General features: G+C 41.3%; 2 long non-coding RNA genes across 5 annotated transcripts; both read right to left on the reverse strand.

Annotated features, from left to right (window-relative positions):
- Positions 1–565: 565 nt before the first annotated feature.
- On the reverse strand, positions 566–15314 carry LOC135279714 (uncharacterized). The gene is made up of 3 exons (XR_010346922.1): positions 14943–15314; positions 1931–2023; positions 566–1449 (listed from the first exon to the last, which is right to left on the reverse strand). It is a non-coding gene; the product is annotated as an uncharacterized LOC135279714 (long non-coding RNA).
- Positions 15315–25544: 10230 nt separating this feature from the next.
- On the reverse strand, positions 25545–35727 carry LOC135279483 (uncharacterized). 4 transcript variants are annotated; one of them, XR_010346714.1, is made up of 5 exons: positions 34405–35727; positions 33694–33861; positions 33292–33343; positions 32512–32566; positions 25545–30799 (listed from the first exon to the last, which is right to left on the reverse strand). It is a non-coding gene; the product is annotated as an uncharacterized LOC135279483 (long non-coding RNA). The 4 variants fall into 4 exon arrangements; XR_010346713.1 differs by lacking the exon at positions 33292–33343; XR_010346716.1 differs by lacking the exon at positions 33292–33343 and having other exon boundaries at positions 33671–33861.
- Between the last annotated feature and the right edge of the window lie 36362 nt (positions 35728–72089).

Genomic DNA, 72089 nt, shown 5'->3' on the forward strand with positions numbered 1-72089 from the left:
TTAGAAAGTTTACTTTTGTAACTGGAAAATCTAAGATTTCATTAGCTTTGATTTGCAGGGTGTATCTGGGATATCTGAAAGCTCAGTTGCAGTCAGTGCAAGCTGAGAGGGCTGTGTACTCCTCACCTTCAGGATTCTTTAGAGCAAGTGATTTGGGGCAGGTTTTCTCCTTTCTGAGGTTATTAAAAGCTTCACCTCATTAAAAATAAAAATATTTACTCATGTGTGTCATTAAATAGGGACTTTTGACCCAGACACCTCCTGCTGGCACAGAAACCCATTCCAAGTGTCTTTCGATGGGAATGTTAAGATTATTGATAAATTGTGGATGGGTGAAAGGAAGTCTGACTAATGACAGCTAATCCTGCACAGAAACAGTCAGTTGGTAATGCAAAATCACCAGCAGTGAAATGCAGACTAAGTGAACCCATATTAAAAACTCTGCAGGATAGTAATATAATTATGTTACTGCCATTGCATTTAATTAGAGACTGAATTTCTTTTAGTGGAAGGTCTTACTGCTTCATGAAAAGCAAAACCTGCTCCCTGCAAACACAGATTCAACTGAAACAGAATGAGAAGTAAGGACAGTTGAATTCTTAAACTGGCCTTATAGAGGAGATCTTTCCTTCCACAGCCAACCACACCTTCCTGCCTCCACTGGGAAACAGATCTCAGCATTGCATGGCTCTAGGATAGCCAGGATCACAGGAATATCACAAGTGACAGCAAGCCACTCAGTTCTGGAAGTGACCCCGGGGTCAGACAGGGTGCATGGCTGGGGGTGAAGGAGGATGACCTCCTCTGCAGGCAGCTGCTGCATCCAACCCCCTGGGAAACTGCATCCCAGTCTTATTTTTCTGTCCCTCTGAGATGGGAATTCCATGTTTCCCTCATCAAGGCTTATTTCTAAAACAAGAATGCAATCCTATTTCCAATATTTAAAACATGTTAACTCTACTTTGAAGGCAGTGGTTTTCCAAGGTTTTCCAGTAAGTACACAAGATATTTAAATATCCTGACTTTCATTAATGCCTTTGAGATTTGTGGTTATGATTATATCAGATGCACATGGCACTATGTTTCTTCCCAGATTAATTTGTAAAGCAGTTTGGGGTGGACTACTATTCAGAATAAAAAATAAAAGTTTTGATAAAAATTTATACCATTATAAAGAAGTGTACTGCATAATATAAGCCAATAAATGAAAACTCTTAATGTAGTGAAATAGTGTTTTCTCCATGGCAGGAGAGAGATGCACATAGTCAGTAGTGATGGCTGAGGTTTTAAACAGTCTGAAAATATCAAGTTGAGGTGATTCATGGATGCTAGACAATCATCCTTCTTTTTGCAGTAGCACAAATAGGGTCATGGAGGTCAGGAGGAAAAAGAATAAAGAATATCTCCACATAAATTGAAAGCAGGCAGCTGGCATGGGACAGGCTCAGGCTGTGGTGGAAGGAGAGAACATCAATTAGTGAAGGCACACCATGACAATCATGCTGCTGCCTGGCTGAAATAAAAGTTAGGGAACAGTAGAAACTGGTTAAAACAAAAAAAGGATAAGGTTGTTGTTCTCCCCACATATAAAAATCAATGTAAAGGAAGTGCAGCTGATATAAAGTGTGGCTAAATAAAACTGGAAATGGAAAACCAACTCAAAGCTGGGCTGGGGGTGGAGTGAAGGTGCAGTGGCAGGGCAGAACATTCCTGCCAGCAGCCTGACATTCCTGCCAGGACAGGGAGGGGACACAACCAGCTGCCAGAACAGCAGCAGCCCATCTCACACCTGTGGGGTCATCTGAGTGCTGTCAGGATCCCAATTCCTTTTGCAACATTCCCACTGAGGATGCAGCTCTTGAGTAGGATCATTTTGTTTAAATAGAAATGAATATTGGCATTTGTAACTTTGCTGTACTTGTTGCATTACCTGCTCTTGACAGAGACACAGTGTCAGACCAGGAGGAAGAAGCTGTCCTCAAAGCTTTTGGGAGCAATCCTTGATAACTGCATGGACATAAACCTGCAGTGAAACAGTCATGGATATGGTCAGAGACAGGAAAGAGTGCTGAAGCAGCCTTTGTTAGCTTTGTCAGCCTTTGTTAGCTCTGTGCTTTGGAAAATGTGAGAGTGGGCAGGGCTTTAGGATCAGGGTCCCAAAATCCTAATTCCACCACTATTACTATTTCATTAATTGTGACAGCTTGACAGGCTGATGCAGGCATTGAAAATTACCAGAGCTTTGTTGACATCTGCCATGGCTGGGCTGTTTGTGGGAATTCTTTCACTGTGAGTGATAAGCAATGCCCTGGCTGAGTCCTGAGGACTCTCCAGTCTAACTAAGAACGGTGCTGTGAGGCTTGTGCTTTTAGTTCTGTGCAATATTAACTCAGAAAATGCTACTGCAAGGTAATGCAGGTGCAGCCTCACCTAGGGGAAGCTTTTATTACAAAATATTAAAGCCTGCAGTGAGAGAACTAAAGACTATTTATCTGTAATATACTGTACTATCTAAATTGCTGTTCTTTAGTCCTCTTTCATAAACATTTCTGTGCAGGATGTTTTGCAGAGACAAAGGAGGGCTCTACATTGATCTCTCAATTGATTTCTACTGCTATGCTGATTCATATAGTTTAATATGTATTTTAAACTTAAGACTATATATTACTGCTTCTGAAATTTTACCATATTCTTGGGAGGAACTGAAGCTCTTGAGTCTTGTAATACAATTATCTTGAGACAAGATGATTCTGTAGTAAGATTATCCCCTAAAAAGATTATCTTCTGACACAGTCATCCTCTGACAAGATTATCTGCAGAGATGATGTTGATAATTAGCTGGGGATGTGGAAGACTGATCTAGGAAATACAACAGAGGGAAAACTAGCCTGAGCACTTAGCTGAGCCTCAGCTCTGTGTGAAAGTTGTTCATGGGCTAAGTTGCTAGTCTGAGTTAATGGAGAAAAACCATGAGCAGGGTTTTTGCAAACCTCAGAATTGGACATTTCTTTTTTAGCCAGTCAGTCCAGCATTCATTGTAGGATCTAGCTGAAAAAATGCCTATACCTTCCTTGAAAAAGTTTAGGAGCTGTCGTGTTCATTTCATGGCAAGTGTGGATACTACATAGCTTAAAATACAGAGTATACACATGGAACTGGAAAAAATGGATTACTTTTGTCTGGCAATTGCTATTCATCAAAAACATTTTCTAGTTGCACAAACAATGTCATGCTTGGTGTTTTCTCTTAGAGGAGGGCAAAGATCAATGATGTTAACTTCCCTCTGTATGTTTGCTTTCCAAGTGCATTGATTCTTGGTATTCCTAAAGTACATGAGGATCCTAAAACAGGATCCCCATAAAGTGAGAAAAGAGCAAAGGATTTTAATCTTTCCAAGAAAAAAAAAGATGAAAACATAACTGGTACCCCTGCTGCCCTCTGCCCTCAGTACCCAAAACCTTGCCACACAAACCCCAAACAGCTTATCTTCAGTTCCTGGAGTCTCTGCAAGGTTGAAGTAAATAGTGTTATTGCTGCCAAGAAGCTGTAAGCTTTAGATGAAAGTTAATATGTTGGAGAGTGTCCAAATCTGAAATGATCAAACCAACAGAGGTCTGGAGGTTTTAGCTACGCTGATGAGTTGAAGAATAAGAAGTTACAATGGAAAACTTTGAACTGACCTTAAAAATTCACAGGCAACACTTGTGTAAACAGACACCATATTTTTTTTAAAATGAGAATTAAATGCATTTCCTGGTTTTGGTTTTCTTTTCTTTCAATTAACCTAACTGTGGATATTGTACTTGGAGCTAATAAAATCTGTAAACTTGAATGTGGTTTTGATCCCATCTATCAAAGTCACCCAAAATCAGCAGTTATCTCCCCAAGTTTGTAATCTCTTGCTTGTACTGTGCAGATAGAAAATTCCTTCCTTCTCGAGGGAAGAATCTCCCTCTCTGTCTCCACATCCTGTCAGCCTGCAGAGTGCCAACCCATCAGGAAAGGAGGGAATCAGTCTTTAGGAGTTAGGAAGGCTACTGGGCCGTGTGGGAATGGAGGGTTTGTTTTGCCTTTCTTTCTCCATCAAACCATAAACACAGATCATTTTGGTCAGCCTGCCCTGGAAGGGCTGAGGGAAGGGCTGGGAGATCCCCCCGAGCAATGGCACATCAGCTCCCTGCTAAATCACAGAGCCATCAGCTACGTGACAAATTGGCTCTGCTCCTCAGTCTTCTCAAAAGAACTCCATGGTTAAAAGAACAAAGAGCATGAAATAGTCTTGAAACCTCTCCGGTGGGTAAGCCTGGCAGCCAGGATTGACCCCCAGCACAGGGAACAGCACAGCACCTTCAATAATTCTGTTTACACTGTTCTTGGGCTGCCATTTCAATTTTTTTTAAAACACATTCTTAATTTAATTTTTTTTTAATGATGAAAAATTAAACACTTTAAGTTATCTATAGACACTAAATATTTCTCGATCACTCATCCTTCTCTGAGAAAAGACTCAGTAAAATCATCACAATAAGAATGTGTTCTCCTTTTGTTCCAAGATGGGCTTATGTCTCTGCATTAATTTCTTTTCTTCTATTCCACAGATAATTAATAGAAGATACTGGGAAGTGCTTAACTTTACTTCAACCTATTTGAAGTTTATTACCCCTGTGACTCATACATCACAACCACCAAAAATGGATAAATTGTAAAATCTACAATACTAAATCTTCACTTCAAGGACTACTACTCCCAAATCTCCTAGCAGTACATTTTTAGACTGCCCTTTCTAATAACTTAGTTTCCCACTGAGTAAAAAGCTTTTAGTATGTTGAAAATGGAGCAGTGTTATTCTTAGCTACTTGATTCTCAAACTTCCAGTTCTGCTATGGTTCAAGTGGCAGCTCCTCCACACCCTCATCCAGCAAACCATTTTTATGACATTAATATAAAACATTCCTTTGTGATATGCAGTAATTTCATCACATTTTCATTTGATTGATGTGATTAAAATATATTTGACTTCATCTGAATTCCTATACATCTTAAACATTGAAGAAGACATTTTGAAAATGGCAAGGAATTCAGAAAGCTCAAACATTTTGCTACTTCTTAACATTTAATAAGGAGTGCTAATATGTTCCTGCATTGCAGGAATACTTGAAATATCCACATGCAATTTACTTGTTTGAGTTTGAAGATGAAATAACATGGCATTTTCCATGAGTTCTGAAGAGCTAGCTGTCAGAAAGTACTGGGTAGGTAGAAATAAAACCAGCATTTAAAATTAAAAACCCCAAAGTTTGAAGATAATTTTGAATAAAGAAAAATGAGTTCATAGCTCAAGATGAGGAAAACTTTGAATGTGAGAGGCCGAAGAGAACTTTAGCAATGGCTGATGAAATTTAAATTCCTAAGTAGACAGAAGATTAACTCGTATAGAGCAGCCTTTTCTTCTGTTTATAGATTTTAAGGTCTGAAGAGAGATGACAGTGATCATTGGTTCAATCTCAAATCAGTGCTTGCTACGTGACTTCTACATGTGCACATTCCCCAGCTGGCTGGGGAAAATGTATCTGTTAGAATGGATTTTCAAATGAGCTAAATGCTTGGAAGTTTTAAGCAGATAATCATCAAAATATAGAGAGTGTATGTGAGATCTATGATAATAATAAAAATCCAAGTTTATAACTCAATTTTTAATGCTAATTTTAATGTTGGTACTTCAGTACTGCACACAGGCACACAGTCAGTCCCTGCAAATATACAAGATGTGAGTAAATGACCCAAATATATTGTGTGTACTGAAATGTGCTATTTCTTACTCCATAATGCATTGACTCCAAAACACATCCATATACTCAAATTATTGCTGGAAGTCTGCTGTAAGTAGTTACAAAAAGCTCTTCAACAACACCTCCCCTTGCATGAGTTTCATTTAAAGGAAGTTTGTGGTAAGGAAATCAAATGATGGGGAAATGAAGAATCAGAAACTCACAAATTTGATAGCAGTCAAAGGCTTTTCTGTGTTTAGAGTGCAAATGACAGCAACTCCTGCTCATCTTCAGCCTACATAATTTGTTTAACAAGAAAAATTTTTGAGCAAATGTAAGAAAAGCTATGTCCAGTATCCTATATAAAGTGAAACAGAGTTAATGACTCTTGGTGCTCTCACTATAAACAAAATAACTTGTGAACAAATGTAGCCTCATGTGAAATAAATTTTAAAACAAAGAAACAAAAAACAACACAAAACCCCTCATTTAACAGTTCTTTCCCACTAATTTTTGACATATTCACAATAACATTTACATTTATATCACTTTTAACCAAAATTATTTCTTCCTCTGAGGCAGAGTTTGAGATGCAAAAGACACTGTTGTACAATGTCCCCAAGTTCCTTCTGGACTCCGTTACAGTTATTCTAGAAGATTATATGCACTTAGAATCCTAACAGCCTTATCTCTTTAAGAAAACCCCAGGAAATCTCTTCAGAAAATGCATTCAGAAGTTTTAAAACATCTCCTTTTCCTTGTGTGAATATTGCCAAGGGAATTCAAAAGAAAAGGATTGTGGCACTAGTCTTCTGAACCTCATTATATTATTTTAGACCACGTTTAATTCTACATGGGGAGTTCAGGTTGAGTGGTTCTACTTCACCTATTCTCAATAATGCATATCTTATTAGAAATTATTTGCAGGATATGATCCTTTTTGGATTAAACTGGCCCAAAGCCAAGAGTTTTTAAAGCAAATGGCAAGATAAACAAACAAAAGGGGAATGATTCTCCACAAAATTAGTTCATCACTTGTCTGTGATATTTTTACTGGGAAAATGAACCGTGTTGTTCTTCCCCTCCTTTTGTTTCATTGCAATTACCATTCCAACTCTGTTCTAACTCAAACAGCTTGCCAGCAAAACAGCAAACAAGGCATGACTGCTGTCCCAAAGGAATGCAAGTTTGTGGAAACAGTTTATGTCAAGATTTTACTTTTATAAATGTTGAGCCCTACCTTGCTGCACTAGTACTTTGGAGTGATTTTATTCCTGGATCAAAGAACTGCTCAGCATGAACAAATGTCCAGAGACTGTTTATAAGAAGATCAAAGCTATAAATAAGCAGGGCAAACGTATCAGGTTTAATTGCACCAGGGAGCACAGCTCAGAAAGGCCTGGGAGGAGCAGGAGGCTGAGGGGAGGCAGGCTCAGCACCAGGGTTGCATCCCCTGCAGCAGCCCCCATCCCAGCTGTGCCCTTCCATGGGCACAGAATCCCAGCAGAATGTCTCTCCTTTGATGCCACTCCAGTCAGGGACTTGCACATAATCCAGTATTTCCAGTATGCTGTTATTCTGTACTGAAAAGGGTCTACATGTCTTGGAATTTACTCTGCATCTCTGCTTTTCTAAGTTACTTGCTAGTAATAAATCCTCTGCTAGGATTTATTTTTGACATGGAATAATTTCCCTTTGACTTGGAAATGTGGTGTGCACTAAGAAGTTCTGATTACAGTTCCAGGGAGAGGAGAACTCCTGTGGAACCTGCTCTGAATGTGTGGTCCAAGCAGAGGGCAGAGCTGGGAGCAGTGAGAGCTTTGAAGCTGCACTGGACACTGGTGAAATCTCAGTCCTGGGCTGGTATTAATATGTTCTGGATGCAAGGGATACTTTCAAACATCATAGAATTGTTTAGGTTGGAAAAGACCTTTGAGGTCACTGAGTCGCCCAGCAGGGCCAAGCCCAGCACTGACCCTGTCCCCAAGTGCCACATCCACAGGGCTTTGAAATCCCTGCAGGGATGGGGACTCCAGCCCTGCCCTGAGCAGCTGTGCCAATGCTTGACATCCCTTTCAGTGATATTCAAATATATCCCATTTTCCCTGATATTCAAAGCAAAGCTCTTCTGGCACAACCTGAGGCCATTTCCTCCTGTCCAATCTCTGATTACCTGGCAGCAAAGCCTGAGCCCCACCTGGCTCCAGCCTGCTTTCTCAAAGAAGATATCAGAATTTGAAACCAATTATTGCCAACATTCTGCTTGCTGGGATAGCAAAGGCAATGACACAGAGCCTAAAGGTGACTTTGGTTAATCCCTCTAGAGCTCACATAGTTCAGCATGATAAAACTGTAATGCTGATATGAAGGAGACTTTGCACACTGCAAAATTTATTTGAAATTTCAAGCATGTTTTTATTCTCCTTGAAGACAAACCCCAGGTCTGTTTAAAGAATTAATTAGAGCTATGATAAAAAGCACTCAGAGAGTCTGGAGTGAAGACTGCCTTCTGGAAACACAGAAGACCCAGCTTCCAGACTTAGCTATTCCCTATTTTGAACAGTAATTTACACCCATGTTCATACCCTGATTCACTGTCCTAATTCCCAGGCTGTTAGGAAGTTGATTTTTTCCCTAACATCTCAATGTTTAATGGCATCTTTTGGCACAAGTAAGTTGAGATGCAGGGGAAAAAATCCAGGCAGATCCCATCTCCTGGTTTTACCTGAGAATATTCCCAGCCAGCTCTACCATGACAGCTCAATTGTTCCTTTACCTGTCCCTTTGACTGTTACCATGCAGGAGCACCACGGCATGGGTTTCAAGTCTTTTTAAATGCTCTGTGCACTTCACTTGTAAAAGGAAAAAAGAATGCAGCAGAAACCAGAGCAGCATTTGTAAAGCACTTCCTTTCCTCAGCCAGCTGTGTTGGTAAAACTAAAACCAGGTGTTGTTAAAGGTCGTGGCTGAGTCAGGAGAGTAAAGATGGGAAGTTGTGGGTTGTAACTTTGTAGGAGTGAACCTGTGATAAAGGAATGACAAGCAGAAAAAGTCATACAGAGACACTGGAAGAGAAATGAGGAGAGCAGAGCAGGAGGGACAGGGACAGGGACAGGATGCAATGCCAGGATGGAGCTCCCCCTCTCTGCGGCTGAAGGATGTGGGTATGAGCTTCCTGGCTTCCTCTCTTCAGTATAATACGAAGTGATGCTCCTGGAGGCAAAAAAAGTAAGAACTAATGAACTCCAGACTAGGCAGGAGCCTAAAGCTGGGTATGAGCTTTTAGGGAGTGAGTTGGACTTCTCTGTTAGCCTGAGAGCAGCAAGTCTGTCTGTCAGATAGGAGAGGTCATGTGTGAGAAATTCTCAGCTGGATCAGACCTGATTTTAAGAGCTATGATAGACACTGAAATTCTTCTGACACACACGACATCCACTGTTAAGGAGAAACCAGACTCACAAACCAACAGCCAACAAAATCTCATTTGTGAGAGCTTTTTATTACTATCTCTATACTTTTAATCCTCCCTGAGTACAAAGGGAAAACAGCAGCTCCTTGAAGCACGGTGGTTATATTTTCCTAGATGTGACTTCTTTTAATGTTACTTTTCTAAACTGCAGACATAAGTGTTGAATTATTGGAATGTGTAGGTATTCTGTGTGGCTGCTCCTTCACCAGTCTCCCTGCAGGTGAAATTTGCTTCTGTGCTTTCACCATGAAGCATGAAAACATTCTGGGCTCTGCTCTGGCTGGGGTTAGGAGCAAACACGATGTGTTTGTAATCACAGATGTTCCAGACACTGAGGAGTGAATCAGCCCTTCAATTTTCAGGCATGTTTGAAGTTTGTATTTGTGTGTGACTGATATAAAAGGCAGGAACAAAGAAACTACAAAAGTAAGTCTAGTCCTTCCTACAACAGATAATCATGTACTTTATATGTGAAATTAGCAAACTACCTGAATATCCTCTATCTTTTTTTTACCTCTTCTGCCCCAGATTGCCATTCAGAACTGTGTTTGATCTCCAAGATCCTTTGTCTGTGCTGGTTGTGCTAAGATTTCAATCAGTAATCAAGCCCATTAAAGCAGTCCATTAAGCTTCATGATCTCTAGAAACAGCTTCAGTTTGTAGCTGTCCATATTCCTTGATTCCTTAGTAGTGGTACAGGATGAAATGGTGCTGAGGATTTCTCTTTGTATATCATGGGAAAGACAATTGTTTTTACGGGCTTAGTGTTTAATAACTGAAATTCTGATGGAAGTTGGCTTTATATTGAAACTAAACTAGTGTGTGGTAAGTTAGAAATTGAAGCATTCACGTTGGAACTCTGACCTACATACGCTGGGAAAAGGAGAGGTTCCCTAAATGAGGCAGCTGGACAATTGCAGGTGAATGGGGCCTCCCTCTCTCCAGGCTTCACATCTCACTCTGTAAATTGGAAACAGAGGAGCTGGACTTGGAAACTTGGTAGAAATTTGTGGTGGGAAAAAAGGCTGTGGAAGGAGAAAACTTTCATTTAAATGCAAGGAAAGATTATTGGTTTTGAGGAGATCATTATAATATATCAATTTGGTGTATAATTAGAAAAAATATTTTATTGGTTACACATAAAACGTAGTAGATCTACCTAGGTGTAATTCTAGCATTAAAAAGTGTACTGATAGGTAAAAAATTCCATTTTATGAGGATGAAGGGAAAAAGAAAATTGCAAGAATGTTCTTTTATACATTTCAGACTTCCTTTTGAAGATATGTCCCAGATAATACAAAATAAAGTGATATGGCCAGAGCTGGAAACCTAAAGTTTGAGTTTGGATTCAAATATGAATTTTTCAAAGTATAGGGAGAAGAAGGAAGGAAGGAAGGAAGGAAGGAAGGAAGGAAGGAAGGAAGGAAGGAAGGAAGGAAGGAAGGAAGGAAGGAAGGAAGGAAGGAAGGAAGGAAGGAAGGAAGGAAGGAAGGAAGGAAGGAAGGAAGGAAGGAAGGAAGGAAGGAAGGAAGGAAGGAAGGAAGGAAGGAAGGAAGGAAGGAAGGAAGGAAGGAAGGAAGGAAGGAAGGAAGGAAGGAAGGAAGGAAGGAAGGAAGGAAGGAAGGAAGGAAGGAAGGAAGGAAGGAAGGAAGGAAGGAAGGAAGGAAGGAAGGAAGGAAGGAAGGAAGGAAGGAACTTTTTTGCATTATTTACTCCAGCCCAAAATTATTGAGGTAGTGATTTTTTTATATATATGATGCCATATAAATTTTTGTTATGTTTTACCACCCTTACTTTCAAGAGTTCTGCAATGGACTTAGTAAAAACAACAAACCCAAATAAGTATAATTCTACTTTAGAAATAAGCATGTTATAAGGAAAAAAACCCATGAAAGATATGTGATAGGGGATGGCATTTCTGAGGGCAATAAGATTATGACCATAATATTAATTGCATGTATTTACTTTCAGTTTTTCTTCGCTGTTAAATTAATATTCAGATTTTTTAAAAACTTAATGGAATGAAGTGACTTTAAAACTCTGGTCTAACTGTTAAATTCAGGAAATTTTGGTAGACACATGGCATTTTTTTTAAACATATTTTCATAATCATAAAAAATTATTTAGGAGAAAACACATTATAGTTTCCTTTGGCAGAATTCAAACTGTCTACCTCAGGGTCCAGTTTCATGGTCTGATTAAGCTGATGTAGCTGCAGGGTTCCTGCTGGAAAGAGCAATCCTGATCTCCTGGCCTCCTTCTCTGCTGTTTGCCATAGCCTGGCTAAAAACCAGCCCATGGAGAGGGCTGGGAGGGCTTCCCAAGCAGCTCTGATTAGGGCTGACATGCTGCTGACAGCAGAAGTGAAGAGAAAGCCTTCAGTCTCAGCATTCCACAGAAATAAAACTCTCAATTTGGACAAAAATAACGTCCACAAATATATTGGGAAAGAAGCTGTTTGTATAAAATTGAAGGCCAGATTCTTAGTGCCCTCTCTACAGTATAAAATGAGACTTTGACTCAGCTGATGTTTCCTTCCAGTAAATTATTCAAAGGGTTCCATGTGTAGATGTGTCTGTTGTTAATAAAGGGCAGCAGGAGATGCTTCCACCCTGCTTTGGTGCTAATCTCCTCAGCTGGAGCTGAGTGTCCAGCCTCTGCCTTTGCACATCACTCCAGCTGAGTTTGAGCCCTCGGGCAATGTCTGTGCCAGGGCTCTGTGCTGCTCTGGGGAGCCCTGACCCCAAAGGGAATGGGGCTGGAGCCCCAGGAGGGGCTGAGGCAGCTGGAAAGGGGCTCAGCCTGGAGAAATGGAGGCTCGGGGGCCCTTCTGGCTCTGCACAGCTTCCTGCCAGGAGGGGACAGCCGGGGGTCGGGCTGTGCTCCCAGGAACAGGCACAGGAGCAGAGGGAACGGCCTCAGGCTGGGCCAGGGGAAATTTAGCTTGGGTATTAGAGAACATTCCTTCAGGGAAAGGTTTTCAAGCATTGGAATGGGCTGCCCAAGGAAGTGTTGGGCCACCTCGGTCCAGCCCTGGCAGTGCTGGAGTCCCAGTCCCTGGAGGGATTGAAAAACCCTGCACTTGTGGCACTTGGGGACAGGGTCAGTGCTGGGCCTGGCACTGCTGGGGGCATGGCTGGACTCCCTGATCTCAAAGGTCTTTTCCAACCCAAACAAGTAATCAGTAAATGGCTACAGAAGCGTGTCAGAACACAACATCTTTTATAGGCTGAATTCCAGGACAAATTACCACCCCTTTAATGGTGGGAAACAAATAGACAAAGGGCATCATTGCTCTCCTGGGAGCAACACCTTCCATCCAGAATCAGTCTAGCTTTTGCATATTGAAGTATATTCAAAGCATTTGTTATTTTAATCAGCGTAATTGTTATTTTAATACACTGGTCTTGATTTCAGAATATTCTTTTCAGTATCTACTTAGCCATATTTAATTATTCCCTGTAATACTGGAATCTTCCTTTGCTTAACCCCATCTCAGGGAATGATAATTCTGTTTAATGTACAAAGCTCACTCCTGTTTTATGTCCATGGAGCTGTGAGGAGACAAGGGGTTTTTGGTGCCCTTCCATTTGACCAGTGTTTTTCTCAGTGATGTCTGGTCAGAGTACAAACTCTGCTGCTCTTTGGACAAAATGTTGAGGACATTAAAGAGGGCTCCTTGTGTCTGAGACTCTGCAGTTAATAAGTGAAGTTGTTCCCACAGAGCAGAGAATGTAAATTGCAACAGAAGGCAAAGGATTTCACTGTTGTGTTTGAAAAGGGGAATACCTAAATAATGATGATTTAGTTTGGGTCACATCAGAGGCCCTTGAGACAATCTGAAGAGGAGAAGCTGATTCTTGCTGAAGGAGTGTTGCAGTAGCATATTAAAATTTCAAATTCAGCATTGTGTGTGGGGCTTTTAGTTCCTATTAGAAGACAGTGGATCTGTACTGTATTTATGCAGCATTTTCCTTGAAGTATTTAACTCATTGAAGTATCAGTATCAAGAATTCAGAGTTAAACTTTCCAAAGTAATTGTTTGTCTGCCTTTTGATTGCAGACACAAATCTTGTGTCTTTCCATAATATCTGCTAATTATGGCAAAGTTTTTTGTCTGTTATCTGCTTATGGAATTTTGCTACAGACATTCACATGGAATCACAGTTCTGTGATAGCAAACAAGCACACATTAATAGATGGCAAGGGTAGCAAATAACAGGGAGAGCTATTGCTGTTGAAACTTACATATTCAGAGTAATTTTTGATGACATCCCACTTTTACATTACCTTTAGGTCTGACCAGAGTCCATATGACCAGAATGTATGCATCATGGAACAGAAAATATTTTGCTGCATCCTAACAATTTTATTTTGCTTTTGAGCCCTGTTTTATTTTCCTGAAGTTGAAACCCAGATACCCTTTCCAATTAAGCTTCATGTGCACTCTAGTAATGCAAACTCTTGTTTTGTATTTCATAAAAGTAGATCAGGGAATGTGATACTGTTCCTTTGGCAACCATTAAGAGAAAATTAAAAAACAGGGTTTCATCCAGTGAATTGTCCTACATGGGAAGTCACAGCCTGGGTGCAGTGCAGGTCTCCAGCTTAGGAACAAGGAGGGAGATGTCTTGATTTTGGTTGACATAGAGTTAATTTTCTTCCTAGTATTTGCCACAGGGCTGTGGTGCTGGTTTAGAAAGAGAATAATGTTGGTAATACACTGATGGCTTGGGTGTTGCTGAGTGGCCAAGGACTGCTCAGTGTCCCTGAAGCCTGCCAGCCAGGAGGGGCACAAGGAGCCAGGAGGGATCAAAGCCAAGACAGCTGATCTGAACTGGCCCCAGGGATATTCCAGACCATCAGTCAGGGGGTGGTGAGCAACTCTATTCTCAATAATTTGTCTTTCTTGTGTTTTATTTCTCTTTTTATAGTTCTCTTCTGTTGTCTCTCTTTCCATTAAAATTATTAATATTATTATTATATTTCACAGTAAAGATATTTATTTCAATTATTAAATTGTTGTTGTCTCAGCCCACAATCTTTACCTTTGTTTCCATGCTCTGCTCCCATCCCAGGGCAGGGGATGTGTGACTGTGGTATTTAGCTGCCTGCTGGGGTTAAACCAGCACAGCAGGTGAGACATTTAACATATGTGAGTACTCCCTTTGAACTAAATCAGATTATTCACTTGTGTAAAATTGCTCAACTGCCTAAATGTCTGCAGGATCAGGGCCCCAGACTGCAAACAGGAGCAGCAAAGCAATATCCCTCTCGCTGTGCTGCTCAGCCCTGCTCTCCCATTCCCGGCAATTGAAGGAGAGGATGGACCATTTTCAACGCCTCCGTTCCATTATCAGAGCCTTAGTGGGAGGACTGGGGTACATAAACACATTTTTTAATTATAAAACATAGTAGTTGAAAACAGTTCTATAGCAAGTAAGATCATAACCAAAGGAAAAAAAAAAAAAAAAAAGAATGAGGAAAATCACCATCCAAAGCTGCAGGGCAGACTCTGGGGATCAGAGAAATCCTGGCCATTCAATTCCTGCACAATTTCAAATGACAGGATTTTTAAAGAGGTAACATCACACAGAGCGGGATCTTATTCAAGTTTGTATGCAAAAATTTCTTTGAACATAAACTCATGTCTTAAATTAATAAAAGAAAAGGAAATAGCTCTGCAAGCCAAATGAAATCCCTACCTTCATTAGCTCCTCCTGCAGAACCTTCTAATATCAGCTGGGCTTACAGCTGTTAGCAGGTGATTGATAGTGCTTGTTAAGTCCTCCTTATCTTTCTGAGTGCATCTTTTGACATTCTAAATATCATCTCGATAAGATTTCCTGGGCAATTGAATTCAGCATCTTTGAGACATCCATGGCAGTAACTTAGAAACAGAAATGACCATGCTTTATTTTTGAATTTTTAACCTTTGGGGCTTTTCCACGCTAGGATCCCAAAAGCTGCTCAGATTTATCTTCTAGCACATACTAAACATTATTCCATGATTAGTTTAAAACAAGTTCTCTGTTACAATGAAGATCTCATCTCAGAAATGACATCAAGTTTATCACTGTTATTCCATTCTGCATTTTCCTCATGTACCATCCAGTAACTAATCTAATATTTGCCTCAGAAAATAAGATATTATAAGTAGAGAACATCTCCTTAGGAGCATGCATGCTATAATCCTTTCAAGCTTAATTATTTTTGAAGTTCATGCCTATATATCTTTCATTTCTATTTAGAGGGTCTGTGACACTTTTATTATTAGAGTGAAATATGCAAAAAAAATTATTATTTCCCATTCTCAGAAGTATGGACTTTTTAAAAAAGGTTTGCTAGGTGTATAAATTAATTTCAGACAGTTCTCCACTCTGCCTAGAGTGACTTTCAATGAATGCACGCATCTCTAAACACACAAATCATCTTTTAACACTGAAGTGTAAAAAAGTCTTTGTGTAGGCAGGCTATTGGGGCTGCTGAAGAAATCTGTCAATAAGATCATGTTCAGGGAGCGCACTCCTGAAACGAGTGCTACAAGAGGCTGCCACTCCTCGCTGCTAAATCATCTCTGCCACACAGTGACAAACCGCACTGAGATGTGACCTTCAGCAGGAGCCCGAGGTGTGCCCGAAGGCTGGGCCCGAGCTGCTCGGTGCCGGCCATCTGCAGAGCCCCAAATGTGCGTGTGTGCCCGTGTGGGTGCCGAACAGGCTCTGTCCCCGCTCTGCCACCATGGCACCTCCTGTAGTGACAAGCCACCTCTGCGGCTCGCTCTGAAAGAGCCCAGACTTCAGCTGCCACAACAACAGATGGAGCACGGCCACGGGCCCTGACGGGCTCTGAGCAGCGAGGCCACCACCAGCACTCTGCTCCAGCCTGCTGGGGCTGGGGACAGCTCTGCTCCAGCCTGCTGGGGACAGCTCTGCTCCACCTGCTGGGGCTGGGGACAGCTCTGCTCCAGCCTGCTGGGGCTGGGGACAGCTCTGCTCCAGCCTGCTGGGGACAGCTCTGCTCCAGCCTGCTGGGGGCTGGGGACAGCTCTGCTCCACCTGCTGGGGACAGCTCTGCTCCAGCCTGCTGGGGCTGGGGACAGCTCTGCTCCAGCCTGCTGGGGGCTGGGGACAGCTCTGCTCCACCTGCTGGGGGCTGGGGACAGCTCTGCTCCACCTGCTGGGGGCTGGGGACAGCTCTGCTCCAGCCTGCTGGGGGCTGGGGACAGCTCTGCTCCACCTGCTGGGGGCTGGGGACAGCTCTGCTCCACCTGCTGGGGGCTGGGGACAGCTCTGCTCCAGCCTGCTGGGGCCAGCTCTGCTCCAGCCTGCTGGGGCTGGGGACAGCTCTGCTCCAGCCTGCTGGGGACAGCTCTGCTCCAACCTGCTGGGGCTGGGGACAGCTCTGCTCCAGCCTGCTGGGGCCAGCTCTGCTCCAGCCTGCTGGGGACAGCTCTGCTCCAGCCTGCTGGGGCTGGGGACAGCTCTGCTCCAGCCTGCTGGGGCTGGGGACAGCTCTGCTCCAACCTGCTGGGGCTGGGGACAGCTCTGCTCCAGCCTGCTGGGGACAGCTCTGCTCCAGCCTGCTGGGACTGGGGACAGCTCTGCTCCAGCCTGTTGGGGACTGGGGACAGCTCTGCTCCAACCTGCTGGGACTGGGGACAGCTCTGCTCCAACTGGAGAGCTGGGGACAGCTCTGCTCCAACCTGCTGGGGCTGGGGACAGCTCTGCTCCAGCCTGCTGGGACTGGGGACAGCTCTGCTCCAGCCTGTTGGGGACTGGGGACAGCTCTGCTCCAACCTGCTGGGGCTGGGGACAGCTCTGCTCCAACTGGAGAGCTGGGGACAGCTCTGCTCCAGCCTGCTGGCGCTGGGGACAGCTCTGCTCCAGCCTGCTGGGGCTGGGGACAGCTCTGCTCCAGCCTGCTGGGGACAGCTCTGCTCCAACCTGCTGGGGCTGGGGACAGCTCTGCTCCAGCCTGCTGGGGCTGGGAACAAAGCACACCAGGCATGGAGCTGCTCCCAGCCACTGTGACGCCGGGGTGCCCGGAGGATGATGCTCAAGGACAGGCAGCATGGGAAATGGGTGCTGAAATGGAAGTGGAGCTGATGGCTTTAAAGGGGATAAACTTCATAAAATTACAGAATCCCCGAATATTCTGAGTTGGAAGTGTGAGAAATGACTGCTCACTTAAAAAAATTAGAGGGTTTATTAAATCTTAACAAAAATACAGCAAAAGGACTAAATAAGGAAAAGCAGGCCTGGGAAGTGCCCTCATGGCTGCCCACCATGTAGCTGGCTCATCATCAAGGTGGATGCTTCACCTTTTATATCTCTAGCCCCTCCTAGAGCCTTGTCAGTCAACTCCATCCCTGCTGTCCAGTGGTAGAAATCACTTTCTTACATTCTGATTGGAGGTCAGGTGCTGCCATAGTAACAAGCCAACCCTCCCAAAATCCCTGGATTACCAAAATCATCCCATGATAACACATACTGGGCAAGCACATTGCAGTAACATTTATATATACATTATACTTCCTTTACCATACATATAATGTTTACCCCTTAATTGTGAGAGGAAACCCTTTACTCATCTGTAACAGAAGGGACTCCCAAGGATCATCGAGTCCAGCTCTTGAGTGAATGGCCCACACAGGGATCGAGCCCACAGCTTTGGTGTTATCAGCTTCAGGCTCTGAGAGCAAATCTGAGAGTTAAAATCTTATAAACTGTGTGGTTTCAGAAGGTGCAGTGACCATGGTGAGAGCAAAGCACTGCACAGCACCGTGCCTCAGTCCCCTCTCACAAGGGGTGTGCACGTGGCATCACTCAGCGCCTGTAACTGGTGTATCACAACCACTTCTGGATTCCAAATCAAAACATTCAAGAGATTTGGCTCAATTGTCATATCACAACAGGAAAGAAGGGATATGCAGAGGTAGTCTGAATTGCATACCAGAGTGCCAGAGCTCAGAGATTCTTTCCTGTTGTTGAATCTGCTCACTTCTCAAAACGATTCACCTTGGACAAGGGTAGAGGAAAAGGGCAGAGGACACTGCGATTTCAAAGGCAGAGCACACTAAATGAGTAAATCAAGATAATAACCTGCAAAGCATCCTCTAGTTTCTTTTCTTCTTTTTCTTTTTTTTTTCCTTTTTTTCTTTTAGTGCATCCAGCATGATTTATTGTCTCTTCAATTGTTTTGAACCTTGGAAGTATGTGTGAACAATAAGATTGGCATTTGTGCATTTGCAGGCACTGAAGTACTTCTAAAATGCAAATCATTGATGAACTTAAATTATTTTATCGGATTTATGGAAAAAAAAAGGCAGAGGTTGATTAAATGTTGAGTCTTGGGTGATATTTAATTGGTAACCATTACATTAGGAAATAGACTTGCCATAGTTTGTACCATACAAATGGGATTCAGGCTGCAAACAAGGAATGTTAATAACCTCAGCGAGCATCAACGTGTGGGCAACAGCAGCTTAGAGGGAAGGGGAAAGATTGTTTCACTGGCATGGAGCTAAAAGTGAAAAGGAATCTTTCTCTGTAGGAAATGTTTCCTTGTCTGTCCCTTTGCTGTGATCTGTGCGGTGTTCTCATGTATAACTTTTGTTATATTTGTGCTAAATATAAAAGGGGTCACATTAGCCTCCTTAAAACAGAGGTGAGGGAAGGTGTTCCCTGCAGTGAAAGCAGCTGGGAGAATGCTGTGCCCTCGGGTCATGGTTAAAAGTGCCTGATTTGAGAGTTCACAACCTGCTCCCATGGTGCTGTGAGTAACTTTAGTTTGCCCTTAATTGTCTTCATTTAAATCTTTGTATAATTATTCTCACAAATGAATCTTGAGGAAAAAAACAAAACCACTAAAAAATCACATTAAAAATATGAAGAAAGAAAAGACTGAACTAAAGAAGCAAGTAAAAAAATAATCCTAGCAGATTTCTCTGAGACGAGTTTCTTTTAACCCATGTGTGTGTTTGGTTTGGTTTGGTTTGGTTTTGACCACTCCAGTGACAAATTCTAGAAGGATTTGTGGCAGTGAGCAGCACACAGGATTCATGACAACAGCATGGTCCTGTGGAGTCCTTGTCCCTGGTGGCTCAGAACACCAAGGGAGCACTGTGGTGCCACCCTGTCCCACACCAGAGTGTGCCACTCGTTTGTCACAGCTTGGCCAGAGGGCAAAGCAGTGCTTGGAGCTCCTCACATCTGGAAGCTGTCCCAGTCCTTGTGCTGAAGTCACAGCACAATTAGTTCCAGGAAAGACTCACACTCTGGTTGTGCTTATTAAGCAGAACTTCAGCCTGGTGGAAGCTGACAGGAGTGCTGGCTTAGCTATTAACGGAATTGAATTTTCATCCATTGTGCTGGGAGAATAGGGAGGGTGAGTTAGAAACAGCACTGTGGGTAACAGTGGGGATGTCAACTGGCCAGATGAGCACAGGAGAAACTGCCTGGGAGTTTGAGTGGTGAGGGACAGAGATTTCACAGAAAAAAAAAGTGGAACTTTTCAAGCTGCTGTCTCTTCATGGTGGAGAATAAACTGCTTTTTTGGATTCCTTCTTTTCTAAAACTGTACAGGTTAATGCAGAGCCAGCAGTTACCTCACAAAGAGTCAAGACTGCCTGTTGGGCTACTCTTGGTGATATCAGCTCTTGGGGTTCTCATGGCTCAGGGTTAGAGTGAAAACAAGGAGAGCTCCAGCCACTGAAACAGGGTTTAATGATGAGAATGGCAAAGGGCAGGAGAGAGAAGAGGTAGGGGGAAGGAACACATAGTATTTATCCAGAACAGTGACATTTCCAGGCTTTCCCTAGATAATTCATTTTTCCATTACTGCAAATGGTTATTCTGACTGGAAGAATAACTACAGATGGCTTTTTTTAAGAAGCTCAAAAATGTGAAATGAGCAAGTTACACTTTAATGGAATTGAATCACTTCAAAGTATACATTCAAAGCCTGCTGGCAAATTTCTCGGGTGGCTGACTACAAACAGCAAAAATCCCCCATTTGTGGAGGTGTGATTTAGCAGGCCACTTCTCTGTACTGACTGATATTTGTATATTTGTCACTTCAAAGGTGATGAATTAGAAATATCAAGCATCATTAAAATCAATGGGAGTTGGCTCTTGACCTTACTGAGGCCAGGATTTTATCCATTATCACTGACCTCTTGGTTCTTCTATTTTGTCACTTTGCTCTGCAGCTGTGAAACTTTTTCTAACTTATGTTTTATCTCCTATGTAGAATTGTAATCAGTACAGGATTGGCTTCCGGGGGAGCTAATCTGTACTTACCATGTTATTATCAGGCTAAATTACCCTTAATATGCTGACTTTACACTACTTTGAGAAGTCCTGTCACTGAGCATTTCTCAGGGCATAGCAGGTGTAGATGAAGAGATCATGTTGATATACCTCTTACCTATTCTAAAATGTAATTTTGATCTGTTGTCATGTGCAGATTCTACAGGGTTGCTACAGAATGGCATCAGGATAAGCATTATACCAGGATGTCTGAATGCACCATGGGTTTTAGAGCAGCGGGAATCCTGGAAACAAGTAGATATTTTTCACAGAACTGATGACAAACAAGGCTAGGGCACCCAAAACATAAATGGCTGTTGGTTTTATTTTGAAAAACTCTACCATTGTGAATGAAATCAAGATTTTTCTGGGAAGGAGTTGGCTCTTCAGAAAAAAGAACCAAACTAAACCCAAAATCAAATAAAAGCTAGCTTTAGTTTCATCTCAATGCTGCAACTTAAGAGCTAAAAGAGAAAAAGCAAAATTTTCATCTCTTTTAGGATACAAATTACCTTTCCTGGACAGATCTAACCCCAAAAAGCTTTTTCTTTCAGCTGCTGTTTCTTCTGGTCTCTCCAGAACCACATCCACTTGTAGTTTGGCTTTTTTCCTGCAAGGGAATCCATCAATGTGGCATATTGGAGGTGGAAAACATGATGCAGCAATTTGTTAATGGAGAGTATGTTTTCATTTTGTGAGAAAAATCAGTGATTATGTGCAGTGGTAAAAGTTCAGGGTCTTTTAAACCCTCCTTCTCTGTAGTGCTAAGTTCTTATTTCAGTAGGAACTGTAGTAGCTCAAAGTCTTTCCTTTTTAGCTCCATACTGAACCAATGCAATCAAATGTGAAATGGAAAATGAGAAAAGTAATTATTATTACCAGTGGCATTTCTTTAAATGTTGCTTTTCAAAAGCACTTTAATTACAATATGCTTTTCATGTTGGTTGAGTTTATCTATATAGGGAATACAATCATTAATTATCATAATTAAGACACCTGAATTCAGCCTGACTGGCATTTCTTCCACCCCGAGTTGTATCGTTGTTTTATCTCTGACAGTTAGGTTTTCAATCAGATGTTATCTACTTTTTCCTAATCATTAAGAAATGCTTTACTAATTAGCACATGAAATTCATCCTACATCAGACTGAATTGAATCAAGGTCTATTATCTTGAACAGTAAGACACTTCAGAATTCACAGTAATAGGGCATGAATATGTGATACAGTTCATACACATTTCATGAACCTCCACGTTGCCGTTATTTTTTCAAGACTCTGCAATTAGTTATGCCATTTTCAGGTCACTTAATTCCCTCTCACTGTTTAACAGTCTGGTAGATTACAATGCTCTAAAAGCCTGAGTTAACTCATCCCATGCCATGAGCTTTTTCCATTCCCCAATAAAGATGCTTTTTGAAACCTTCCCTCACGTTCTGAGAAACTGTCTGCCGTGTATGAAACTTTCCCCAAATATTGTTTATTAAGAAAGGAGGACATATTTTCAACTATTATGTCAGTTCTAATTTGAATTCCATGCGTGAATCAGTTGTTGCCTGATCCACAGCTATTGTGCCAAAATTTAGCCATATTCCACACCTGATCTTCCACTGAAGATATTGTCATCGTGGAAGGAACCAACCAGCTTGGGACCAATCTAAACCTGATTAAAAGGTTTTAATCCTGTTTCTAATAAACTGTTCTAAATGCAAGGGAGGACATGCTCTTGCCCTTCTCTGTTCTCCAAGGCACAGTCCCCTAGTTGTGATGAGTTTTAATTTGCTTTAAGTAAGGGAAAGGATGTTGGGTTTTAGATTTACTTACAGGAAGTTATGAAGGCCGGGCTATAGAACTGCACAGAGAGATTAAAATGATTAAGATTTCTCATTTATGTAATAAACCTTACAGTGATACAGTCTTTATATTCAGATACTTGGCAGGAATTTCAGACAAAATCTCCCGTATGTGGATTTATTTTAAAGATGAGAATTTGTATCAGCCTTCAAATATCTACTCTTTCATGGTTCTAAAAGGTGCAAGTTTCTCATTTAGTCAAGATAAAAACACAAAAACTTTTTAATCACTAAGAGGTAATGTTGTATAAATCCTGGAAACCTAGATATTCTCACATAGCCTCATTTAGGTACACAAAGCTAAGTGTAGCTCCCTGCCCTTGGCTAGAATTCCTGTGCAACCACACACAAAGCACAATGGATTTGGGAGCTGATTTCTGTCCCAGCAGACCATGCCTGGGTTGTTTTTTTAAGCTATATCTAAATAAATATTCCCCAATCTTGTATATGCTGTGAAATGGACACATTTCTGGATGGTGACAACTTTTTGGGGTAGAATGACCAAGTGGATTTTTTTTTTTAAGCTGGATATTTCTGTATCCATCCGATCTAGTCCTGTGGATTTTACCGTAGAAAGTCTGAGAACCTCCTACCACTGCTGCTACTACTGGGAGGCAAACCTGGTTGTTCAACACAGGAATAGGGCCTTTGGGGGAGTACAGCCCCTCTTTTAGGAGACAGAGGTAAGAAAACACCTCCAGATTGTTAAGGCTTTGCAGTACAGAGCCATGAATGCCTCTCAAGCCATGTGCCAACGTCAAACTGGATCTTCTGAGACATGAGTGCGCTTTTGTGGTGTGTGCCTTAAAATTGTTCATCCCTGCTTTGTATCAGATCAGTTATTTGGTGATGTTTCTTTCAAAACATGGTGTTTCTGACTCACAGGGGTTGCTGGAGAAAATGTAATTGTACCACAGCTTTATGAACAAAAGGGCTTGAATTGGCAATCTCTGAGTTAAATGGAAAGTAGCTGGTAGCAGAACATTCCCCAAGGGGACTCATGGATTTAGGAGCCATTTCCTAGCCTGCTGCCTTATACTCTGATTTTCTTGACTTTAAGGATAGGCTGTAACAGGCTTCTGTTTCCCAGGAAAGAACTGTCAAGCTTTAGTGCTTTAAGAATTTAGTTAACAATTTTGTGTTTAGAAGTTGAATTAGTGGCTGGAGTTTTACAGGTGTTGACTCTTTGCAACCCCATTATCTTCAAAGTATTTTTTGAATGAAATGCTCAGAATATCATAGAGCTTCTGAGCTTGCCAAAAATGGAGTTTGTACCAGCCCCAGTTGCATCTCTGAATATTAGAATATTTTGGGTTCAGTGAAATTGTGCTCGTTAGGTCTGGGTAGGAGTGGGCCCATGAAGATGAGTTTGGAGTACCATTTCCATAATTTTTTTCCTTTAATTTCAGATAAAGATTGTTTCTAAGAGTTTATTCTCTTTGGGTTTCCTTCTGTAATAAATGATAGCTGATGCTGTGTTTCCATACCAAATACTCTCTTAGAAGTGTATCAGCTGTCCAGGTAAGGAATTAGCTCTTCCTTGTTTTCCCTTTTTAACAGAGGGTTAGTGAACCAGCTTATAGAAAGCACATTCAGTGAGGAGCAGGAAAAAAATACCTCAATCAAAATAGCTGTACTGCTGAAAATGAATGATTACTCCTAGGGGAAGGAAGTAGGGTGGGAGAAGAGCTGCATCACACAATTCAATGGGAAATAAGGTTTGTGTGCAAGCTGGAGAGCAGCATAAGATTTCCTTGCACATCCACACCATGCAAGTATATTTTTGTAGCACATCATTTCTCTTTAGCTGGTGTGTTCAGTTACTGCTCATCTCCCCGAGGGATTTTTATTAGTATTGAAGGAGACTTCACCTGGAAATGGAGTAGCCTGAAATTTGACAAGTTGGAAAAATACTTACATTTTTATCTGAAAGAAAAAATGTAGTATTAAAAAAAAAAAAAGCAGAGGAGGGGGAAGTAAACATGCATTTCAACAGTCTCAAATGGTTACTGCACAGTTTATGGAAAACAACATAATTAATTAGTTAATTACAGAGGTATTTATTATTTTCATATGGGGAATCATACTGTAAATGGTCCATTAATCTATTTGTACCCATAGAATCCGAGAGCAAGTAAATAATATTCTTTCAGTTTGTGACCATTGATACTGTGAGAGAAAGCATTGCCAAGGTGCTGCCCTACCCTAGAAATGGCTTTCCAGGAAGGCAGGGATGCACCTTTGGGCCTGGAGAATCAGGGTTTGAGGAGGAGGAGATGAAGTTTAGAGTGGGATCTAAGGTATATATGAAGTTGAGGCATGAAAATAGGTTCCAGCCAACTATGCTGTGCCTCGCTGGTGCTTTCACAAAAAGGCTGTGTCTAATGTGGATTTCAGCAATTTAGTGAGCATAAAGTCACTTCCAGAAGCATCACTGATCCCTGTGTTGACCTGGCAATGAGAACATTACTGGAGTTTATATTATTTATGAAAAATAATGAATAAATTCTTTCTGTGGTAGTGTGTGCTATTCCTTCTCCACATTTTTGTTTCACCTTCTGAGTGTCTGTTTTTTGTACTTAGCCTTTTGCTTTCCATGACTCACCTGCCTCTTATCTCTGACCAAAATTCCTGTTTTGCAGAAAACTACCTTATAAACTCATGCATTTTGCCTTTAAAGCTAAATGTTGGAAACAAACGTTCTAAATGCCAATGAAGCAGAAAAATGTCTTCCAAAATGCTGTGAATTCCCACAGTGGAAGGGAGATGGAAGTGTGCAACACAGCACAAAGAGTGAAGAAACAGCATCCAGCTTCTGAACTGTGGCACTGTGATCCAACCTGGCACTGTTTCCAACTCCAAACTCTCTCTGTGAGGCCAAGGTCTCCTCCTTTGTGCAACCTTTCCTGCAGAACAGCAGCTCCCCCCAGCAGCCTCGGGAGTTGGACACGCACCACAAATTGTTCCATGGGGACTCGCTAGGCTGGGAAGTGAGAAGGAGGACAGAGTAAGCCCACTATAATTTTCCTTTAATATTCTTTTGTTTCACTCCTTCCCAGGGGCACAGGCAGCCCCAGCTTGGATTCAGGGGATGAACTCGCCCCATTGTCACATCCTGCTGCCATGTCTCCTGGCTGCAGGCAGAGCTGTGCCCTGTCTGGGGAGCTGTGTCTGCCACCGAGCCAGCAGGGCAGGGGACTTGTACCACTGGGCTGGTTACATGGGAAATTCTCATCACAGCAAAGGCAGTGGGAATTGAAAGCAAGCTGTTGGGCTGCCACTCTCTCCTGAAACTGCACTGTGACTCCAGACTGTCCACAGGGAGCAGCTGGGACAGGAGCTGAGCTGGAATAGCAATCACAGCCTGCCCTTTCTGCAGGAGCTTGTCTGTGGTCACTCGTGCCTTGTGCTGCTTCCCATTCCTCACCATTCCCTCAGGACAGATGTCTCAGCCTGTGCCCAGAGCTCCTGTCCTACAGGACAGCTCTATCTGCAGCATCCCCCCCGGGGTCCTGCCCACAGGAGATGCAGAATCCTGCAGAAAAGTGGTGTCTTCTCCCCTGCAAGGACGACGTGGCTGTGGTACCACATTAGTGCCACATTTTATAATGTTGTTCTCCTTCCTGTTGCTCTCTAAATGCATGACTTCGGTTTTCTGCCTTAGAGGCTTCACAAGCTAAAATTCATTCTGAGAGGAGAATGCTGGAAAGCAGCAAAAGTGCTGCCTGGAATGGCCTTGGCTGTGAACACATCGACACTGGATGCAAGACAAAAAGTTAGACAATAGAAGATTGAAACCTCAGATATAACAGAGCTTAAATTAAAATGGTTTTATTCTACAACTGCAAGATGCTATGTGTAAAAACAGACTTACAAGATGAAAAGATTGCAGAAGGAAATTGCTTATGCCCCAATATGTCCCTGGTTCCTTTCTCAGCTCTCTGGTTTCCACCCTTTCCTTACATACATACCAAGTTCATTTTCTCACAAGTAGTTATTTTGTTTTGGTTTTGAAATGAGAAAATAGAAGGCTGTAGTAAGAGTAATTTTCATATATTCCCCATGTCATATTTTTCTGGTTTTCTTTTCCCCCAGCAGTCTGTCTCTCTCCCAAAATCTCTGTTATTTGTGCTTATAAAGCAGCCCACACATTTTCCAGTAGTATTTCCACTCTCCAGGATAATGTTTTTTGGACCGATATATTCTAATATTTAGGAGGAAGAAAACATCCTCTAAGAATTCTTCTTATTTTCACCTTTTGATGTTCTCAACTGCTTTTTTTTCCCCTGAAATCTGATGGGTTGCAAGACAAGATTTTAAGTATTTACAACCATCTCTAATAAACCGCTTCATGGATATTTATGAGGTGCTGTTTTAGCAGGCTGTATTATAATATTAATCAAAATCAAGGCTGCCTCTTGGAAAAACTCCAAGAGTTAGATCTTTGCTGAAATCTTTCCAGGTATCTTTATTTTTCCCATTCCTTTTGTTTTTTGTTGTTGATAATTTCCAGTTAAGTTATTTATCAGATGATGTTTGAATACATATGAATACAGTTTTGACAGGAACTCAGACAATCCTGAAATTAATCTTTGTTTTAATGTTTATTCAACACTTTTTGTTTTCTGTTTATTTTTAAAGGAAAGGAGCAGTACTAGCACCCTGCTGTGTCACTAAAATTACATTGTATGAGTTTATTGCTTACAAGCAGAGATGTCCTGGCATGTTCTGAAGATCTGTGTATGAATCCTTGGTGCAATTCTCACATCCCTCACTTAAAGGTCTGATGAACCCAAGAGGCCAACAGGTACAATTTCAAGTACCTGTTTCAGGTCAAGGATTAGTTTTTTTCTGAAAGCTCAACTTGATACCCTTAACTCTTAATTTTCAGGGGCATTAAGTCTGGCTGTCAGTGTGTGTTGAATGTTTAAAGCCTCCAAGAGAGCAAATAAAGTTTAGTGGGAATTTTTTACACGGGGAACTTAACGATTTTCAGAAGTTCACAAAGGTAAGGCCAGGCCAGCTGGGCACAAGCCCCCTGCATTTCCTTGTTTATGTGTGCATGTATTTCTCAGCTGGATATATTACATCCTTCCTTTTTAGCCTGTTAACTTGAAAGCCATGCTGGTATGGTCAAACAGGATCAAGATCAGAAATTGCTTCTATTATGTGTTGCTTTGGGTTCAGTATCTGCCTGATACTTCTTAAAGAATTGTTGCAGAATTGCTGGAGGTAGGCCTAAACTAGTTCTGAGTTCTCTGCTTTAATGTTATAATTTCCCACAAAATAATTGCTGGAGTATAGAACCACACAGAAAAACTCCACAATAAACCAAAAAATCTACAGATGTGATTTGGGAAAGACCAATGACATATAAAATACTTATACAATACAGAATCACAGCAAAGCCATGTCAAAAAATAAAAGGTCAATCATGAAATATATTTCATTTCAAAATGTTTTTCAGCTGTAATGTCCTGAGATATTGCCTGCAGCACAAGTAATTTGAAACCTGCAATATTGTTTTTAGTGCCTTTCCCTTTGCCCTTGTACCACAACCACTGCAGAACATGAAGCTGCAGTTGGAGATTACTGAGGGCCACTGCTGATCAGTCCTAATTAAAACACCTCTTGTGTGCTTTATTGATACACACTCAGCTTTGGTCCATGGTTTTAGGGTGTATCATGATAAATATATTTGAGGGGAGATGACAGAGTCTGAGAGATAATAAATGTTGTTGTTCCAATGGTCTTACAGGTGCGGCAGGAGTTGTCATGGCCACTCTCCTGCACTTTGTCCATGTGGAATTCAACTCTAAGGGCCCAGTTCACCACTCCACTGCACTGTTTGATGCTGGTGCAGTTCCATTGACTTCCACAGAAATGCAGCAGCTGAAGTCTCATGAAACAAATTGGTCTTTAGGCCTCAAGTCATACAAACAGTGCTCAATCCACTGGTACATGTTGGAGAGCTGAAGCACTTGGAAATGGTATTATTTTTAGCAGGCTGATAACAGGCCATCAGTCCCCTCTGCAGCACCATCTGGAAATCCAGAGCCATAACAGAGCAAGTGGTTAAAAATCAGCCATGAGGAAAGAGGAGGTCTCCAAAAGATTGGTGGAATCCTCAGGAGAAGAAACATTTCTGTCTTTATCTAAATCCCAAAGGCTTTTTACTGTTGTTGAAATCAGGATACCCTCATTAATGTTGTGAAATGAAGTCTGACTGAAGTTGGGGAGTGAGGAAGAGGTTATGGAAGTTGCCCTGAGAGAATGTGGAAACAAGCAGAATGTGCTCGAGGGCAGGAAGGAGGAATATGCAGGGACAGATATTTTCTGTCAGCAGCCTGAATTCCCAGCAGTGAGAACTTCTGACCATTAAAGTGACATGGAGACTTCTGGCAGAGACCTTGTGTTCAGTGATGCCTCCCTTTGTGCACTGGATCATCTGCAGTAGATAAATCGTCTTTAGCCATTAGAAATGCAGGCAGAGAAATTGTGCTTTCTGTTGTGCAGAAATCTCTGGACAGTGTAATTTTATCTGGCCAAATCCACTTCTACCTCTGCAGCCTCCCTTGTGATGTGCTGAAATGGCACAGGCAGCCTTGTGCACTAACCTGAATTCCATCCTAATAGATCGAGTGAATAATTAAACTTTAATTAGCCTGTGCCTACATTCCCAACACTGCAAGTTTGCAGAGAGGGCAAACAAGGCATTGTCAGAGAAGTTATGTGCAGAAATCTGCTCTGATTGACTGAGAGTGCATCAGTCTTGACATATTCTTGCAATATTTTTCAGCAACAGAAGGAAAGAGAAGTATGCATTGCATCAATCAAATTAACAGGGCAAAAAGGCAAATGTAAGGCAAATGTCAGTTCACTCTGCAGACACTGTTCTTGCCCAAGTTAAAAGAAGGAAGTAAGGTGGGCCATTGTCCCCATTATTGGTCTGCCATACAAAATTGACAATTACTTGTGTTGTTTGAGACAGTTTTGCTGTTCTCCTGTGCTCAGTTCCAGTGTTATACAGTTGTAGCCAGTGTGCTGGAGAGAGCAAGCAGAGAAGAGGCTGTGTGCCTGAATTAAAACAGTACCCAGTGAAATCCATTGTGTTTTGATTTATAATTATGGAAATTCTTTTATCCCGTGTGTCAAAGTGATTTGAAAACACAGAAGCAACTCCACAGCATAGGTATTGCTCGCTGTAATGTGACATCAGCTCCTGGAAATGTACCTCAGGCACACTTCAGCTGACAGCCTGGAGGTCAGTGCCAAAGAGGCACATTGCTGGATTTGCATTTTCCAGGGAGATGAGGCAATGCTGAGGGCTCTGAGCCCTGCTGTGTTTCAGAAGCTCTGTGTACACTGGCTAAGGCACCCTGAGCCCAAGCTACATATTCAAGCTGCTTCCCCTGCTCCCGGTACAAAGGGCAGACAGTGCCTGATTCCTGTCCTGAGGAACTCATGTTTTTGGGGTAGGATGAGTACTTTTCTCTTTCCGTCCCCTGGGGTCCTGCCTGCAGGCTGCAGCCCGGACATCACCAAAAATGGGGAGGTTTTTAAGAAGAGGTCTGCCTTCACAGACTTCCTCTCAATAATAACAGCATGAAAATCTAAAAAGCAGACTCCCAGCAAAGTACAGTTCAGGCCACGGGGGGCTGGTTCCTAACGGGCTCCTCACTCCTCTGGCCCAGAAGGGTTTAATGGGAGAGGCTTTGGAGTGGATCTCCCGCTGAAGGCGAGCCTGCTCAGGCACTTCTCCAGCTAATTTCCCTTTCACTGCAGAGCACATTTCCCCTCTATTCAGGAGGTGCCTGTCTTGGTCAATTCTGCTGAAAAGCCACTTGGAAATTCGTCCTTTTTTGCTTAAACACCCTGCCACAATATCAGCCTCTTGCACAGTTCATATATCAGCCTGCTGATGCTACAGGGGTGTTGCTTCATCCTTGATGAGCTGTTAAAAACAGGTGCTCACCCTGAGGGTTTGACTTAAATCCAACAGAATTAAGAAATGTTAAAGGAGGATCTGCATCTTTCAAGCAGACCCATTGTGTCTTGGTGCTGTAGATAAGCTCCAGTCAGTGTAAGAAGAGGGAAGTTTCACTCGAGTAAGAGCAGTGCAATTTGAAATGTTGGCAGCTGATAAGTGCAGGTGAGGATAAAGGCATGTCTGCATCAGTCACTTGCATTTCACTCGGAATATATTTTTCTTTGTTAGAAAATCCTGCAGATATATGCACCCATCTGCTCCTCAATCCACATTATCTTACTGCTAGTGTGCTTAATTATATCCTTTCCATAAAATCCCCAATTTTAATATGCCTTGGAAGTATATTCTACACCTTCTTTCTAAAATAAAATATCCTAAGTATCTCTTCAGTCCTCCAACTTGAGAGACCTGAAAATGCAAATGAAAATATTTTGACTTCTCACTGAAGATACCTCTAGACTCCAAGATTATGCAGAGTCTTGTCCTTATATCATTGTACCTGTGTCTTCTGCTTCTGAAAATATTGACCTAAAGGACCTTTGCACACCTCAAAACAAACACAGGCCGAGTGAGAGCTGTGCATGAGGATGTGCAATCTGGAAGAATTTATCTATTCATTCTGAGAAATTCTCACACTTTCCCATATATATTTTGTTAATTTTTTTTTCTGTCATGAAGGGAGAAAACAAAGCAGAAAGCTTTATTTTGCACTGAGGTCTGTCCCTTCCCACTTGCATTATTCTGGGATTAGGTGACACTATGTATCTTTAATTTCACTTATTTACATTGAGTTGTATTTAACTCTTTGATAACGAGGCCCTATTCAAATATATTTGGTTTATCTCTTTTGACTCTGAAAGTACAAATAATACCAAAATTTCAGTTGAACTTTCATAAAGCTGATGCTGTCCTATAGTAAAGTCAAATAATCACATTGATTTTCACTTGGCATCTAGACTAACTCTTAAGGAATATATGTGGTAATTGATTTGTATGCTAGAGTTGCTGCAGGGTTTATTTTCAAAATGAGATTTTAGGCTAGGGTATTTTTTTGTTAATTAAATATATTTTAAAGGATTTATGTTCTCTTCTTGTTCAAATAGACTGAATTTTCAATGACTTCTACCAAAATGTTAGATGATCCTCTGCAATAAATAACCCTTTTTGTGAGATAATGCAGGAGACTGAAAAATCCTTATTTCTGTATTACTTCTCCCAGACAATACCAAATATTACAGTTATCACTTGAGATCCTATTTTAAAGACACCACAGTTTAATGAACACATGTTTTAATGAGTAGGGCTCCATTTTTTTTAGTTTAGGCCTTAAATTTTCCCCTTGTTAAGCAGTTCTGCTTTTACTAGAACCTTTTGAGTAAAAGTGACACAGATTTCATTGGGAAGTAGCCTTAATATCACCACCCCTTGTATCACTGTTTGTCCTGTGGGCTCCAGAGTCCCCAAAGGCTGCAGCTGGAGGAGAGTGTGCCTTTACCCAGCTCCATCCCGACTTTTGGCACTTGTCCTGGGGAGAGGGGAGGGACAGAGCTCTCCTGGGGCCAGCAGGAGCTGCAGACATGGAGCCAAACCCTACTCATTCACACAGAGCTGGGCTGGGCATTGCTGGCATGAATGCTAAAAGAAAACCTAAACACGTGGGATGGGATTTTCAGATAAATTTAAGAGCCTATTTAGTGACCTGTCAGGTGATTTGGATTTATTTTTAAGTGATCATAAAAGCTCACAGTGCAGAAATCAGTTTTTTTAGAGACATGTTTAAGAAGCCAAATTTATGAGTTCTGATGCTGTTGCAAAGCAGCTGAGAAACTTAAATGCATCTTCCAGCTTTTATTGCTGTGGTCCTCAGCTCCAGTGGATATCAGTTGGATGTAAAGATGCTTATTAAAACTGCAGTCTCATCCTTCCTGTATAGCCCTCCTATATTTATCAAATATTTCTGTGATGGTTTCAGGATATGACAGCCCAGGAAAGGGATGACATCTAACAACTGATTGATAAATTGAACTAATTTTTGAAATATTTGAGTTCCTGCCCCTGATTTGCCAGACTTCCTAATGGCTGCACAGGTAATTTGGCCTTTTTGATCTCCTGCCACTCACCTTTGATGGAAGCCAAGGGCATTCTTCTGTCTTGGGGAGAGGAAGGAGGCTATATCTGAAACACATCAAAGGATTAAACCAGGCAAAATATTAATATTAACATTATTATTATTATTATTATTATTATTATTATTATTATTATTATTATTATTATTAATAATAATAATAATAATAATAATAATAATAATAGTAATGATACAGAAAAGCAGTGGCCAGATTTTCATCTGGGCTTGCAGTGGGCCAACAGCCATTGACATATTCAGATGTCTCTTCAGGGAGTGCATTTAAAGCTTGTCATCTTCAGCTGATACACCAAGTAGGGATGTGTTCTAAGGACACTTGACATTTATTGAGACAATTATTTAGTCAACCAAACCCCTACCTTCTTGTGCAAGGTAATCGACCTTTATCTCACTCAGGGGGCTGCAAAGGCACACACATCACTTTGCCTCTGTCTTCAGAGAGCATTAGTGACAAATCCAGGTTTACAGGGCACAGGAGGCTTCCTGGCCCCCAGTGCTGTGTTTGGGATATTGATGGCATCAATCACAGTGAAGGCACAGTGCAGTTGCCAACCCCACTAGGTATTGCTGTTTTTTAAAGATATCCAACACCAAATCACAAGCACTTGAGCTTCTTTGTAGGAAGCAAGAATGGCCTGCATTCTGCCACTGCTGAAGAGAAATGCAATGCATTTATCACAGGAAAAAGGTACAGACTTGAGATTTAGTCATCTTACCATGTATAAAGATTTGATGTATGTTATTAGAAGCTACCTACCTGGGCTGTATTTCATTTAAGCTTTTAGAGCCATCTAAATCAACTTCTTTACCTTTAGGAAGATAAAGATTGTAAAACAAGTTATCTGAGCATCAGGAGGACTACTGCATTGATTTACACCTACTACATACAGTAGATGTGTAATTCACTTATAAATCACCAAGCTGGTGCACATTTTCAGAATTATCTGGATATTTGGTTAGTGCAAGTTTAAATGAAGTAATATGAGCATGTTCTTGCTTTTTGAAAGGCAAGGAAGAACCACAGGCAAACAGAAGTGTTAAAAATGATTCAAGATACCAGAAATACAAAGCTATTATTCTTAGGTTGTCAATTTCTAGAATAATGCCTGCTGAAGCATTGTTCATAATAATTTTACCTGTGGAGATCAGGATGTCTTACCAAGATCAGGGTGCACTTGTTGTGCCTTTATAAGGTGGTATTGAAGAGTCAGGTGGTTCTCCAGCTGACTGGAACTGGATATCTGGAATGACTTTCTTCACAACTCAGTTGCATTTGTGTGCATGAGAATTATTTATTCAGAAATACTAGCCTGGAAATAAGCAGGAGCTGTGGAAAAAGGTAAAATGACTATGCCATTTTTTGGTCAATTAAATTGAAAAGTTGTCTGAATTGTGGGATTTATTCAGCTGCTGTACAGAATCCCTTGCCATGCTGACTCAAGCCCAGATATCTGCCTTGGCTGTAGCAGCCAGCTGGAGCAGAGCTGTACAACCTCTGGAGGCAGCAGGATGGCAGGAGGAGATGTGGCTGGAATCACAGCCTGGTTGTCTTTCGTTTCCCCAACTTCAAGACAGCCATTTACAGTGGCTCTTTTTTCCATGCCTTGATGACCAAAAACTTCTTTAAAAAGCCCTCAACCCAACACAACCCCAAAAATACACAAACCTCACCCCAAAACAAAAGAAAAAAAATCCCCACTAAAATCCCAGAGAGAGAGAATAAGAGCATGGTTTTAAAGTGGTTGTTTCCTTATGACTTTGATTTTTGTTTCTAAAAGAAATTATGGCTGGGGGCGGGGGGGAAGGAGAAAATGTAATAATTCTTTTACGCCTAGCAATAAGACAAAGCTGTAGCAGTATTTAGTCATACCTCAGTTTCTTCTCCTCCTTAACGAACTTGGCTGATTAAGTACTCCTGCCATTGTCTGTGGAGCTGTTTGTCACTTTTCTCATAATTCTCTATTCATAAGGAAATGATGTGGGGGGATATTTCTGAATGGATGTGCTCTCCTACAACACCTCTGAAACAAGCCCTTGCCATTGTCTTCTTAACACAGCCATTGTGCTAGACAGCTGGAAAATAACTGAATTCTGCCTTGCCAAGAGCTCTCTTTTTAAACAAAAATTGATATTAAAGTAGTGTAAAGCTGTGCTTTAAGAGTTAACATCTGAGTATAGTAGGGTCTTCATATTTCCATGGCAACAGCTTAATATGATCAGTAAGTAGAGTGGACTATTTTGCTATGAGGTGTCATTAATAGAAAAATCACACTGGGAAACACACATGTATCACAGATTAAAATCTCTTCTCCCTGGTTTTGAAAATAGACAATTTCTTTGTTGCTCTGTATTGACACATTGTTTTGAAATTGCTGTTGCATTAGAAATGCAAACAGTAATTTACTTGGCTTTTAATTACAGTTTTTGTGATTGCAGTGATGTAAATTTAAAGGAGCAACTTTACAACAGAGGTAATCTGACAGCTGCCATTAAACCTCTTATTTACAATATGTATCAGCACATTTTTTACAGCAGGTTTTTGTTGGTGGAGTGCTGCACAGTTCTCTGTGGTGGCAGGGGTGGGCTCAGCTGCCGGTGGAGCCATTTCTATTAAGAATATATTGATAGCTGGTGCACCAGCAGCGGCCAGCCTTTCCTGCCAAATCCATTCTGTTTGAAGGGTCAGAGGTGGCAGTGGCTGTGATGGGACAGATTTGCTGCTCCTGTCTGCTCTGTGTGCCGCTCATAGGGTGTCACGGGGACATGAGGCCTGTCATTCTGTTCTGGAGCTTCTTGTTAGCGATTGCTGCCCTGCTCTCCTGCACGCTGTGAGAGCAAGAGAGCTCTCAGAGTGTCAGACTGTGATTGCTCCTCTTCAACCCGTCACTCTTTAGGACAGGGTCTGGATGCAGAAAGCAGCTGGAAGTTCTGGCTGGTTCTCTACTGTCAGCTTCCACACCAGTGAGGGAACCCTTCCTCACTTGAGGGTGTGCACCAGCCCAAGATGTCAAGTGTTATTTTAACATCCTGAAACGAGCCAACACTGACAGACTGCACCATCTTTACAGGCTCTGCAGAGGGATCTGGACAGGCTGGATCCATGGGCTGAGGGACAACAGGGCCAAGTGCCAGGTCCTGCCCTGGGGTCACCCCAACTCCATGGAGCTGGGCTGGGGCAGAGGGGCTGGAAAGCTGCTGGTGGCAGAGGCCCTGGGGGTGCTGTGACAGGGGCTGGACACAAAGCCAGGTGTGCCAGAGGCCGGTGGCACCTGGGCTGTGCCAGCCCTGGGGTGGCAGCAGGCCCAGGGCAGGGCCCGGCCCCTGGGATGGCCCTGCTGAGGCACCTCGAGGGCTGTGGCCAGGGCTGGGCCTGTCATGGCCAGAGAGCCCTGGAGGGGCTGGAGCGTGTCCAGGGCAGGGAACGGAGCTGGGAAGGGGCTGGAGCCCCAGGAGGGGCTGAGGCAGCTGAAAAGGGGCTCAGCCTGGAGAAATGGAGGCTCGGGGGCCCTTCTGGCTCTGCACAACTCCCTTCCAGGAGGGGACAGCCGGGGGTCGGGCTGTGCTCCCAGGAACAGGCACAGGAGCAGAGGGAACGGCCTCAGGCTGGGCCAGGGTAGGTTTAGATTGGATATTAGGGAAAATTTCTTCATTGGAAGGGTGGTCAAGCATAAAATGGGCTGCCCAGGAAAGTGTTGGAGTCCCCATCCTGGAATATGGCCCTGCTTTGAGAAGGAGCCTGGATTTGAGACCTCCAAAATCCTCACCTTGTGAAATTCTTCTAGAGCTATGTTCAAGATCCTGTTCAGTACTAATTATTTCTTTCCCACATATAAACATAAAACACATTATAACACAGCCTGGTCTCATTAAAAATTGTTTAGTGGAACAGAATCTGAGAGCAGGTTTATTTGGTGATAAGAAAACATGCCCTGTTGTGTCTTTCCCAGGCTGGGGCATCATTAGTGCCAGGCTGTGACACACTGTGTGAAGAAAACATCAGGAGGCTGCAGCAGAGAGAAATCAGCCCTGATACAAACAGTGCCAAAATAAAGGGAGCAAGACCAGTTGCAGATTGAACCTTGCATGTCACTCATGATGAAAAAGTCTTCCAGAGCTACTTGAGCAGATGAAGAAATCATGCATGAAGATGTCAGTGTGTCTTTGACTGTGGAACATGAAAATCCATTTGTTTTAACCTCCCTTTGCCTCACTTGAGTACTTCAGCAACGAACGATTCTTGGCAGTAGCACTTTACTATGCATGCCCCAGAGAAGACCTAACTGGGCCTTCCAGGTACTGATGTAATATAAATAATATTGTAATGGAGCCCATTTAATACAAGAGTCAGAATGTGGCAAATGGGGAAAGTTATATTCAGCAGAAATAAATAATATTATTCCCACAGCCCAGGAAGAAATAGCATGTCAATGGAATCCATAAATCAGGCTGTGTCACTCTCACTTAATCAAATTTACCTTGACATAATTTTTCTAAGTATCACCCATGTGTTACCCAATGTCACCAACTATTTGCATCCTTATGCATAACAGTAATGCAGGTGACATACAGAACAGTCTTGTCTCTCAGGCTCAAAATATACTTGTCACATCTTATTGCTGTCACTCAGCACTTAATATCAGACCTATTAAAGTGTAACTCTTATTAAACATGATGTTAAGCTAAGGAACCTACACTATTTTCAGTTGTATCATGAAGGAGTGAACATGCAAGTTGCAGTCTCCTTTTGTATTACAGCTGTGTGGGAAGCAATGGTAAATCCAGAGGGGCTGGAAAAAGTTTGAGGGTAGGATTGTCCACTAAAGAGAGTACTAAGGGTGGGATCCAGGTAAGCTCAGTTTTTCCCTTGATTTTGCATGATGCTGTATAAACCACTTCACCTTCCCAATACTGTTGTCCCTTTCTGTGATTTGTTTGTTTTATCCAGCTAGATTGTACCTTCAGAGGGTTTGTACCGAGGAGAGCTGGAACTCCTGGGATGTGCTATTGTGTACATAAGGACAAGTAACAGTATGAAAGTGTCCTAGAGACTTTGATAGTCTCCAATTCATGCAGACCCTGTCAACTTCTATGAGGGATCTTTGCTCAGTTCTTCAAAAGTAAAGAAGCAAGATGAGATTTTTTTTGTTTATTTTTACTGGCACAAAGCTCTCTGAACTTCCAAGCCTGGGCTTCTTGATTTGAGCCAATTTTCTCTTAAAAATGAGGACTGCTGCTTTTCCCCTTTTTAAAAATGAAGCTTACAAGTATTTCAGTTTCCAAACCAAATTTGAATGCCTTCTAAAAACCTGTATGCTGACCCCAGTCTATAAAAAACTGTTTTATGTAGGACATCATGTAAGGGACACATTGCTTTTTGTAAGAAAATAAAAAAGGAGGCAATAAGTTACAAATCCCAAAGCAGCTAAGTGAGAGTGGAGGAAAGTACCTTCAGTTTTCAGAAACTGTAAATTGTGGTTTAGTGATCCTGCTGGAACCTAAGGGAATTGAAAAGAAAATTGGTGTGAGAAATATTCAACAGGGAAAATAATACAGAGTTGGGAGGAATGGGTTAAGGGTGAAAAGAAATTTCTGGAATGTCTGCATATAAAAATAAATGTCCATCACCATGGGCATTCTCAGCACCTCTGCAAACATCAGATCCTCCCTGGAAAGGTCCTGGGGTAGGGGGACCTGTGACAGGAGAACAAGAAAACGAGATGTGACAGAATTAGAAGGTGGCAGCAGGCAAAGCACGAGAGGGCCCCTCCTTTGGACGAGGAGTGAGGCAAACACAGATGTGACCACGCAGGAGAGCGTCCTGCCTCTGCCAGCTCAGCAGAGGGACACTGCAGGTCCAGCTGAGGGAGGGCTGGCTCAGCTGGCCATGGCAGCGACTCCTACAACACCTGAGAGCCAGAGTTAAACACATTCCCCAAGGCTCCAAAGCAGGGCAGCTCCAGACATGTGCCCACAGAGGCTCCTGATGTGCAACTTGCCATTGCCTGACGCAGGATGTGACCTCCAAACCTCTTCTGGTTTTCAATTTGCGTTTCATGCCATTTGTTGAATTTTATTTCTGATCACTGCTTCTGCAGTGCTGCCTTTGAAAGCGGTGTCTGCTTGTAACAGCAATTATGGAATATTCAATTTCTGCGTTTTACAATTCTGCAGAATTTTGTTCAAGAATATATTTCGTGCAGTGATGTTTTTCTCTCTTGATTGGGAGATCTGGCCTATAAATCATATTTCCAGAACATCTAATCATCTAATGAGCTTCAGATTATAATTTGTGGAAACAGGTGCCCTTTCAGAAGGGAAAAAAAATGACATTTATGCAAATATTTCTTCTAAAAATTAATTTGCTGTCTATTCATAAAAATGCAAGGAAACTTTATCTCTGTGGTTTCCTTGTTCTAATTCATTTCACAAATAAATTTAAGACAGCTAGCAAACTGAGAAAAAATTATCCTTGTTGAGGTGTTATTTCATTCGGTTTTAAATATTAATGTATGATGTTGCATCGTTATGTAGCACTCTTCACAAAGATGATATAAACCATTTGTTAAAGAAAATATGAAGCTTCTGAAATGTCTGCTCATAAATGTTTACAAGAGAGATCATAGGTAGAATTATAGGAAAGGCAAATGAAGAATAGATGAGCCTAGGGAACCCTCGGATAAGACATGGTTGGTAAGCAGCCCAAGCTGGGTTTCTGAATGATGACCTTTTCTTCCTTGAAATCATATTTTTGCATTTCCAAGCCACACCATCCCATGATCAAAGTGCCTGAACCTTGAGTCTGTGTATGAAGTGGGTGTACCCAGTGAAGCACATCAAATCAGCAATCACAGAGTCACTGACTGGCCTGGGTAGGAGGGGACCTGAAGGATCACCTGATTCCACCCCTGCCATGGCAGGGACACCTTGCACTGTCCCAGTTTGCTCCCAGCCCCAGTGTCCAGCCTGGCCTTGGGCACTGCCAGGGATCCAGGGGCAGCCACAGCTGCTCTGGGCACCCTGTGCCAGGGCCTGCCCACCCTCACAGGGAACAATTCCTCATTCCCAATCTCCCATCCAGCCCTGCCCTCTGGCACTGGGAGCCATTCCCTGTGTCCTGTCCCTCCAGCCCTTGGCAATTGTCTCTCTCCATCTTTGCTGCAGCTCCTTCAGGCCCTGCAGGGCCGCCCTGAGCTCAGCCCAAAGCTTCTCCTGTGCAGGTGAACAATCCCAGCTGTGCCAGCCTTTCCTGCCAGCAGAGCTGCTCCATCCTCTGCTCATGCTGGAGCCTCCTCTGGGCTCACACCATCAGTGGATGGAATTTTTTCAGTGTCTCTACTGCAGTTTGGAAGAACTGCAAATTTGTGAAGTCCTGAAATCCCGGCCCCTTGCTGTGCCTTGGCTGATGGAGGTGGCACACATAGGGTGCTGAGAGCAGAGCAGAGAAGGGATGGGAACATTTATGCTCCCACCCCACAGTTATGTTTCATGGTGCAGTCTTTGTGCCCTGTGTGCCTTTTTCTAGGTGCCCTTCAGCTCCCAGAGCAGCCAGGCTTGCCCAGGTAAATCCTGATTCAGCCTCCTGCTCTCCAGGGCTGCACAGACCCCTCTGGTGAGGCTTGCAAAGCCAAGGCCAGGTTCCCTCATAATCTTAGTAAAGAGGTAGTGAATTGAAGTCTGCTGGGAAATTCACTGTGAAAGAAACAAACAAGTGGATTTTCTTACCTGTTCTCTTTAGGGAATGAGAAGAAAACCCCTCATACACTTTCTGGGGCTTTCTGCTTGTTTGAGTTCACCCCATCCACACAAACAGCATCTCACTTGCCTAGTTCATTGCTACCATATAAAGGCTTTACTGAGTTTTCTCAACTAGATTTGGGCTTTATTATCTGCTTGCCAAATGACAAGCAATATTAATGCTACCACTTTCTCCCAACATACAAATTATAGAAATCTGTTTAATTTCATTACAGCAGTTGAATTAATTGCATATAACATGATATTGAGGGTTTTGCTACACAGGAAGAAAAGCAAATTAAGGTGGCAATAAGCATAATTGAAATCCTTTACTTGTTTAACAATTATTTTTTTGCCTTCTCTTTATATTTGTTCTTCACAGTTTTGGTTGTCCTATTGTTAATTCCGGCAAAAACAAGTCTTCCAGATTTGTAGCTGTTTTGACATGCCACTGTTAGCTCACTGAAATGTGACAGAAGAGAACTTCTGATTGGATTCTATTGCAGTATTATGCTATGCCTACCAGTAAAAAATGCAGAGAAAATTGAATCCTAAAATTATCTGCCTCTCTTCCATTTACTCTCCAAGCCATTTCTTCTATTTTTCAATTATCATCTGGTAATAAATGTGTCATAGTGCAAGATGAGACCTCCATGGAATACAGCAACACTGAAGACAGAATGGAAAATTCAAGAATATGCAAACTTGTTTGGATGCAAATTTGGTCATTATATTGAGCCGAAAGATAGGAGCTGGAGAGAAGGGAAGTAGTAAAGCTCTAGAAATTTCCCATGCTAACAAAAGGGTCCTCTGCCACATCTGCCACTGCTTCTTCCAGAGCATTTTCCTGTTCTAAGACAGGTTAGGATGTTTATGAAGCATTTGATTCCCTCTGTGAGTTTATCTGGGAATTAGTTGGGGCACAGATATTGGACAAAAGCCATGGCCTTTGGAATCAGTGATTAAATTTGTATTGGCTTCTGTACACAGCCAAGATTTCTGTCTTTATACCAATCCCCAGAAGTCTGAATCCCACTCTCCATTGTTCTCCTTACCTGTCTCTGAATTTGTCCCCAGGAATGTCACACACAAGTGCAGCTCCCATCCTGCTGCTAGCCTCACCCTCTCCTAAGACATTTGAATTTCTGAGGAGAAATCTTGAGAGAAGAAAAGACTTCTCAGATTTTCAATTTATCTGCAGCCTGGAAGGAAAATGACTGTAAATTCTGGAGCTTCTGCAGCTAATTCTAGGGGGAACAGTTTGCCAGCATTGGAATCACGAGGAACCAGCTTGTGGGGGCTCCAGACGTCATTTAGCCTCGCTGAGCAGAACTCTCAAAGCTCTCCAGAGAACTCTCATATGTTTTCAATATGCTAGTCAAGGCTCTGTGCAGATACTCCTTCCAAATGTACTTCTGCCTAAAAATGCACCAGGATTCCTGGATAATGTCACAGAACTCCAGGGTGCTGCAGCCTCTCCACCGAGGAGAGGTTTTATGCAGGAGCTGGAGCATGCCTTAGGTGAAGGCACTATTTTTTGGGGCCACTGTTGTGCCTGGGCCACCTCTGCTCATCTGCTGCCCTCCCTGTGCCTTCCCTCTTGCTCTTTGCTGACTCTGCTGCTCACTCAGGGAAAGAGAAGCAGGCTTCACTTCCAAAGGTCACTTCACAAAATCTGAATCTTTTTGCTAAATTTAAGCAGCTGCCAATTTCAAGCCATCTTTAATAGCATTTTAGTGTCTGATTTATCTAATGAGCTCTGGCAAGTGAAGATGCTGAGACAGTTGTGGCCCGTCCACTTCCCTGATAATGGGGACCTTTGCTTATTTTTGTAAATGCAAAGATGATATTCTACAACATGGTAAGTTCATCATCTGGCTGCAAGAGGGATGAGCAGCACTGAAGAAGCTGCCTAAGGCATAGACACAGCTTTGTTTACATTGGCCATGAATAAATCTAAGCTGGAATTCCAAAGAAAGCTCCTCTGTTAGAAGAGGCAGGGCAAGAGATAACATACAAGTGGAGGTTTTCAAACTAATTTGAAGATGTACTTGATAATTATATGTGCCGTGGTAATATGAGAGCAACAAGCTGAAAATTAGGTGTTATAGGAAGTTCTTTAGTGTTTCTGCACTCCAGATAATGCTGTTTCTGGAGACTATTTCCAGGTCCAACAAGCTGTGGGAATTGTCTGGGCATTGCAAACAGAAACCTGAGATCATGTAGGACAGCATGACCTACCCAGTGCACTGGGATGGGGAAATGCAGATTTCCTGGCTAAAACCAGAATGTGAGAATTGTTACCTGCCCTTAGATTTTGGACTGTGTACAACTTTCCTGCAGGGAGCTGGCCAACACTTTTTTGGGTGGCTGCACATGAGGAAAGTGCAGGAAAGGAACAAAACTAATCTTTGAGTCAAATTTTCAAATCACATGCATTCAAGATAAACCAAATGAAGAGAATAATGTGGAAATGGGATGACAGTATGAGGATACTGGCCCACTGATTTCAGCATCAGTCTTTCTGACTGATACCATGTCAGCAAGAGAATTAAACTGAGACATTTTACAGAATACACTTGTAAGTTTTGAGAAGCTTCAGGGCAAACCAATTGAAGTCTAGTATTTCTAAGAGCAGAAACTTATTTACTTTATTTCTTTCAACACTAGAGAGAGTGAACATAGAATGAACCTCTAAAAAATCCATTATTTCCTATGAATTACATTCTTACTGATCTGAAAAAAACCCCCAACCCAGAACCAAAGCAACCCCAAATTAAGTTGAATAACATTTTTTACTTTATTTCAGGGAAGAACTATTGTTAGACTGACATTCTTAGATGTGTAAATACTAAACCCTCCATGTGATCAGTTATATTTTCTTCTTTTAGTGAGTCTCATAACTTTTGTTCATGGCTCCATTGCTGAATTTGAGAATCTTCAGCTAAATCCTGAGGAGCCTTGGAAGGCAGAAAGCAGTGATGACAATAAGTAAGTTTCCAAGTGACCCAGGCTTCTTTCTCCTGGGAGTCATCTGGGTTACTCTGGGGTGACAGAAAGGGATGTGTTCACATGGAGAGCTGAGGAAATAATTCAGGCTCTGTGCCACTGCCTTCTTCTGCTGATTGTTAGATGTGGGTCTCTGCTTGTAACCTGGATAAAGTTAGTTCTCCCTCAACCAGGCTATTTCTTCATTTAGCCTGGTAAGAGACAAGTTAAAAAGAGGCAACCCAACAAAGTCCTTGCCCAACACTATTATCTGGAAAGGCTCATTGTAAAGGCTGATTTTTATTTCATTTAAAACTTCCAGCAGGAAAACTTCACACAGCAAGGTTGGGAAGACAGCCCCCTCACTATTGTTCTCCACTTTTGATTTGCTGTGAAAGGATGCTCTATTTTAAGAATCATGATTGTCTTCTTTTAAGGGCAATTTTAGGACTGTTCTCTTCAGGCAGAAGTAGATGGAGGTGGAGATAATAAATCCAGCAAAGTACATTATAAAGGCCTAATAAATGTTAGGGAATGTACTTTAGCCTAAGGGGATCAAGACCATTCTCCCTGTGTCTCTTACACACACATATTCCCTGATCATAACAAGATGAAGTGCAGATTTTATTGTATTTGTGTGACAATTCTAGCCTAGATCAAAAACAGGGCAGGGGAATAAATACACATCTAAATTAAAAGAAGATTTTCAAATGCTTTAGCAAAGCATTTTTTAATCTGACACCTTTAAGTCCCTGCCTTGGCAAAATGGATCTTGAGAGGAGATTAATTTTTGGAATTTGCTCCCACACACATCTAATATTGTTTAAATTATATTTGATTAAATAGTTTTCAGGCTTAAAAACAACAGGATTGCTTGTAGAATTATAATTCTGTACTTACCTGCTGCACCTTGTTAAGGGAATGGGAATAAAAATGTGTGGAATGTAGTATGTTTGTGGTGACCTTACAAGGAGTGGGCTTCTTCCATTGTGTTTTTGGGAATTTCCTGTCAGCCTGAGGTGGCTCTTCAGCTTTGTTTACTCTAACTTTTAAATCAGTAATTTACTAGATCATTTCAGAATGCCATAAATGAAAAAAAACTCTCACTTAGTAAGTGAAGTACTCTTTCAGTAAAACACATTGCTTACCGTGCAGTCATAACCAATGCCAGCTTATGCTTGGACTCGTGGAGCATGGAAAGTACCAGAATTTAACAACCCTCCCCCTCAAAACCAAAACCAACAAAAAGCAACAAACAAACAAAAAACCTAACTAAACCAAAACAAAAAAACAACCCAAACCAGAAAAAAATCCACCACATTTTGTGGGTTTTCCAGATCACAGCAAAATGAAAGTTAGAGTTCAGAAATATTTGTTTTGCAAATAGAGTGCAGTCATATGCATCTTATTCTCTAAAATCTTCTCGTGTGGAGGATGTTTGCCCTCCAGGCATAAACTCCTCAAGGCTCTTAACAGTGGTGGTACCTTTGTCTTCAGCAAATGGAAAAATATAAATTTATTTTTTCACACATTTAATGATGTTCATAAAAAGTAACTCCTTTTCGTCAGTTTGAACAAACTTCTGAATAGAAAGAGCATAAATTTATACATTTACATGATATCTTCAGTGAAGCACTTGCAGACGGAAAGTGTTCTTAGGAAGTCAGTATCTAAGTGTCCTTTCCCTCCCATTTATTTCAAGCTCAAGAAAAGTAACCAGGAACATTTTAGGGTACTTGAAGATAACCTTAAAAATGTGAAAAGAATTGGGCTCAGTGGCAAACTATTTGTAAAGCTGCCATGTTTGGACACTCAGTAGTTTAAATGTTCCCACAATGCTGTAATTTAGTAAGGTCTCTTAATGCACCAACATTTCAGTTTTTTCCTAAAGTGAAGTTATGACATTCCCTTCTAAAGTGAAGTGGGAGAGAGACAATTGCCAAGAGCTGGAGGGACAGGACACAGGGAATGGCTCCCAGTGCCAGAGGGCAGGGCTGGGTGGGAGATTGGGAATGAGGAATTGTTCCCTGTGAGGGTGGGCAGGCCCTGGCACAGGGTGCCCAGAGCAGCTGTGGCTGCCCCTGGATCCCTGGCAGTGGCCAAGGCCAGGCTGGACACTGGGGCTGGGAGCAGCCTGGGACAGTGCAAGGTGTCCCTGCCATGGGAGGGGTGGCACTGGATGGGCTTTTAGGTCCCTTCCAATGCAGGCCATTTCTGTGAAATTGAATTATTCTGTGTACATATCTCAATATTCCCAACCTACGAGCCCTGTTTTAGTCATTCCTTCTATAGGACAGCCTTGCTTTGATACATTTTGCTGAAAGGGAAGACAGAAGGGGTACAAATGTCTGGCTTGTATGCAGGAGCAGGAATACAAAGGGCTCTTCCTTTGAAGAACACATTAAGTTGTGAATTAGAGTCCAGAGTAAAAAATGAGGATATAAAAGTGCAAGGAAGATAGATATTGATGTTTGGGAAGATCTGTGCCAGGCAGTGTTTCCATGTTTGTTCTATGCTGGGAAATGGCAAGAGAGTGTTTTATCTATGACATTTAATGGAGTCATTTCTGTATCACACTGGAAATCTCACTGAGGAAGCCCACATTTTGTCAGCAGAACTCAGGAAATGAGCGCAGTGCAAGTGATGAGGAAACCTTAGGGCCATACCAGCTGTCCTTCCCAAAAGGAAGACAAGGAACAGATGAAATGAGGTGCCAAAATCTGCACAGGATACACAGTATTGTAATCTAGGTACCTTTCCTTGGTGTCCAGCTGATGCCCTTTTATTGAAGCTTCCTTCAAAATTTTCAGCATTTTCCCTCACTTTGGAATATCAAAGCTGTATTGTGTTATATTGGCAGTGTAAAACACATCTGTTAACAACATTCAGCTTAGCTTTTGTTTTTGTGTGGTGGCAGCATCATGGATTTTTTGAGCATTTTGGAGTTTTTCTGAATGATTTTACTCCCCAGTCAGGCCACAGCTCAGGTATAAAGCAGGCCTGTCTCCAGAGAAGGACAGTTTTTAGATCAAATTTTGATTGCCACACAGAACTTGATCTTGTAAATCAGGAAAACATAACTTCTTTTTCTTTCCAGAACCTACATTTCAGCAGTAAGTGGCTGGGGGCCTGCCATTAATAATTCATGAGTATCAGAAAGAATATTCAATTAGAGTTGTGCTCTGGGACACTTTAATATTTCTAAACATGACAAGTTTCTGGTGACTGTAAATAGTACACAAGTGACACATTCAACTTTAGGCAATAAAACAACAAATAATATGAACCTATATAAAGTGATTAGAATGGATACAAATTTTAAATATCTCTGACTTAACTTTATATTCCTGATGTGTTGGGATGAGGTTTGCAAATACCATTAGTAGATGTAGAAGCTTTTTGTTTTCCCTTTGCATCTAAAAGCTCAGGTGAACTGATTAATACCCGAGTGGATGGATGCTGTTTAGATACCCAGATATTACTATTTGTGTACATACAGGTATTTAATTACCTATATGATTTCAGCTTCATTTGGAAGTATCATTTTATTTCACATCCCATTTTACTCCTATATTTGGCAGATTCCTCTTTTCTGGCCATGTCAGCCACATGGCTTGAGTGTTCACCTTATGGCACAAACAGTGCCAATCTTGGCTGCTTTGGAGTGAAAAAAGGAAATGTGAAATAGTCACAATGGATTGTTCTACTTCTGTGGATTATTCTCTTGCAAGGGGTAAAATAGTTGTCTAATTCCCATACCTATGCTATAATAAGTCTTAAAGATCAGGATCACAAAAGTTGTTTGTTTTCCAAGAGAACAATTTAATTTCTGGAAAATTGTATCCTTATTAGGATTTTTCAAGAAGGTTGTGATATTGTGGTCCAAGTATTACAAACAGTGGCTTAGTGGTAGATAAATCAATGATGCTTCTCTATTCAGTGGATTCATTAGAAATAAGATTGTATATCTGTATAATTAAGATGGGAAAATTCCCTTTTACCTGCATTTGTGCTTTGCTGAAGGCAGTCAGATGTGTTACATCAAGGTTTGTTTTGTTACCACATCTGCTTATTTATTCTGTGACATTATTTTTTATTTATATTATCAAAGACATTTTTCTTTACTTTCTGTTTACATTTTAAAAAGGATGGCAATGACATTAAGATGCCCTATGCAACCTTCTGGAGAATCCAACCTTGAATTCAGAGAAACAAATTGATCATATGCTCTTAATAATTGGAAAAAAATCGACAACTGCAAGCCATTCCCAACTGTTTTTTCCTTGAGCCTGCTCACTCGATAAATCCATCTCGATCTTCTTAATGCTCCGAGAAGTGTAATTAGTATAAGGCTCTCCTGCAAATGAAGGATGGATAGGTGCATGGAGAATTCAGGGAAGGAGCAGGGGAAGGAGGTATTAATGTGGAGCAGGAGCACCCGCAGTCAATCTTCTGAGCTAAACAGCTGAGCATTAAAAGTGTCAGAGACACTCAAATCATATTTGCTGTAGTAAACTCTTCCCACCCGCTGAAATTAAAGGCACTTCTCACAACTGTAACATTTCTGCAGTTCTTTAAGGGTCAGAGAATGAGAATGGTGCAAACCCCCTCTACTTTTACTCAGTATTGAAAACCTGGTTTATTTTGAATGGTTTCTGAACATAAATAATATTGTTTGCAAGAGGAACATTTCTGAGAATTTTATTCCAGGCCATTGGAATACTACAGTCCCTTAAGGAAAAGACTTCAGTTTTGGTTATGTTGAACAGAAATGTGGTAACAATTAACTGTAAAAATCTAAAAGGAATTGTTGTTTGTTGTTTTTTTTCTTTTTTTCTGATTATAACAAGCCTTTTCAGTTATTTTCTTTTAGAATATCATCTCAGTTTCTTGAACCATTTTCTTTAGCATTTTGTTTTGCTAAAAGGAACTCCAGGCTGGGGGTGGACTCATCCATGTAGACATGGACAGGCAATGTGTATCAGAATATTTTAGAAGGAAATATAGTCACTGTCGGCTTCCTTGGCTGGCTGTAGAGGCGCCTCTGAATTTTCAATCCCCTGTGGGTCTTTGCCCAACTTAAAAGACTGGGCTTGTATTTTGATGGGGCTTCATGTGAAATTTAGGGGCAGAAATCAAATCACAGCAGTTCTGGGCTTTGAGTGAAAGAAATTAAAGTTTGGAAGGAGATTCATCTGGAGAAATGAGGCATTTTCAGGGTTAGGTGGCAGCTGAATGAAAAAATCCTGCTTTAGAATTTTACATTTAGATGCATCAGTTCTGCCCACATCCAACTTTAAACCTGGCTCTGAGAACCCAGCCTCCAGTGAACTTTCCTCTTGAAAGGAAGCCAGTGGGATGGACCCATGTTGTCCAGAGGAGCTCTCATTTTGAAGGATCCAAGATACTGCATACACTGTCCATTCTAATGCTCATTCATTCTTGCCAGAACCCTGCCTGGAACAACAGAAACTGCATTGATCATGGAACTTGCACCCAGACACCTTCTGAATGTGCAGATAAAGAAAATTCACTTGTGCCCTGAGCATTATGACCGTGTTTTTACCAGGCAGAATGACAGCCTGATTTTGTCATGTCAGTGATGGCCTGTTCAGTATTGATGGCAAAATGTTTGTGCTTAATGATGCCCATAAATGCCATTTTTTAACTTGTCTTCTAGGGTCCTTGCAAGTATAAATATTCCCTTGTTTTCTTTCATTTTCAGAGGTGCAGATAATATTTTGATTCCTGACAAGTACTCTACCTGTGATTGAAAGTGGAGAGGGTGACAAGGTACTGGTTGCTAGATAGAACAAGTGATATATTACTTAAATAAGAATATCAACTGATGTTTTTATAAATGGCCTAAATTCCCACAAATATGGTTTCAATCCTGCACTTGAAATTTGGTTCAAGCAGTCTCATCATTCTTGAATCTCACTCTAATTTGAGAGTTATATTTTCTATCAGTCCTACTGCAATAACAGTTCTTTCACTTAAAAATTTAATCCATCTTAATTCAAGAAAATGTCAGTTTAGTGGTAATCTCTGGCTCCATATTATGCCCTTTAGCTTCTCTTTCTCCCTGGCAGGATGACAATGTCAGAATTAAATCATGTCTTTGGCGAGCAGTTTGCCCAACTGCAGCTCTCTGAATGAAAGCCCAGACCTTGTTTTATTTCTCCATGGTGCAGGTGTTTCCAGCTCTCATGGCTTTCTGTACACAGGGAATTCAACCCCCAGAAGCAGTGGCTTGACAAGTGGCAGTCACATTAGCTCTGGAGCATGACTTAAAAGGTAGTTTTTGGTAAAATTGTGAGCAATGGAACCAGATTGTTTCTAATATTTTATTAGCAGTTTTTTGATTTTTTTTTTTTTTAGTTTGGCAGATTCTGAATAACATCAGGTCAGAACAGCCTGAGGGATCAGCTGCTTTACTTGAATGAAGCAGAGATCTGGCCCTGGCTGGCTCACTCGCCTTCCTGGTGCTCTTGTGATGTTTGCAGACCCCGTCTTGTGTCTTTGCACATTTCCATTCCTCACAAGGAAAATGTAGGTAAAGGGTAATGCAGAATACTTGGCGAGGTTTTCCTGGAGCCCACATGCTGTTGCAGACAGGTCACTGCACCCTCTGGCCCCCGGAGCTGTGTGCAAACAGGGAGAACAGGTCGGACCAGCTGCAGCATCCACAAAAAAAGGTTAATTGCTTCTAAATAGCTGAGAGTGCCATGTCTCACCTTGCGATCTGAGAGTGTCCTCATTATAGAGCACCTCTCACTTTCCTGGGCTCCACTGTGCTGGAATTCCTGCTGGGAGAGCTGCAGGGTTAGCAATTTTTAAGTCAGAACGTTCTTCCTTGTATTTATTTGGTGGCTGAATTTAGCTATTAATAAAAGGTGGTTGTTGCATTTCCAACAGAGCTTTAAAAATTCTAATACTCCAAGCACAGTAATGAATACTCCTTGTTCCTGTTGTCAGTGAAATTAGGGATGCAACCAGAGCTTGGGTCTTGGAAGAAAAGGAAAAGCAGTGAGCAGCCCAAAAGATAAGAGTTTGGGCCAGCAGGGGTTTTCAAGTTGGTCAGCATCCTCTGGGAGTTTCACAACCACTTGTAAAGGGATGAGGAAAGGAGAATTAAAAAAAAACCAAACCAACTTTTTTTAAACAAGATTGCACTTACCATATGAAGGTGTGAATTACCATCAGAGGTTTGCAGTTAAAATATGTTTCCTCTGAAACGAGTAGTTAACAATGAATGTTCTTTCCTCATCTTTTGTTCCATGCAGTACTCTGAGAAAGAGAAAAAGCTATCCCTTCCTCAATAATAGTATTTAAACAGAATTCAGAACCTGAAACATGGAAAGCAAGATGGCTAACAGAGGACTAAATCAGCTGAGAATAGTGCTATAATGAACTTAATTACGTGGGGAATTTATAATTATTTTATATTGCTTTAAAAAAATCCAGTGTTGAAGACTCTGCAGGGAATGAATAGTCTCAAAATCAAACCACTAGTAACATTTAATACATGCACCCAAAGAACAATTATCCCCTTAAGCTTTTGTAAAAAACTGAGGAAAGAGAAAAACAGAGAAATAATACATTGTATATCATAATATAGTTGTGTGCTTAATTATAATTATTAAGAAGGAATTGAAAATCATCTGTTATCCCTCTCTGCAGTTTTATGCACATGTAGAATACTTTTTAGCTGCATTATCTTGTACATAAATGCACAAAGGCATTTATCAGCCCTTCTGTGTGAACAAAGGTGGGAATTAATAGCTCTTGTCCTCAGCTAAAGCTCATTTACTGTCTAAATCCAAGCAGGTACTAAACAGTGAGGGGCCAGATTCTGATCTGTGATGCCACTGTAGGTACAGAGTGACTCAAAGGAGCCAAAAGTGGTGAATCCTCATTTCACAAAGTGTAGCTCAGGTTTGGGTTTGGCCTTGGCTTCTGTGAGCTGCAGCAAGAGCGACTGCAGAGTGTTGTGCTGGGGAAGAGAAGTGTCCCCTGAGTGACCCCTCAGGTAGCTGGTTACACAAATCTGGAGCATTAACCTGTCTCATTTCTAAGGTTTCCTGGTTTGTCTCTGCCCACGGATTAGGCAGCTGCTCCTCTGCTTTATGGCAGTCCTGGGGAGGAAGAGCTGTGCATTCGCTTGCTGTGAGTTAATCGTGAGCTTAAAAAACCTACTCCCCATGCCCTTCCTCTTAAAAACACATATTGCCAATTTGTATTCACTCTTATCCTTTTTGAGTTCTGCATAGGCCTTGTGAGCTCCCCAATGACATCCTTGGGGTTTTTGCATCCATCCTAACATATGGCATGTGTGTGAATCTCTCCTCAAATTGATGGGAGTTTATGTGTGATTGGGAGCAGTTAGCGGGGTGAATTGCTGAATCATGGAACAATTATGGCAGGAATTCTCTGGTTTTTGTTTTTCTACAAATGATATTGTACTGTGTTGCATTCACTCCAGATCTTGGCAGGACTGCTGAAAAGTTAAGTTACAGCTGGTGCCATCTGGTAACTTCTGAAGCATGTTTTTGGTGCTTCATAATTCTTTGTTTATTCTTTACCTGTGACCTGATCTGCAGCCTCATAGAAAATACAGTCACCTTTCCACTGTTATCTTCCTTTGTCTCTCTGTTAAAGGTTATTTTCTTCAAATGTAGCAGAGGCTGACTTGGGGACAAGGTGCAGCTGCTCCCCCATGCAGAAAAAGCTGCAGGAATTCCCCTCAGATTCTCTGCTCCCACAAAACAGGCAAGGTTGAGGCCATGCTCTTGCTTTATCCTTGCCAGACAATTGTCTCAGTCACTGCCCTGGGAAATGACAGCATCCAGAGGAAAGCTAAACATCTGAATGATGTTAAAGGCAGCAGGCAAAAAATGCGGGATAAAAAATGATGCCAGTTTACTGAAAGCTGTAGACCCCTGTCGTGGGGCCCTGCTGAGCTAAAATCATTTGAGGCTGAAAAATATCAGGGGAAGCACTGCTGTGAACCTTCTCTGTGTCAGCTGCTTGCAGGGATGGGACACTGGGTTAGGAAGACCTTTGCTTTGTCCCCATGTAGCTCCCATTATGTTCATACATTGAAAATCAGCTTCTGAAATTGAACTAGGAAAAAAAGCAGAAATTAAAGAAGAGTCATCTGCCCATCTCTGTATTTAAACAGGCAAGGTTAATTGACAATTGACATGCATTTACAGTGCTTAGGCTGAGCAGGAACAATACTTGAGAACTGCATTTCTATCCTACATCCTTTTAACTTTCTTCTTTTTCCATTCATCTAATGTCAAATGAGTTTTTGAGTTCTTTATACAAGTGGTATGAAAAAGTTTCTGCCTCTCTCTCTCTTCCTTTAACTCTGAATTTAACCTCAACTTTCTTACCTGTCCAGTAACATCTTCCTGAATAATGTGCCAGAAGAACATCTCCCTGGTGCAGCTAACACAGAGCTGCAATCATGAAAAATGGGCTGCTATTCTGTAGAGCTAAGGCTGGAGTGCAACAGATGATCTTTCTCAGTGTGACAGTTTGCACAGCCACTGGAAATTCTGTCCTCCAGAATTCAGTTAAAGCACAGCAAAGCCTGCAGGAAAAAAAAAATACCCCTCAATTAAGATCTGGCAGATTTACCTCCTAATTTGTCTCATGTCCCACAAGTTTTCTGTGCCTTAAGTGACTTTAGACATGGGAGTTTTAGCAGTAATTAGCAAGGATTTGTGCCATTAGTCTCTGACACTTTCTTTGCAAAGCCACACAGACTTGGAAAACGGGAGCAAACAAATGGACAGCCCAGGAGTGAAAAATGTACAGCACACAGAGTTCACCTGCATAAAAGACTATTTCAAAAACTGTCTGGAAGAAGATTACAACAAATTACTCCCCTTCCAAGCCCCTCAGGTAGGCAGACTTATCAATCCAAAGGGTGAACTCTGAGGTTAAAATAATGTGATCTGAACTGCATGGAAGATAGATGGCTGCTTGGGAAGGAAACTTGGGTTGGAATAACTTGGATGGCCGAGCTGTTCTGCCTCATCTGATCCCACACACAGCAGGATCAACCTTACATACATGTCCTTGTTTGTCTGCCCACCTCCAGTGTGTAAGAGCTTCTTCCTAACTTCCATCATGTCCATTTGATGAAATTTTATAATGCTAATTTCCTTTTGCAGCATTATAGGATAATATCTGATTAGTGACTTTGCTGTTTTATGAACCTGGATAAATGCTGCCATAGTAACAGGTGTTGTGAGTGCTGCAGTCCAATTTGCATAAGAAATTTCCAGCCTAATGTGAGGACAGCATGGCTACCCCAATGCTAACTCATGGAAACAGGATCTGTGCTCAGTGTATTTCTTTAGGGCCTTTTACTGGTTCCAGAAAGAATGGAGAATTAGCATATGGTTCAAGAGCTGCTGCTGATGTAAGAGCCATCAAAAATTCTAAGACTAAATTTTATACTGCATGTAGAGTATAAACACAGTTTTTTTGGGTTGTGGGAAACAAGGTAGTCATTATTCCTTGTTAGAGAAAAATCAATTTTTGCAGTAGAGAAAGGAAGAAACAAGAAGGACATTTTGAGTATGGAGCAGTGAGTAAGCAGCCTCAGAAAAGAGAAGTGTGTGTGAGTCACCATGCCTCTCTAAACTCCCAAAGGTGTTATTTTTCCTTCAGATTTAAAACAGGCAGGGTTAATTTGGCTGTATGTTTGGCAAATGCATGTGTATTTGTCTCCTCCATTTTTCCCCTCACCCACTTCTCCATCCAGAAAGCATTTAGTTGTACAATGTGTTGTACAACATATATACAATCCCTGCACACCTTGAACATGCACAAGCCTGTGACAGAGTGCCCTCCTGCCTCCTGTGCCATGCACTGCTGCATCAGCCAGGCTGCAGCAAAGGAAAGTGCCACTGAAGGGATAAGAGTGGATTACAGTGAAAATGATGGAAATTAAAGCACATTTTTCTAACAAATTTTCCTAATGAATAATTCATTTCCTAATAAACAAAAGGGCTGCCAAGGACATGACAGATTGGGGATATAGCACTTGAGTTATTGGAAGTGGCAGACAGGTCACAACTTTTATTCATGTTAATAGCTAACCACCTGTCAGATAAATTGGGAAGCAGATACCTCCAGAGCAGAGCCAGCAGGCCCCTCTCAGAGCTGTGAGCAGGGACCAGGAGAGGAGCCAGCCTCACTGGCCATCGTGCTGGCAGCTGAAAGATGTCTGCTCCTCTCCCTTCTCACTATATCTCTGTGGGGATACCCACTGATTAGGAAAGCACTGGATATGCTGCTACTGGTTCTGGTAGAGACATCTCCAACCAGTCCCTACCTGCTTGAGGCAAACACAAAAATGCCTCTTGGAAGGGAGGGCATCACCTGCAGAGCCAAACAGTGACATGCACAGCTCTGCAGCCCAGCCTGGAAATGCACTGGTGCTTATCAAGCATTTGGCAGCCTCCGAGCTGCCCTCAGAGATAACAAAATCTGTTACAGATCTGAGCTAGCTGGACACCGTATGGCGCTTCTTATTTTGTGTTTGCAAACTTGGATGGGTCATAAAAGATATTCCAACACATTTTCCCATAGTTGGAAGGAAAGCCAGAACCTAGTTGAATTCCCAAAGCAAAGAGATGTCCCCTTCTTTGAAGTAATCCCATAGGTGCTTTCAGAAGAGGAGGAGAGCTCTCCATAGCTCTCCACTTAAATGAGCTGATCAGATAACTGATCCATTCCTAGCAGCTCTAATTTCAGCTTCTTCCTCTGCCTGACAACATTTGAACCTACCCTACCATTAAGGACTTACAGGATTGATTTTCATCTTGCTCTCCATTCTGTTGAAGCTATTTCACTTTACACAGAATAATTAAATACTCAGTAAGTCCCAGAGAAAGAGAACAAGAATGCAGATTACCCTGCAGCCCCGTGATTAGTACATTCTGACAGAAGCTGTCATCAGCTACTCGTGCCTACTGCTCCTTTAAAGGAAAGCCCTTTAATCCAGCATTTTCACTTGCAGGAGATGCTTTAAACCCAGGCTGGTGTGATGCCAGCTGCCATATCCATTCACTTCCAGGGATTTTGGTGAGACATTGTTCATGATGTTATTTCAAGAGCAAAGTTCTAGATTAAGCCCATCCTTCTATAAGTACCATGAGTGTTTCAGCAAGGACTCTTGGACACAAAGGAAGGAGCCAGACATCCTCAAAGCACTCAGAGGTGGTTCCACTGCTTTCTGAAAGTGTCTCTTTCTTCCCTCACCATATGAGAGGTTTGAGTATCTGCTGTCCTTTGCAGTTTGTTATAGCAAGATAGCAACTGTAGCTCTTTTTAGTATTTTCTCAAATTCTTTCAAAGTACACAAAGCACAGGTGCAGCCACAGCACTTTCTTGACCAGGGAAAGTTACTGGGAGAATAAAATGTGGTCGTGCTGGTAGCTGGATTTTGAACTAAGAGTGATCTTGCAATTTCATTCATGGATTAGTGTCCTGCTCTGCACAAAGGTACAGTCCCCAGTGGCAACAGGTACCCCAGCATAAATATTTAAACAAGTGCAAAGGAAAATCTGCCCCATTGTGTTCTTGTGGCTGTTTCTCAGCTGGGATGCTGATATTTTATGAATGTTACAACACTGCCAGATGATCAACATATTCCCAATGACACCATTTGCCAGTAAAATAACTACTGCTGCCTACAGAAGTGGTAAAACCCTCAGACTGAAGCACTGTACATAAAATCTCAGCATTTTTGTTTGCTGTTTCTGTGATTGATAGTAATAAACTTCACTTCCCTGGATGAGAGGCTTCTGTGTAAACACTGGCAGTGTATAATAAAAATGAACATGAAATTGTGCGTTCTTCACAGAGGCTTTTTCCAGTTTTTGATATGTGTCCTTATGCCAGCCTGGCTCTGGCATATTCACAAATTCAGATACCATATGTCGTTGTGATCATCTTCAGAACTCCAAACCCAGGCTCATTCTCTTGCACAGGCTCCTTTCATTGGGAAGTGCTGCTGCTGGGGCTGCAGCTGCCAAAGCCAGCGTGCACTGACTGATCTCATTTAGGGAAATGGGATCTGCAAGGTCACTTGGGATGGAGATAAAGACACTTTTATCCACCTGGATGCTGCTCCATAGGTAGAGATGAGGCAGGTATGTAAAGTGTTGGAGAGAGAGCTGTCACGATCCTCACAGATTTAGAGATTTCTCTGATTGCTCGGTAGAATTGAACTGATGATTAAAAATCTTTCCTCAGAACTGATTTAAAAATAAGCAAAATGTATTTGTACAGTTTGATTCTTTGTGTTCAGAATTTTGTGAAAAACGTGTCCAGATGATGAATATTTGAGCTGCAGAGAAAAGACTCATAAGAGCTCCCTGCACACACCTCTACTTCTGTCTATAGAGAAAGAGGGAGGGGAAGGGTGTCTCTAGCTCTGTATCTCCACCACCCCTCAGCCCTTCCTTTCCCTGTGTCCCACAATGAAAAGCGGTACCTGGGCACTGTTTGTACATCAGGACAGCACGGGAGGAACACCTGAAGCAAACCTTGATGCAAACAAGTGTCCCTTTCTATCTCATCTGGGATAACAGAAAATCCAAACTGCCTCCCTTGAGTCCTCTCTGGAGCTCCTCCTGGGGAAGTAACATTTTGCTTAGGGCTGGATATTCTCATATACTTAATGATTTCTAATTATTTAGCAGACAGGATTTGGGGATTTGGACTCCTTTGATAAAAAAAGGAAAGCTTTAAAATAAATAGAACTTCTATATTTTAACTGAAGAATGTTAGCAAGTTAATGCCTTGCTGAGTGACTATCATTTGCTGTGAATTGCAAAATACAGATGGAAACAGCACAATCTCCATTTTTGTTAATTGCTATTGTTAATGCTTTTTAGTCAGTACATGAATTTCAGTGTAAATAGCATTTTCTTTTGCTGCTAGCTTCACAGAATATTTGCATACAGCCATAAATTCCTTACTCATAAAAAACCTTATTAAAAACAATGGAAGATTATATGATGATAATACATCAGAGGCCTTTGCTAACAGTAGAGGAGAGCACAAAGGAGAGATGGCAAATATCCTTCTGCCTGCTCATCTCTCTTGCTACACTCACTCTTTCTTTTTAGTCTGAGTTTTTAAAAATATTATCTTTTTTTTTTTCTTTGGGAAAATTCAATAATTGGAAATACAATTTATCTGATAAACTTTATGGTTTCTTTCAACACTGACTTAGTGTGCTATCAGAAATGGATTTTGGCCATGTTTTTTTTTTCTGTATTTGCCCCTACTTTCCCTACAAGAAGTTCCATAACCTTCAGAACAATTCCTCAAGGTGCTGGAGCAGCACAGGCAGGTCTCCGCTGGCATTCAGGGCCCTGGAATCTTTTCTGGCAACATCATTTTCAAGCTCCCCCTTCCTTCTATCTTCATCCCAAATGGGTACTCTGTGCTTGCTCAGAGCTCGTCAGAGTGGCACCAAATCGTTTTTGCCCTGGTCCTGATCCCTTGTTAGCAATTCTGCAAATGGAAATGATGCTCTAAAGTAGGGTCAAATCACTGAGACATTACTATAATTCAGCTAATGGGATGATTATTTAATTACTCTTGTTTGTTCTGACTGCCCTGGTCTCTGCTTTCTGAGTATTATGTGCAGACTGTTTGCTCTTGTAGAATTAAGGTGGAGGAACAGAGCCCTTTTGCTGGTCTAGAAGCAGCCCCAGCATGAGGCATTTTTGTGTTTGTTGTGTTACCTGTGATTTTCATTGAAACAGACTTCCCAACTTGTGCCTCTACTGTTCTGTCTTTAACATATATAGCACTTTATACAATTTAAATATGAGATATCTGAGCTCAGAGGAGACAAAATTAGATAAAGTGATTCCTCAAAGATTCAGAAAGTCACAATTTAGAGGCAGATAATCTCAGAATTTAAAGTTTTTAAGCAAACTGCCTGTGATACTTACATTTGGAAAGGCAAAAAGATGGATGAGGAGACACAGTGACAGACCAGTATTGCAAACACTGCACCTAACCGCATTTAAACTGTTTTACTGTTCTGTTATACTTCCCTCTAGGTTCTTTTTTTTCTGCTAGGATGGGGGAAGCTGCACCTCAGCCTGAAGCTATTTGGTGTCATTACTTTTATTCAGGGTTTGCCATCTCACTTTGGTAATTATTAGAAGCTTCTGTGCTCTCAGGATCACACACCTTGTCTTGGGTGCTCTGACTTCCCAGTTTCTGATCCTTTCTTGATCCAAGTGGTTGTGGCTCCTGCCTAGCTTAACCAAGCCCAAAATACAGACTGTATTCCCAATAAATAAAACAAAAAATTATGCTCCCTGAGTTCTGTGGCAACCTGTTCTTGCCAGAAAGAAATAAATTAAAAACCCCAAAACACCATAGTGTTCACAAAGGCCATTGTCAAAATGATGGACTTTATGACAGATGATGGACTTTTATATTTTAAATAAAAAATATAAATCTGGAATTGAAATAAACTAAAATGTCTGATTGCTTGAGAACCCAAATCTACTACAAGTGTCTCCAGTTTTATAAACCATTCTTAAGTTAGAAGTGCAGGCACTTTTCATAGCTAGTATATTCCTTTCTTATAAATATTTTTCCATGTTATGCAACAAGATAATATGTTTTTAATGGGAAATTCAACAGGAATGAGTGGAATCTTTGCACTGAGAAATGCCCAGCTTAGTATGCAAGGGACAGCACTGTCTCCCATTCCTCTGAACACTTGCCATCTGGAACAGATGCATTAGTTGTGGCTGCAGTAATGACATGGTGGAGGAGAAGACCTTCCTCACCTCAAGATTTCACTATTACTTAATGGGGCTCCTCATGTGAGCAGAGTAATTGTGGATTCAGCCCAGTGTTTTACTCAGCTGTCATCTCCCCTTTTTCCCACAAGCTGCCCATCCTGCTGCACAGCCTGACGACACTGCAGCACGTACTGCACGAAAGATGTATTCCAAATAAAGTCATATTTGTGCATGACTCGGTGCTGTATTGATACTGAGTGCACTCCTAGAATGGTAATCTCCTATGTACAATATGTGTCTGAGGAGATCATGTCTTATTTTGCACACCGGGATATCTTTGGGATTGTTTATTATTCATGTTATATTTTAAACTGCTGCTGGTCTATGCAGATTTTAAATGTGTTTGTCATATACCATTAGTCACCGTGTGAAATCTCTCAGTGATAGTTAGTTCCTGAGTTTTCTGCAGCTAAGGAGAATTTAACACTGATTGATGGTAGATCACATAGCTGCTTGGCAGACTTTCCAATTTAGGGCAGGAAAATTGCTCTTTTCTTTATGCTCATTCCTCCTTCTGCAGGGGGACACAGATATATGTGCCAGGGTGCTCAGAACAGCCAGTGTCTGATTGGCAATACTGCAGGTCTTTTTTACAATTATGATTTTATCATTTTCAAAAAACGTGCTGAATGTCAAGTATTTCAGATGCAATTTTTAAAACCCTCTCTATTTACCAAATGTTGATGATATATCCCTATCATATTTCACACGCAAAAAATGACCTAACATATTTTTGCCTGAGGAAATGAGTGAGCTGTCAGCGCTTCATCCTTACCTTCTAATAGTCTCAAATTCTCAGTCCTCCAAAGGCTGATTATCTGTAGAGTGAAGATTAGCAGGAGAAACAAAGATATTGATTTGCTGTGTGCTGTCTGCAAATATTTCTCATTAACTACTGATTCAATCAAAAATAATAATAATATACGGGTTAGTCTTCAGTGAAATAAAGATGTGAGAAAAATCTCTTTCCCTTAACACTCACCAGTGGTGTTTTCAAAGACTATATTTTAAGATTTCACATGGAATGCATATGAAGAACTGCTATATGTATTTTTTAGTATCCACTTCCATTTAATGAAAAAAACCAAGATAAAAATTGTCATGTTTAAAACTAGAAAACTAGGTTTTTAGTTGGCAGTTTGGAACTGCCAACCATAATTTCTAATAAATTTAGTGATGATTTTGTGTAAAAATGACTTCTCTGTGGAAAGGTGTGCTTATTATTTTCAGCTGCCTGCAAAGTCTGAGAGCCCAGCTTTGCCACTTCGTAAAGGTTTACAGTTACCAGAGGTTTTAAACGCTGTAGGAAAGTGCTGACTCTGAGCTCTGTTCTGTAATGTGGCCAAGTACTCCCTAAAAACACACAGGGGGAAAAATAATTGCTAAATGATTGTTTCAAGAAGGAATATGAATGATGGCCGTGGCATTGCGTCGGTGACACCTCCCAAACAGAGACTGCACACATGGCAATGAAATCCAGTGTGCTCAGCTGGGCACCAGGGCCCAATTATGCTCCTGCTCTAGGGCTGCCCTGGGAGTTCTGAGCAGAGTGAGGATGGCTCCCACAAGGAATGAGGCAAGGAAGCTGTTCCAGCTCCTGTCCCAGCAAAGCCATCCTGTGGGGAGCTTGTTTTCAGCAGCTTCCCCCACGTCCCACACTAATGGCAGGCCAGTGCTGTTACAGCTTGAAATATATGCAAGCTCAGCTATGTAATGAGAATTACACCAGTTCATAATCGTTATCTTTTATTACTACAGACCCTGTGTGGGGTTCATAGAATTGCAAATCGAACACAAGAAATACTTGGCATCCTCTTTTTAAAATCAAAATTCTCTGGGTTTATAATGCTGAAATGAAGAAAATGGGAACCAGGACAATGGAACCCAGCATTAAAAATAGAGAGGTATTATCTTGATTGAATTTTTCTATTCTGTCTCAGCCAGCTTCTGCCCATTTCTTACATTTGTGCCTGTCACTATCTTTTCTGTAACTGCTCCTGGAATAATATTCATTAGATAAATACCTATTTCATCAAAAACACGTTCTTGGCATGAAGTTCATGAGTTTTCTAAAGTGCATTTATGACATTTCATCTTTTAACATAAAATTATCTTGATCTCTACAGCATGTAAGGTCTCCTACACTTCCTACCAAGGCTTAGGAGCTGTCAGCTTGCAGTGGAGCAGGTCAGGAGTAAGAACTGATCTCTGGTCACTCCACGGGCACTGGATCTAATTACAGGGATGGTAGACAGGGGTTAAAGTCACCTACAGCTCCTCAGATCTCTGGAACTGGTGGCAAAGGCAAAAGTCAGTGCTAATTAAACCAGGCCAGTGCTTCAAAGAGTCTTACTGGCTCCTGGAAGGTAGGAGGTGAAGACTTTGTCCAGCAGAAATGAACTCCTTAAATCCTCATCTGGAGCAAATAGGCTGGGGGACAGCTATCCAAACACATAAATAATTTCTGTGTGTATTGGGAGATCAACAAATATCAGTGACTGGTCTGCTTGTCCAAACCACCTATTCCTGCAGCCAGGATCACACAGTTTCCACTATCTGGTGTCAATCTTTACTGCTCATGTCAAACCTCAGAAAAAAACCCCAGAACTGATGATAACTGTGCCCTTCCCAAAAATCCCACCAAACCCAAGACATTTACAAAAATATCTTGCCTAGTAACATCAGTAATGCTGTGTTTTGCTTGGTAAGGTTAATATAAAATGATGTGTCTGATTCAGCCAGATGTGGCAGCTCAGGAGTTGGTATGACAGGTTCAGACATGTTAGTGAAGAAAGAAAAACCAAATCAGAATCTTCAAAAAGTATTTTATTTACTTGATGTTTTCACAGTTCTGAAAAAGGCCAGAATATGTCATATTCATATTTGCTACGGATCTAGTTCCATACTGGATGTAAGTTTTTAGTTCATTTTTTGGAGAATCCTACTCAGCATGAGAGTACAAATAGAGAGACAGACAGACAGTCAGAGAGATCCTCAGCTCCAGTGATGCTGACTGTAACACAAACTAGAAGATCCAGCCCTCAATTTTCAATACCCATTGACTTAAGGATCCAAATATTTCATCTATATTATAGCCATGATGATCTGAACAGGGAGAAAAAGCAAACAAGAAGTAGGAATATATTGCACATACCATGATATAGAATTAACCAAAGACTGAATCAGCATAATATCCTCATTTTTTCTGCTATTTAATACTTTTATAGTTGATTTCATTTATTCTTTGATTCTTGATTGATACTTGTAAGCAGGTAAACAATGACACAAAAAATAGCAATTCACTGAACAAACTGTTTTCTGGCAGCATCAGGAACCTTGCAAGGCATGCTTTGCAACAGAGGTAGGAAAGCTCCAGTAAACTTCAGGATGAGGCCAGGTGGAAACTCAGTTTAAATATTATAGTTTTAGTCCTCTGAATAAGTGACCTAGTAATTACCAGGCAATTTCATGTGTGGACATCTGGGTTAATTACATGCATTAGCAAAATGGAGGTTTGATCATGTCCATCAAATGAAAACACAGTCCTGAGGTGGCTGAGTAACTGGTATTTCATTAAACTTGCTGGTCTTGACTGGTTCTGTGTCTTCTATGATCCACTCCCAGCCTTAGTCCAAACCCTAAAAGCTAGCTGTCAAAAAGAGAGAATACCTTAGGGAATACTCTCAGGATAACGAAGTTAAAAAAGTCTGTAATGAAAATCGTGAGGGTTGGAGATGAAGTTTTCTTAAATGAGTAGCAGCACATTATGGAGTGAGCTGTCAGATAAATTTTTATTTGTCGCCGTGATTTTAGATCCTACTGCAAATAATTTATATATCTATTCACAGAAGAAATCTACCATCATCACAGATAAGGAAAAACAAACAAAACAGAAGGAGGTTTTATTAATACCAGTTTGAGGTACAATTCTCTGCAAGTTTTTCTTTGACAGCAATCTGATATATTGAACATTCAGATAGCAAAAGTATGAAAATATGGATACTTATCCAAACAATAATCCAAACTCTTTGATGCCACTGCTGCTCCCATATTTGAGAGACTCAAAATCAAAAATATGAAGGTTGTTTTCTCCCTAAATTAACTTTAGCAAAATGAATTCATCATTTGTCTTATTTTTTTCTACAAAATTAGAAAAAGTATTTTATTTGTAATGACTTTCCTCTGACAGTCTATTAACTGTAATGAGTACCTGTGTTTTTCACATCTGCAGACATGAAACTTTGATACTTGTTGAGCTTCTAATGGGTCTCTGAAGCAAAAGTGGCACTCCATGGAGGAATTACACAATATTAGGATAAACATAATGAAATAGTTCTTCAAAAGTATATTAAGTTGCACAGGGCTGAGTTTGCAATACTCTAAAATGAGAAGAAAGATCTCTTCAAATATGAATAAGTGAGAGATTATCTGCAAGAGAGGGAGAAGTTTAACTACAAGCACAGGTGCTTTAAAGCACAAATCCATCCCATTTAGCTCTGGCGCATCTGTTTTGTAATAAATAAAAAAGAGAAGCAAGAGAAAAACCCATTAAAGTTTCATATGAACCAACCTCTGAAGAAAAAAAGGCATTTGTTTGTAAACTACTATCACATTAACAATGGAGGCCAATTGAGAAAACCTGCAGGTCTGACAGGATGATTTTAAACTAAGAGTGTGGAATTGTTTATTAAGATTTTGAGTGACAGTCTAATATATTAAATCAGTTCAGAAGATTGTAAAATGCATTAGCATTAGCAATTTAATACCTCCAACAAATTTAACTGTCACTCATGGCATATCTGTCCTTGTTAAAGGGAAAAAATCCTGAAGCGCCATCTTTGTCTTGATGGACAATAAAGTTAGGAGAGGAAAAGCCTTTCTCTGTACACTGGTGATGAGAGAACTGTGTTACATTTATCATAATTAACTTTCACAGTTGGCAGCATTTTTTGGCAAGTGTGTTATTTGCTCAAGCTTGTGAAAGAAGTTTTAAGAAGTAATCATTGGAGCCAAGCCTTCGCTCGCAATCGTTTCAGGGCTGGATTTTAATCAATTTAGAAACGTAATTCCATGCCAAATGTGTACACAGTTACTTTGATTACACACAGAAATTGGGCAGTTTCATAGTCAACTAACTGATTGTAAGCAGTTGGGTGCAAAACATCTCGTCTGAATGAGCACTTTTTAATAACCTTATCTTACAGCCATGTGGGGAACAATATGGCAAACTTCTTCCAAAAACCAGGATCTTTACAGGAAATATTTCCCACTTCCAGTTTTATTCAGGTGGATAAACTTTCTGTGTCTTGTTATATTTTCTTAATTTTAATTGTCACTATTAATAGAGCAAAAACTAAGCCAAAAAATAATTAAATGCAAAAGGAGATCCATCAAACTCTGTGTGATGACTTTGCAGTGCAGAAGCGAAAAGGATCCCAAATGTATTGTCCAGAAGACTCCAATACAGGGTTTCAGCACAGAGAACTGAGCAGAACTGTTCTGAGATTGGAAGGAGCAGACAACAAATAGCCAAAGGATTGACATGAATTCCCTGGATGGGCAAAGCACAGAGTTCAGGCTGCTGCAAATAACACTCCTATGTTCTTCAGGAGTGCTCAGACAACAGCTGTGTGTCTGTGAAAATGCTCCTGAATCTTAATATTTGTGTGATATCCATATAATTATTTCACTATTGCTGTCAATTTTTGGATGGTCCCATATTTGAGAACTTTCCACTCAGGGAGCAGCAGCAGAATCCCAGTTCCTTTGGGGAGCAGGGATGGAGAACATGAGCAGCAACAAACACACAAAATGAATAGTTTGCTTAATAATAATCAGGATTGACAGGTTAATCAAGTCACTGCCTAAAAAGAAGTCACATTTGTGACTATAATTTGAAACAAATGCTTTAATTGCCTCTTAGAATAAACGGCAACAACATAAACAGAGCTAGAAGAAACAGGAGTAATATTAAATAGTTTACTTGGTGTTTTGCTACCATGACTTTCAAACTACACTTGTAAAATTATATCTTGGGGCATTTTGTAGGTAAAACACAGAACACCAGGATGTGACAAACTGTGTGGAGTGAACAGACACTTAGAGCAAGAAGAAGTTCTAACTCCTCCTGTGCAGTGGGCAATCAGGAGAAGCTTGCTTGGTGCTGCTTGGACTGTGTCCCATCATGAGCTTTGCAGATAAAGAATCATCCCATGAGCTTCTTTTTAGTAAGAGAGTGAATCAGAGTTTTCCCTAAAACCATATTTTACAACTAAAAATGTTGATTAAATATTTATGTTTTCTTCTTTCTTTTTTCCTACCAGCAGCTAAACACAGAGCAGCGAGAGAAATTGTGAAGTGGCAGGTTGTTGTTCAGCTGTCAGTTAAAGGAGCCTTCCAAATGAAGCTGTTTCAAATGCCTGCTGAAGCCCCCAGCCAGCTGACTGCTGCAGGAAAACTGGGGATTGAAACCCTCCCTGGGAGCAAAACAAAGGCCACGACACACAGTTGGGTGTGGTGCTATTTCTGAGATGCAAGGAGCCCTCCCAGATGGTGACAGAACAGAAAATACTTAAATTTGTCCCTGAAAGATGTACCCAGTGTTAGATACCCTTCCTGGTGATGCTGGAGTGGGCAACAGCAGCCAGCTTCCAGCTGGAGAGCTCCCAGTGTCTCCTGGGGCTGCTGGTGGAGCCTGGTCCTGCTGGGGCAGGATCCCCCGGTGAAAAGCCAGCCTTCCTTCCTTCCTTCCTTCCTTCCTTCCTTCCTTCCTTCCTTCCTTCCTTCCTTCCTTCCTTCCTTCCTTCCTTCCTTCCTTCCTTCCTTCCTTCCTTCCTTCCTTCCTTCCTTCCTTCCTTCCTTCCTTCCTTCCTTCCTTCCTTCCGACACTTCCTTCCTTCCGACACTTCCTTCCTTCCGACACTTCCTTCCGACACTTCCTTCCTTCCGACACTTCCTTCCTTCCGACACTTCCTTCCTTCCTTCCTTCCGACACTTCCTTCCTTCCTTCCTTCCGACACTTCCTTCCTTCCGACACTTACTTCCGACACTTCCTTCCGACACTTCCTTCACTTCCTTCCGACACTTCCTTTCTTCCTCCCTCCCTCCATTTCTCCCTGCTCTGGCAGGGCTCCCCAGGCAAGCCCAGCCACCCAGCTGGGTGTCTTTTGTCCCTCTGCTTATTAAACCCTGCTTCTGAGTGCACACAAGGAGTCTGAGCAGCAAAGGGCAATGGGGAACTGGAACAATAATAATAATAACAATAACAACAAGTCCTTGTTCTTGTTGTTGTTCTTGTTGTTGTTCTTCTTTTTGTTCCTGCTCTTGTTTGTTCTTCTTCTTCTTCTTCTTCTTCTTCTTCTTCTTCTTCTTCTTCTTCTTCTTCTTCTTCTTCTTCTTCTTCTTTTCTTCTTCTCCACCTTCTTCTCCTTCTCCCTACTGGCTTTGTCCCCTCCCTTATCCCGTTGTCCCTGTAGTCCCACTACAGCTGTCCTGGCCCAGCTGAGAGCACAGCACATGGACAGAAATCCACGTGTAACACCAGGCACAGCCAAAGCCAGCCCTTCCCCTGAGGAAAACACCCATCAATCTTCAGCCTGAAAAGCGTAAAAACAGCAACCACTGTTAATATTGAAGAGTGTACATTTCCAGCTGATTTGTTTTCCAACTTCTCTCTCATTTTACACCCATTTTACATTTTACACTCATTTTACATTTTTGGTTAACTCCACTTAAAGTGCATTTACTCAGGTGGAAAAAGAAAATAAATCTATGTTCATTCAAGTTCCTCTTGGAAGAATTGCTGTCTCTAAACATTCCCATCTTGGATACCACAATTAATTCTTCATACTTCCTTCCCTTTTCATGTAGCACGATGAAAAGGTAAACTGTAAACCATGGTTTATTTGGAAAGCAAAACAACAGCAACTAAATATCATTGACTGCAATTGAACTCTTTAATCAGTTCTCTTTTCACCTCTGCTCTTCTTTCTTTTCTTACTTAAAATATGGGATTCTTTTCAAGTTTGCCAACTCCATGTGTGTTCAGCCTCTGGATGAAATAAATCCATAAGAGAGGTATGAAAATCTGGGAATAGGAAATCCTTCCTGTAACTTCCATTTTGCCATCAGATGTACGAGTTTGGTCTCTCCTTTCAATTATAATTACACGTCGTCTTTCTTTGAACTCCTGATGGTTTTTCCACTAAAGAACATAAGAAAATCAGGTTTAGTCATTGTAAAACAGCCATGTATTTAAAAAGGTGTGTACTTCCTACATGACTTTTTAATCAAAACCACCATTAAGAGGCAGTTTAGAGAATTGATGACTTTTTATAACTTGATCTTCAAGCTGAGCAAAATCTTCTGCAAAATGTAGATTTAAAGACCTGAATAATTCATTTAATCTGCGAAACATGATTGAAACCATGTTTAGAAAGAGCTGCCTTGGGCCTCCAAGGCCAAAGGGAAACTATTACATTTGAATCAGTTTGATTTTGTACTTCCTTGAAACATAAAGTGTCAGCATGAGCACGGAGATAACAGCAAACCCTCGCAGGGGGGTTGTGGAGATAAAGCCCAAAGATTGGGATGTGCTTTGATAGTTCAGAAATAGGGGTCAAAGGAGTGCCTGAGGAAGGCAGGTACATCCAGAACAGAACACCTTTAATACATCTTTTAACTGTGCTGCATTTCTGGCGAGGTGGAGAGAATTCAGGTGGTTGAACAGTTGTATTCCAAGAACAGCTGAAATTCAGTTTGGAATTGGAAACTCATCCCATGCCTGTCACTCAAAGGTGTCAGGACTCCCAAAAATCATTCTATTAGCAATTAATTAGAGAATTAAACAAATTACTTTCCATTCTCCAAAATAAAAATGCTTAGTGTTGGGGATTTTTCAAGTATGCATATATGATTTATAATATAATATAACATAATATAATATAATAATCAATGCAATACATTAAAATATAATATCATTTTAATATAATACAATATAATATAAAACATAGAATATAATATAATTAATATAATATTATATAAAAGTAATTGTGAACCATGTCTTTCCCCTCCAACTCCTTTTTCCTGCTGCTGTTTTAATTCCAGGTCATGTACAAGTAGCTGAGTTTCTCTACACTGCTCCAGTCCCTATGATTCCATCATTCTCTAATTAACAACTTGGTGGTTTGGTAACAGAAAAATATTGAAGTTTATAGAAGTGCTGAGCTTATTCCTCTCACAACACATCACATTTAATTTGCTTGTTCTGGAAGGTAGAAGAAATTGAATGTGCAATGTAATTTGGGCAAGCTTTGGAAAGTGAATATTTGAGTTGCACTCAACTGCTGGTTATTTTTCAAGACAAGTAAAAATGCAAAAAAAAAAAAAGCAGCACAACAATACATTGTTTGAGATCAGCTAGCAAGTCTTAAATGAAAAATAAAAGTGCAAAAAAAAGATACATACCAATAAAAAGTGAAGTGTCCTGAGTGTGCAAGGTAACATATTTTTCAGGTTTGCTGATGAGTATAAATGTCATGTTAATCTAAGGAAAGCTGGTGGGCTACAAAGGCATTCCAAGGTGATAGGTGATGAATTTATTTTTTCCTTATTCTAAAAAATGCAGCCCGAGCAAATGTGGTTCCAAATGATCTCTTCTTGAATGATCTTGTTTTCTTTTTGAGTAAGCTTGTTCTCCTCATATGGACCAGGTGCCTTAGAGGAGAAGTGGCATCCAAATGATACCAAAATTCCTCATTACCACATTATGCTCTTAAACTAGTGCTAATTGTTTCTGCAGACTGGACATACAAGAGCAATCAATAAGGTCTGGGAGACACTCAGAAATTAGAGAAAACTTCAGATTTTCAGTGATGTGCAATATATGGAGACACTGAAAAAAATTAATTTAATGGCAATTCCGTTAGTGTTTGAAGGCAACTTTGTCTCTTGTAAAGAAAAGCAATATTTATAACCATAAAATATCACCATACTAGTTGAAACTGTATTTGAAATATGGAAGTTAAGTCACATGATGGAATTCAGCAACTCCCAGAGTTTGTTATTTCTCTCCACTGGGCTCAGCATTATGTTCTCGGGGGGAAAATGAACATTGTTCTGCAATACCCCAAAGAGGAGAGGTACAGTAATTTCTGGTGTATGGCTGTGTGTTTTCACTTTAAGCGTTGGAAAAGCCACCCAGTGCATAGGATGTGCACCTGGGGGATATTTTAGCAATCGGAATAAATGAGACAAAACAAATACCCCTCTCCACCTGTGAGCGCTTGATGTTCACCAGTGAATATTTTCCATCAATTTGCTGTGGAGTTAAATCCCCCTGCTAGCCAAATGCTCCTGTGGAATTTTTTTGTTTAGACGAGAAGATATTTTGCTGTAGTTAAAGTAATTTCAAGGAAAAGCTGCCTGCTCAGAGAGCTGGTGCTCCACAACCCACCCTGCAGAGGTCCACGCCAGCAGCAGGGCCACCCCAGACCCCTGGAGTTATCAGAGACCCCCCTGTTATCAGAGACCCCCGACAGCCTCAGCCAGGCTCTCCAGCAGCTCTTCCAACACCTGCATTCTGAGCTGCTGAAGCAATCTGTGAATTTTCCCAGGGCTGTTCATCCCTCCCCACGTGCAAACCCCAGGGTGCAGCAGCTCTGTGCCCCCCACAGGGCAGGATTTTTTAGCAATATTGTTGTTCTGAAAGTGTTCTTCCTGCCTGATGTGTGTGGCTGCACAAAATGGTTCCAATTAGATTCTGGTGGCAGTAAATAGCACTTTTGTAGTCTTACTGACAAATATATGTCTTTGTTGGGGGGGTTGTTGTTTCCTAGAAGATGACTTTCAGACAACCACAGATATTAATATAGCAACACAACAGATATTATGGATTTAATTCAGTGGTTTGAAATATATCAGCCAATGTTAATTCCCACATCCCTTTCCAGTCCATTAAATACTCTATTTTTTAATTGAAGTTATAATATTTATTTGCTCATTCTCACCTGTTTTGGTATGCTACATTTCTTCAGTAATTTCTCTAGTGATTTGTGCTTGGATTATTTTATTCCTTCCATTATCTCTGATTTAATTGTCCCCTATCATATAGAAAAGACTGCGTGCCAATTTCAAGTTGGTGTTACATAATTTAGATTCAACTTTGTTTGGAAAGTTTCCCAAGCAATGAGGTTCTCATTATTTCATAGAAAATATTAATAACCATACCATCTTATCAAAAAACCTGCCATCAATAAACAGATGCCAGTGCTCAAGGTTTTATTTCACCAGTTTGGAATTTAAAACTTCTGTCAAAAAGGAATTTATTCTTTTCCAATGAAATATATATTACCAGCACATTAGAGTAATCTTTCCATAGGTTGTAAAGTATATCATTTAATGGCTGAAATATTTGTTAGTTGAAAAGTGCATCCAGCCTCAACACAACGGGGCTTTGGCTATAAATCTCTGCTTAATAACACTCACTCAGGGGAGGAGGTCTGGGCTTGGATATTTTCATTTCACTGATTCTAATTTTTGCATGAACCATGTGAGGCTATTTGAGCTCATAAGCTCTAAGTTGGTGCTTTAAATTCATTGGTGGTTGCAGCAATAATTCAGCTAGGCAGGGCATCTGATCAGAGATCCAGCAAATGCCACAAATTGCCAGGTTTTCACAGAGCCAGTGGGGTACAGAAGCCACCCCAGGCTCCAGCAGCACAAAGCAGTGTGTGAATTACCCAGGACAAAGCTCATCTCCTGCCAGGAGCAGGAAGAAGTTCAGCCTGTGGTGTTGTCTCAAGGCAGCAGTGCCACGAGAGGAATGCCAATGAGATGGGGATGGATCTGCAATCTGCCCACACCTGGCTGCAGCACCAGCCCCTGGCCTTGCCAGCAGCTGGGAAATGCTTTTTAAACCCAGCCAGGCACCCCTGAGCCATTTCTTCATCAGGAGAGGGCAGGGGAAGCACTTCTGCATGGGCATTCAGGGGTGAGGTCTTATGACATCAGTGCTCCTAGAAAGGTCATCTTTGTTTTTTGACAGTCCTAAAAATCAAACCACAGTGCTCCTTCCTATTAAAATAATGCTAAATTCTTTTCAGTTCTTGGGAAACAAAAAGGAGCATCCTCTCCCCCTCGATGCAGTTACAAACAGTCTCTCAGGATATGGCCTGTGGGCTGACTAGATCACACACAGCTGCTCTTTGCAATCTCAGTTACTCACAAGAACTTGAAGTGCTAATTCTGCCATTTGAAATTTATTGCAGAGTTTAAATCTGCTGCATGTTGTTCAAATCAAGGGGCATTTATACAGATCTTAGTAAAGACTGGGATGAGATCGTAATATTCACATAAGGGCAGGATGGTACAATGAATAGATTTGCAAAGAGAAGGTGATTTGAGAAAAAGACATGTCATGTATATATCCACATCTACCAGGGAAAGTTAGTTTCCTGTGTTGTGATACCCTTTCTAACACAGCTTTCAATAAATCACCATATTTCAATAACATCTGCAAATCCAGGAACATTGTAATTCCAAACTGACAGATCAGTAGGAGGCTAAAAGAAAATAAGAACAATAAATTAAAAAGGGAGACATTATGGAATTGCACCAGATCCAGATTGTAGGCACTGTGTTAAAGTGAAATCTCTGGTCCAGATTCATCAAAGAAACAGCAAGAAGAGTTTCTATCAGTTTTAAATTTCAGGGGAAGAACAGTGCCTTATTTGTCATGACAAACATCAGCACTTGGTCTTGTTAAACCTCAGGAGGTTCCCAGGGGCTGATTCTGGAGCTTATCCAGGTTCCTCTGGATGGCCCCATCCTTCAGGAGTGTCCCTGTACCTGTGCTGATGGTGCCCTCCATCCCTTCATTTCTGTCACTGATGAGATCAAATAAACACCTCTGGTGCCAGCGCAGGCTCCTCAGGGACACACCCTGTCCCTGATGTCCATGGAATGGAGC

Source organism: Passer domesticus, chromosome 12 (genome assembly GCF_036417665.1).
Source record: "Passer domesticus isolate bPasDom1 chromosome 12, bPasDom1.hap1, whole genome shotgun sequence".
Classification (NCBI taxonomy): domain Eukaryota; kingdom Metazoa; phylum Chordata; class Aves; order Passeriformes; family Passeridae; genus Passer; species Passer domesticus.